General features: G+C 37.7%; 2 protein-coding genes and 2 long non-coding RNA genes across 4 annotated transcripts; all 4 read right to left on the bottom strand.

Annotated features, from left to right (window-relative positions):
* Window positions 1-529: 529 nt before the first annotated feature.
* Window positions 530-6,295, bottom strand: LOC126627883 (ent-kaurenoic acid oxidase 1-like). The gene is made up of 9 exons (XM_050297455.1): window positions 5,750-6,295; window positions 2,508-2,985; window positions 2,148-2,414; window positions 1,738-1,827; window positions 1,575-1,653; window positions 1,350-1,456; window positions 1,142-1,263; window positions 896-1,041; window positions 530-779 (listed from the first exon to the last, which is right to left on the bottom strand). Exons 1-8 carry the CDS (start codon window positions 6,010-6,012, stop codon window positions 936-938), a joined length of 1,512 nt encoding a protein of 503 aa, XP_050153412.1. The 5' UTR covers window positions 6,013-6,295; the 3' UTR covers window positions 530-779; window positions 896-935.
* Window positions 6,296-46,477: 40,182 nt separating this feature from the next.
* LOC126630487 (uncharacterized) lies at window positions 46,478-48,772 on the bottom strand. Its single transcript, XR_007626015.1, has 2 exons — window positions 48,344-48,772; window positions 46,478-46,878 (listed from the first exon to the last, which is right to left on the bottom strand). It is a non-coding gene; the product is annotated as an uncharacterized LOC126630487 (long non-coding RNA).
* Window positions 48,773-51,458: 2,686 nt separating this feature from the next.
* On the bottom strand, window positions 51,459-57,895 carry LOC126630484 (serine/threonine-protein kinase BSK2-like). The gene is made up of 10 exons (XM_050300605.1): window positions 57,627-57,895; window positions 57,274-57,497; window positions 57,035-57,170; window positions 56,009-56,142; window positions 55,239-55,344; window positions 54,242-54,327; window positions 53,064-53,252; window positions 52,782-52,940; window positions 52,350-52,463; window positions 51,459-51,964 (listed from the first exon to the last, which is right to left on the bottom strand). Exons 1-10 carry the CDS (start codon window positions 57,694-57,696, stop codon window positions 51,713-51,715), a joined length of 1,470 nt encoding a protein of 489 aa, XP_050156562.1. The 5' UTR covers window positions 57,697-57,895; the 3' UTR covers window positions 51,459-51,712.
* An 11,163-nt stretch (window positions 57,896-69,058) lies between these two features.
* LOC126630489 (uncharacterized) lies at window positions 69,059-70,764 on the bottom strand. Its single transcript, XR_007626016.1, has 3 exons — window positions 70,616-70,764; window positions 70,288-70,367; window positions 69,059-69,422 (listed from the first exon to the last, which is right to left on the bottom strand). It is a non-coding gene; the product is annotated as an uncharacterized LOC126630489 (long non-coding RNA).
* Window positions 70,765-72,089: the final 1,325 nt, after the last annotated feature.

Genomic DNA, 72,089 nt, shown 5'->3' with positions numbered 1-72,089 from the left:
TGCTAGTTTATTATTTTATTATGTTTTCTAGTTTTATTCTAAAACCTTTTGTAATATAAATAAGGATATTTGGCCATTAGGTTAAAGGAGGGATCAATTTGGAGAACTTTGCTGGGCTTTGAGGATTTGTACTATTGTTTCAAGATACTTTTTATCCATATTCTTAATAATATTTTATTTTATAATTGTTTGTAACTATTTTTTGTTCTCCCTAAAACTCAAATATCGTCATTTTATACCTTGAAACTCAATATTCGCTTAACTTTCACTAAATTATTTTTATTCCGTCAAAATAGTATCAAATGTACTGATGTACATGGTAATTTTGTTCTAGTTGGCATTGTTGGACCATTAAGGACATAATGCCTCAAAACGTGTACCTCTCATTTGTTTGGTGACTTTATGATGCTCTTGAGCAGTGCGTTTCTAATTTTTTTTTTTTTGGTGAACTCAGTGCATTTCTAATTAGTTTAACCTAAATATCTTAATCTCCCGTCCAAATTTATCATAAATGGAGAAAACCATAAAAGACAGCCCAAGAAAAAAAAAGTTAAGTCCTTGGTGCATTGTCCAGCAGTTTTATCAAGAGAAGACCACAAGGATACAGATTAAACAAGCCTGCAAATGCACAAATACCAGCTCTTATTGGTTTGCATGCTAAGCCTTCTTTCCCGCTGAAACATGAATAACCTCTAAATTAACTAAACCTAGCTAGCTGCTGATCCGCGGAAACTCCCCGGCCGCCACTTCTGTGTATATTTGCTGGCGTGGCTCCTGGGCTGGTAACAGATGGACAGAAGATTAGGTTCGAAATTTGCTAATTAAAATCATAGAACCTGGCGAAAAATATGAGGCCGTAAAAATGCTTATATTTATAACCTACGATATGAAATACCTTAATCTGTGTACTCTCTTCTCTTATCCTCTCAGTGCTCTCAGGCCTTTGCAGATCCACATTTCTTGATTTTTGCCACGCAATTGTCTTTTGGCCTAGTATGAGGCAAGTACATCAAGGGGCATCCCGCATTAGCGCGTTCCATCCTGCAGCATCAAATCACCGAAACATTAGAAGATTATTAAGATTATAACAACAAAGTTTCCAATTTTAGTCATGGAGAGGAATTTGTTTAAGAGCACTCACTTATAATTAAGGAGGAAATGGTGAAGGAAAATAGCAATTTCCAGCTTAGCAAGATCATTTCCGGGGCACAGATGGCTTCCAGCTCCAAAGGGAAGAAAACTTAATGCTTTCGGTGTTAAATTCTGGGCCGGCAGAAAGCAGGAAAACAAGTTGTATAAATTATTGTTTGTCATAATTATTAATAAATTACAGGTGTTTAAAAACTTACATCCCATCTGGAAGGGTTGAATTCCATTGGGTTTGGATATAATTCAGAATCATAGTGAATGCTCCTGAACCACACCAATACTTTCCAGCCCTTAGGAATGCTGTAACCTGAAATTGAAGCCATTACATAAATTTCTGAGATCTCGTAGCTATTCAAAGAAAAATGTGTAACCATTGAAGATATGTATGCAGAGAAAAATACATAAGAAAGAAAATCTTAACCTACCATTTATTTTGACATCCTTCTTTGCCTCACGAAAGACGGTGAGTGAGAATGTTATCACACGAAGAGTTTCGTCAATCACCTATGGAGTTTAAAGCAGTTAGCTGGAATCACATGGCAGCTGCTGAAATAAAACGAAGGTGAAGGTGAAACCACTTTTCTGTACCTTTGAAAGATAGTCCATTTCCCTATATTCCTTAAGTGTCATGCCCTTCTGCGTTGGTGGCCTCCTCTTGAGAATCTCCTCTTGCTCAGCCTAAAGTTGTTCAAACATGATTAGCAAATAATATTTAAAGTTTTTAGGAGTCATCAGACAGAATTCATCAAATGATATCAGTGGATTGATCAAACCAGAATTCATTGAATAACAGCATAAATATCGATCAATTTAAAAAATGCGGCCTAATCAAAGTGGATTGATTATGCATGCAAAATGAAGGCTAAAATGCTGCGACTGGTGAATTGTGTCATTGCGCCTGCACAGGTAAATCAGTCCCCTAATATTCAAAAGGAAAAGGAGACAATAAAAGAACTTCATTCAAGATGAACTACCCAAAAATATGTGAATTCAAATACCTTAGCTCTCTGGAAAGCTTCTGGGTTTGCTTGTAGGAAAACGGTAGCCCACATGATGGTATGGCCAGAAGATTCATGGCCTGCATTCAAGTACATTAACAGTACATCTATAATTTCCTCATCGGTAAGTTTTCTTCCATTATCTTCCTCAACATCCAGCAGAGCGTCCATCATATCTTTCTTCTTTGCATAGTAGTTTCCGGCCTTTCTTTGAGCTCTTCGATCATCCACAATTGATTGAAATATAGCAACAAGATTTTTCCGAGCCTGAAATGCAAAGACCTCAGTTAAATGCTAAAAAAATTACAAATACAACTGTCCAAGTTATGAAACAAAAAATCCAATTTATCAGTTCCTCACCTTAAGTGCTTTATGGTATGCAAATCCTGGAAGATTGATTGCCATGGCTCTAACTCCGTAGTTAAGTACTGTATATTCCCTCTCCAAAGCCTCCATGACTGACTCGCTCTCTGAGCTAAGAAAGATGTACATAATAATCTTGAAGGTAAGCTTTCTGAGTTGAGTTAAGAACTCTATTTGTCCCATTTTGGACCATTTTTCCAAGGACCTTACGACAATCTCTTCAATGTACTTCATGTACACGGAGAGTGCTTCATGACCATTGACTGGAGCTGCTGTTAGCTTTCTTAGACGTTTGTGTTCCTCGTAAGATATACCAATGAATGATTTCTTTCCAATTAGCTCCACAGTAGAAACGGGCCACCCGGGTTTGAATGCATCGTCATCTGTCAAAACTCTTTTACTTGTTTCAGGCGTTGTAACAATGACACTTGGGAACCCAAACATGAAGGCCTTATAGATTCCAGTTTTCCCAAATCTGTATTGTTCATTGATATGGTAACATAGTTACACTGAAATTAGTCAAATTGGCTAAATATATGGCGCACACAAAACAATTGAACTAAGCCGATAATCAACTTCCAAATAATTCAAATGAAAAAAAGGTCAACCAAAGAAGAGTGTATGTGTCTGTTTGTGCGCGCTCGTGTTAGACTTGCTTTTGAGTTGAAGTGACAAATGGTGAGGCAAAAAGAAACTCTTCCATTCACATTGTTCAACATTATGGTACAATTTAACTAATTTTCTTTCATCCATATACTAGTTTGTATTGGATGCATTAGACGCACTGCATCCGCCCTAATAAAAATATGAGTGTGACACATTGCTACACGGTGACCCAACAAAAGCATGCAAGTTTTGGACCAAAAATATTTTCTGCTTCTTATTCCCATAAACTATAGTGGTGGCCACCTATTGAACTTGTTAGTTCATCTAGTTTCCTAGCACACATGTCCGTTTTTAATTTTGTTTGTTTTTTATTTTAGAACAGGGAAAAAAACAAAGGAGAATATTAAAAGCAGTTTCTAAAGAGAATCACTTGCAAAAGAAGCAGTTCTAGTCGATCAACTCAACAAATTGGGAACATATTCCTAATGTTTGGAAAATTGACTTCCACATCCTCAGAAGGAATTAGTCAAATTCTCTATTCTCCATTATATCCCGCTTTTGCACCTAAATGCATGCCAAGTGTTGGTCAGAAAATGCCAAGTAGATGAGGACAAGGGAGAAGCATATTGAAATTAAATTAGGCTACTCATTCAAAATATCAACAACTTTACCAAATCCCCTCAATACAAAAATGAAAATATTCTCAACCCATCAAAGACTAAACTCACCATTTTTTCTTTTTCTTTATTTAAGGTAAATTGACTCTTCATCAGACGAGAACAAGCACAAGAGTAAATTAGTGGCCTCATTAAAACCTGACTTGTTAAACGACTTGAAGAAACTTTGTCTAGAAAAAAGAGTAACACATCTACCAAACATAAAACCTTTTTTTTTTTAATGTTTACTGTTAAACCCAAATTTCTTATAAACAAGATTTGGGATATTTATAGTTTTAATTAGCATCCTACATGGACAATTTGGTTTAACATGCACCACCCATTGTACTCTACAGTCCACATGTACAGTTAGTGTGTGGGACAGAGAAGGAGGAGATAGGCCCCTCTTATCAAAGGCTCAAATAAAAATCCGTCTTGTTAAAATTTCAACTTGACACAAGTTCAAATAATTTCTTGGGTAGTTTCAAGTTTGACATATCCTATGTGGACAATTACTTGTAATGTGAAAAACAAGAGAAGGTGTGAAACGTGTCGGAAATGAGGACAATTTACATGGCACATAACGTTATTGTGACGATATTTTCTGTCATAAAGAGTTTTTCGTAGGACAAATAGAGCAGTGAGCCTTCCTAAGCATGCAAAAACAAGGGTTTTTGTGCAGAAAACTCAAAATAAGGAGCGGTGAAAAATTGGGAGTATTTACATGAAGTGTGGTGGTGGCAGTCACGCACATTGTGTATAGACTGTCCTCAACAAGTGTCAAACATGCACTGTCCTCAACAAGTGTCAAACATGCACACAAAATATCAGTTACACAAATAAATTAGAGGACAAAAGCTTTGGTTACAAATGTGACAGTGAAAGTGACCAAAAAAAAAAAAGCCAATATGTTGTTGAATCCCACATCGAAAAGATAAGTAATAGTTTAAATAGAATTATCCCACTTTAACTAACATTAAGGCATTTTCTATTAAAACCACACACTTGACGGATTGAGCATGTGGTCAAGTGGGGACAATATTGATGTTGTTGGAGTGGGCCCATGACCCGTCTACTTGAAATTTAAGATGGTATTGTGCAGGTGATAATTACCAAGTTGGGGACAATATTTGTGTTGTTGGAAATGGACCGTATGGTTCGTCTCTCTGATAATTCTACATGGCATCAGAGTCAAGGAGCGGGCTCGTATTGTACTGCCATGTGATGGGTGGTCCCCCTTGGTCCCAGACGATGATGGTGGGTCCCTTGGCCCTACTTATAGGGTGAGTCCCCTTGGCTCCACATGGTTGCCAATGTGTGGATCTCCCACGTGTGACCCACTAATTGGGTCCCATGTGAGAGGGTGTGTTGAATACCACATCGGTCATACTAAAAGATAAGTAATAGTTTAAATATCCTAACCCCACTCTAACTAACACCAAGGCCTTTTGTGATAAAACCTCACACCTGATGGATTGTGTAGGTAATAATTTGTGATAAAACCTCACACTTGATGGATTGTGTAAGTAATAATTATCAAGTTTGGGACAATATCGATGTTGTTGGAAGTGGGCTATATGGCCCGTCTCTCTGGTAATTCTACATATGTAGCGAATTTGGTAACTTTTTCTACTCTGTACTTCACAAACGTTACTTGTGGTAGACAAAGATGTACAACGCAATATTTTCCTATGTTGGGACAAATTGGTAATTCAAACACCCATTTACAGATGCATAGAGTGCAAACATGATCGACATTTTGGTAGTCATTTATTTTTAGAACACTTCATGATATCGACTAGATATCGACACTGTAAGCATATACTGATATCCGGTACTAAATGTATCATTTTGGCTCAATATCAACCACATAACGCAACTTAGTTTGCTTTTAGCTAAACAAGGAAGAACAATATAACACTGGCAAAATTAGAGAGAGAGAGAGAGAGAGAAAGAGAGTGAGAGGTGAAATTTGACCTGGAAACAAACGTATCGAGAAAGGACTCAGGATTGTTAGACTTGAAAGCTCTGAGGAAGGACCACATGTTGCCAATGAAAGGCAAGCCCAAGTCACCAGGTGGGAGAGAGTACTGCCTTTCACCCAGCTGGGTTTCATACAGCAACCGATTCGCATTCTTGATAAGCCACCAGAAGGCCACAAGACCAACTAAGCTCGACAAAAGTACCATCCAAATGGAACCCAGCCCCGTTCCCACACCCACCACGAAACCCAGCACCATGATTCTCTTTTGCTTTGTTATAACTTACTACTCACTCACTCAAGAAACTGAGAGAGAGAGAGAGAGAGAGAGAGAGAGAGAGAGAGAGAGAGAGAGGGAAGAAGAAGCTCGCACTTTGAGTGATATCCCTCACTCTGTTTCTGTGTCTCTATGTTTGCTCCTTTATATATGCTCCTAGGCATGGCCCGACACACAGAGAGAGAGAGAGAGAGAGAGAGAGAGAACCCAATGGGGTATAAAATACATAAGGAAATTGTGATTTGTCATAATAAACCAAACAAAGAAAAAAAAAATAAACAGAGAGAGAGAACCCAAAGGGGTATAAAATACATAAGGAAATTGTGAATTGTCATAATAAACCAAATAAAGAAAAGAAAAAAAAAAAAACAAACCCGTGTGATAAGTCTGATCTGCCTTTCCCAGATAATTAAAAACGTAGAAAATATTTTCCCTTGTAAAAATTCAAAAAATTATACCAGAAAAAAAAAAAGTAGAAAAAGTGTTGGAGTTAACAATACAAGAAACCAAAGGGGTATAAAATACATAAGGAAATTGTCATTTGTCATAATAAACCAAATAAAGAAAAAAAAACAAACAAACCCGTGTGATAAGTCTGATCTGCCTTTCCCAGATAATTAAAAAAGTAGAAAATATTTTCCCTAGTAAAAATTCAAAAAATTATACCAGAAAAAAAAAGTGGAAAAAGAGTTGGAGTTAAAAATAAAAGAATGGAAAATTTTATTTTTTAAATTATTAACTTTTTAGCACACGGGAAAATATTTTCCCTAGTAAAAGTTAATAATATTAACTTTTTGGCATATATATATGCCGGCCCTTTACCTATATTTTTTGTTTCGTCGTGTTGTAAATTGGCTTAGATTCTTTTAACCTGCACCATTCGTGTATACTTTTATTTTGGCCTTTTTATAATCTAAAAGCCATTTAAAGTAATGTTTAAATTTGGACAATATGTGGAATTTCTTACTAAGATCCTTTTGGGAAAATATAGAAAAATAATAATTTGCAGGCTAAATAAAATTGTAGAAATGATTATTTCTTATCATTTATCAACACACATACACGGTTATATACACAAGTAGGCAGCCGTTGGGCTTTAGTTTTGTAACCACAACTCTATAATTAATTACATAATTACACCACAATAACAACCAAATTGTAAAACCTCTTAATCACCCTAAATTAGCATTAGCTCCTTTTAAATGTGAGGATTCTTTAATCGATACAATATGTGGATGCAAATTTCTTCCTCCTTGTTCTTGGATAAAATTACACCTACAAAACAAATAACACCTTAGGTCAAGACCAAGAACATCACACACCCACGATGAATGTTTAGCAAGAGTCAAGAGTGAAGACTTAGGTTTTTAGAATTTTGAGTGTTTAGCAAGAGTGAAGACTTAGGTTTTTAGAGAAAATGAGGTAGAATATATAAGGCATGGTTGGCCCCTTGGGAGAGAAGGTGGCCGGCCTCTTGTGTGTTTTTTTTGGTGTAATTGGTAGTTTAATTAGCTATTAATACATTAATTAGGTAATAAATCCATTAACTAGCTAATTAACATAATTTAAAAGGAATGTTTTTGGGGTTACCTTGTGGAAAATATATGATGAGGGATGGATGAAATAGGTTATAAATAAATACCTATTTGGGCACTTTTGACTTGATTGAGGAATGATTGTCCACTGCTCGCGCGTAGGAATTCCAGTGTGCCTCGAGAGTAATTTTGTCCTTTTAACCAAAAAATTCATGTGTCGCCTCTTGATTATTTTTGGCTTCACAAATACCCCCACACCTGTTAGGCTGCTCGCAGAAAAAGGCAACAAGTGTAGAGATTTTCTTGCTTTTGGAAACTTTCGATTGTTTCCTATTTTGATTTTGATTCCCTCTTTAATTGGAAATTTGATCCTTCTAGGAAAGGGAAATAAATTTCTCTCAAAACCTATTTAAGTCCACCTTAAGTGGATTATTAAATAAACTTTGCAAAGCAATTTATTTTACCCTACAAGAGAAAGAAAGCTTAGAGGATATTTGTTCTCCCTCCTCTAGCAATATTTTACATCTTGCCTGTGCAAAGGATTGTCTTTTGTTGCTTGCTTCATCTTCTCCGCGCCGCACCAAGGTAAGAAATATTTAATTTTTCTCGTATTCTTCTTGGATAATGCTGTCACGGGGCAGCTGTCAGGGTGGTGGGGCACATCGATTGGAAAAGGCCAGAAGTCGGCTAAGTATGGGCCGATAAGGTGTTGTGGCAGGGACCACTACTTGGGCTGCTCGGCTTGGCTATAGCCAAAGGCAACTTGTGCGGCTGGGGCAGTGGATTGAGGCGCTTGGGCACAGTGCTAGGCAAGCCGCATGGCTCATGTCCTTTGGGCTCTTGGACCTAACGCGGGCCAGGTCGGCGATTGAGAGAAATGAGGAGGTCGCGGGCCTTATGGGTTGCTAAAATACTGGGCATGCAAGCCTCATGCTTGCTGGTCCGAGAGAAAAAATGAGGGAAAAGCCAGTATGGGTTAAGCTCCCTTGCTGAGTACCATGAATGGTGTTGGCTACTTAGTTCTTTGCTAGGAGAAAAGTGGACTGCTCCCGAGAGATGAGGTAAAGAGAATCAAGGCAGATGCATTGGCTCTTCTGATCGTTGTCGTGGAGCCTACTATGAATGAAGGTGGAAATAAGAGATTTTCCCCGCTTCCTCAAGAAATGCCGATTGAGATAAAACTGAAGACTTCATCCACTAATCATGAGGGTCCGCCTGCTGCCGAGAGGCCTATGATTGACATGACTTCTTCTAATGGGAAGAAAAATGAGGCTTCTAGATCTGAGCATGTGGCACCTGCCATGTCAAGAATGACTAGTGCAATTGCTGATAGGATTGCTCAGCATAGAGGTCCTGTCATGCCTCTAGTGCCGAAGTTTGTACCAAAATGTTCGTTAGGAGCTAAGTCCGGTTCACCTTTGGAGAGGCTTGCTATTATGAAAAGTGATAAGGTGGACTCTGCTGCTAAAGTGGTGCTAAGGTCCACTCATTATGCTACTGAGATTGATTCGCATGCTGGGAAATATGAGACTGTAGACATTGAAATTTCGGTGAAATAAATATTGACAATTGTATTAAAATTACAACCTCCATTCATTTCACCTACATCATACATTCATTTCACATACATCATCCACTCAATTCACCTACAACAATCCACCCAATCCACCTATAACATCCACCAAAACAAAAGGATGGTGGTAATTCATTCTCAAAGCCTATAAATAGGCCTCCCCATCAAAGGATCAAGGGGGGATTTTTTACATACATTTTCTCTACTCCCAAATTGGAAGAGAATTCACACCACACCAAAACCTTGAAGCCTCAAAACTCTAAAGCTCTCAAGCAAATCCCAAAGAATCAAGAAAGCCCTCTTCATCCTTCGTCAAAATCCTCCTTCAAGATCAAGCCCCAACGGCCCTTGAAGAAACTTCCACTAATTCAAGATCAAGCCCCGACGGCCCTTGAAGAAAGTGTTCATCATTCATCATCCGTTCATCCTAAAGATCAAGCCTCGATGACCCTTTGGATTAACAACATCAACAAATCTACCCATTACTAAGATAGAATCAAAGGCTAAATTTGTAGAAGAGATTGTAACCCCTAAATCATTAATACAAATATTATTTTGTATACGTGTTCTTGTCTCGTTCATCGTAGGAATTCCCATGTTTACAAATGTAACACGCCCAATGGGACATTCTCTACCTCTTATCTCTATCTTTGAATATGCAAAAAGCACAAATGGCATCAAAAAAGGCTCAAGTTGTTCTCACAGCCAATGCAAGGAACAAAAGTGTCATCACCGCAGGCGGTGTCACTTCGGGCGTCACAACTTGAAGCAAGGCAAGAGCTCTTTCTGCCCCCTCTTCTACCATTGCATCAACTCCGCTGAAGGAACAAGAGCACCCGAGGCACGAACCTGTGATCACCCTGGCCTTGCAAAGGGCGCCAAGGGAGGAAAGCCCAAGGAAGTGCTTTTGTTCCATGCTTTCCGATGCCGACTCAAGCGGCAGCTTAGCCATGCAAGTTATGACCACTGGAGTGACTTCAATCGATAAGCAGCTGGCTCATATGAATGAAGGGATCGCAAAACTCACACGGACTTTGGAGGAGAAAGACCTGCAAATCGCTGCACTTGTCAACCAATTGGATGCGAAACCCGACGTGAAAGTCGAGCAAGGGGATAATCCAGTAAAGAAGAAAACGACAAGGATGAGGAGCCTCATGCGGGGAAAGTCGAAGAGAAGCTAAAGCTAGACCAATCAATGCCACTCATGGGATCTCTCTCTATCCAACAGCTGTAAGAGATGATCGCCAGCACCATCAAGGCACAGTACAAAGGAAGCTCACATGACTCCGTACTATACTCAAAACCCTACTCCAAGAAAATTGACACTTTGAAGATGCCAATGGGTTATCAGTCACCAAAGTTCATGCAGTTCAATGGAAAGGGAAACCTGAAGCAATATGCCACCCATTTCATTGAAACTTGCACCAATGCTGGAACAGAAAAAGACTACCTCGTCAAGCAGTTCATGCGCTCACTGAAAGGCAACACCTTTGACTGGTATATTGACTTCTAGCCCGAATCTGTCAACATTTGGGATTAGCTAGAGAGGGAGTTCCTCAACCACTTCTATAGCACCCGCGCACTGTAAGCATGCTGAAGCTGACCAGTACGAAACAGTGGAAGGATGAACCTGTCGTCGACTACATCAATAGATGGCGTTCATTAAGTCTAGATTACAAAGATCGGCTTTCTGAAACCTCCGTCATTGAGATGTGCGTTCAAGGCATGCACTGGGGGTTACATTACATCCTTCAAGGCATAAAACCAAGAACGTTCAAGGAGCTGGCAACTCGTTCCCACAACATAAAGCTAAGTATTACCAATCATGGAAAGAAAGAGTCGATCACCGACTTCAAGAAGGATAAGGTGTTCTCTCCAAATGTAGACAAAACTGGGAAGAAACCCCACAATGAAGCGTTCACCGTCAACACTGCGCCCATCAAGACCTCCTCCGCACCTATCAAGATCTCCTCTAAAACCAAAGCAAAGGAGATAAAGAGAAGTGAGCCTCCTTGTGCCCAAGACAGGTACAAAAGCACCTTGAGGGAATTGGAGCAGAAGGTGTACCCTTTTCCTGACTCAGACATGGATGTAATGTTAAATGACTTGCTGGAAAAGAAGGTAATCGAGCTACCCGAATGCAAGAGGCCTGAAGAAATGAATCCCGCAAACGATTCTAAATACTGCAAGTACTATCGAATCGTGAACCATCCTGTTGGTAAGTTCTTCGTCCTCAAAGAGCTCATTATGAAGCTAGCACAATAAGGGTGAATCGAGCTCGACCTCGAAGACACGGCCGCCACACATACTACTACAATTGCATTTGGATCCTTCGTTCCCGTGCCTCTCCAAGAGACACCTGACCATTCATATCAATGCTCAAGTTGCACAATACCTTCTACGCAACCATCACCGGGGGAAAACGACCAGGATGCACTTACCAATGATGAAGAAGAGTGGACGTTAGTGACCTATAAGAAGACGAGGAAGCCAATACCACAAGCTATAAGGCCAAAGGGGGAACAAGTAAGAAAGCACCGTCGCCACAACAGTAGGAAGCCTAAAAGAAACGTAAAAGCTACTAAGCGAACGTATGATGAGGAACCTATGAAGCAAGAGCCACGCATTCCTGTCTCCTTGCACGAGTACTTCCCAAATAACTTCTTCCAACAGTGCACTATCATTGCATGTCACATGGTCGAAGTAGAAATGAAAGAACCTTCAAAAGTCAAAGTCGTCGCCATTGAGGGATAAATTGCCCTCACACCCAAAGAAGGCCTGCCAATACACTTTAACGTCGAGGAAGCACTACGATTGCCAAAGAAGATACGAAGAGCACTGGCAGCGGTCTTGGCAAGTCCCGACGACCACGAAGTGCAAGAAAGCAAGAATGAAGGCTTGAAGCTTCGACCACATGAATGTGCCATATGTTGTGTCGCCGAGGATGCAATCCACTTCACTGATGAAGACTTGCTGCTAGGATCCAAGCCTCACAATCGTCCTCTCTTCGTCTGGGTATGTAAGGGAGCATAAAATCAAGTGCATGATTGTGGATGGTGGATCAGCCATAAACATCATGCCAAAGTCAACAATGACTACAATCAACATCAAGGCGGATGAACTGTCCCTAAGTCATCTACTAATCCATGGTTTTAATCAAGGAGGAAAAAGAGCGATAAGCATGATCCAAGTGGAGATGACTATTGGCGAACTCAAGTCAAGCACAATATTCCACGTGATTGATGCAAAACCTTCCTACGGCTTGCTCTTAGGAAGGCCTTGGATCCATGCGAATAGAGTAGTATCGTCCACCCTTCATCAATGCTTAAAATTTTACCGAGAATGAGTGAAGGTGACTTATGGAGACACCAAACCATTCACCGAAGCCGAATCACATTTCGCAGACACCAAGTTCTACATAGATGAAGACATGGTGCCCGAAGCTCTTCTAAAATAGATCAAATCCACGGGCAAAGCAACACCTAAAAAGCAGGAGTGGCAAGTCATGCCCAAGAAGCAAGAAGGAGAAATCATGCCATCTTCAAGTAAAAACTATGACGAGCTTGCTAAACCTGTAACAACCAAAGAGAATAGGACACCCTCAAATGGACTAAACACACCCGTCTTCCGATACATCCTGATGTCGAGGAGAAAGAATGGTTAATCTCCGTTCGAAACTGGAGTAAGCAAAGCTGATGCACAGTGGTATAGGGATAATGCAAAGTTGCTTTAGACGAATGTAGTTTTGCCTCTAACACAGCTAGGCGACGATAAGGTTGCAAGATTACCACAAAGCTTAATAAAAGCTCTACCAAAGAGGGTTGAACCAAGCTTTCTCACAACCAAGAGGACCGAAGAAGGTTTTGATCCAAACACCTACAAACTCATGTCAAAAGCTGGGTATGACTTCGCTTCTTCTTTGAATCCTGGAAAGAAGGTTTCAAACACCATCAACAATAAAGAACATGACCTCACCGAGACTCAAAAGAAGTTGAAGAAGCATGGTTACGGAGTTAACAATAACAAAGCTGGACTTGGCTTCACACCAAATGCGCCCGTGAAGATTTCAAACAAAGCGAAAAATGCTAGCACTCAACACATTAGCGTGAGCATTGAACAAGATCGATAGGAGCCTAAATCTGCCCCTCGGACGTCAGTCTTAGATAGGATGAATCGTTCAAGACCCAGAACTTCAGTACTTAATTGCATTGGTGGTTAAAACTGAACCTCCATCTTCAAGAGGCTTAACAGGCTAACATCCCAAAGCTTTGTTTTTGAAAGGTTGTCAAAACCTAAGAAGCAAAGCGACATGGCTAGCTCTTCTCCTCGTCGGTCAGCTTTGGAAAGACTTGAAGACAACATGAAGTTTTCTAGAAATAGGGAGACAACGTCAAAAGAAGAAATGCTCGACAGGCTAGTAGAAAAAGGCAATATTCGAAGCTTGATTCCTTCAAGGATGAAGCGCTAAGCAACTTTGAAGGTTGACACAAATGGACCGCTAAAAGTAAGAAGGCGCACCATCATCCACACCGGCCAATCTTCATGCCAACAAATCCAAAAAGACAAAGAATATGAAATCCCTAAGGAAGACATCACTTTTGGCACTTTCGACTCAAAGTCTTCACCTCAACCGTTTGGGGCATACTCCAAGTCAAGTGAAGTTGAAGGATGGACTCATGTCACTCTGAAGAAACTGCACGAGATGCATACGTCTTCTCCACAAGTGCACCAATCGAAAAGGGGGCAAAGCAACTTTGGCCAACCTTCAAAACAATGTGAAAGTGTTAAAGATAAGGAAATTTCGGCATAAAGATCGCTCATGGGCGATCTTTTCTTCCTCGAAGACTTATTCAAATACTCGACCAAGGCTCCTTACTATGAAAATTACGAGGAACGCCTCTCCAAGATCGCTTCGAAGAAATTGGACAAGCAGCAACCATCTCGTTCACAAGTTCATCAGTCAGAAAAGGGGCTAAGCAGTTCTTGTCAACCTCATGAACAATGTGAAAGTGTTGGAGATAATGAAATTTCGACACAAAGATTGTCCATCCCCATCACAATGCGTGATTTCTTTCCAAAAGACTTCTTCAATTACTCAGTCAAGGCTCTTTGCTATGAGGATTGTGAGGAACGCCTTTCCCAAATCGCTTGACAAATCCACAACAATCAAGCTCCTGGTCCGCACAAGCATAAAAGGCGACACCAAAGGCTCCTCGCCTGTATGAGCCTAAACCACACACGACACAAAGCTCCTGACCCGCAAGAGTATAAACTGTGTATAGCAAAATCATCGTCAAAATCACCATTAAAACCATAAAAAAAATTCATCATTTGAACTACGTCATGACTTGATCCCTCCTCAACCGAGGGTATGTAGGCAACTTGAAGCTTTAAAACTTCGAGTACAGTCACATCATCAACAAAAACACAAACATTTTGAAGAATAAAGAGCAAATTCAAGAATGTGAATACTTTATTTCTTTAAAAGAAGAAGTCGGCTCCAAAGCCTCATTACAAAAAAAAAAGTATAAATGGGTCTTTCTACACTTAAGACCAGTTACAAATCAAAGAAACAAAAGTAGAAGTCCACAAAAAATAGCCCAAATCCAGGCACATCTCCTTCCTTGTCCACTTCAAGCTCGGCCCAGTGTTCCTCCTCCACCAAGACTAAGCACAATGGGTCTGACCTGCAAATCCTCAAAATGCATTGTGGACCTCATGGCCGTCATCAAAGTCATCTGCTCAAGAACCCTACCTAATACACATGGTGTGCACACCCAAAGCAAGTGGACCTCCAAGTCAGCCGCACGACCTCATCTTCAAACACCTTCTTTTTCGCTCCTCCGTCTTCTTCCTTTCATGAAAGTGGCAGAGTCACCCACAAACAAAAGGAAGACCTGCAAATGCACAAGATCTGGATTCATAAGTGGTGTTTCTCTCTCTCTCCTCCGCATCTGCTCTGGGCAGCTGAAATATGGTCGGGAATCCTTGTGGGAATTGAAGGATGATTTTGTGAAAACATGTTCATTTGAATAACGTCTATAGCATGCATTTAACAATTAAAAGGCAGAATCATGCTTGCATGCATTCAAAAACAAAACATTAACCATGAAATTCAAAGCCTAGTAGATTGGTGAACCAAGACTCAACTCAAAATCAAAGTGAGTTGAAATTTACCTTTGTAGATTCCTCTTTGCATAAGCAAAGGCTAATCACCCAAAGAGAGGGCCTTCATTCCTTACATCTAAAATCTATGGATTTGGATGGATGAAAAGGTTTCTCCAAGTTCCCAAAATTGAGAACCTCTAAGTCTCCACACCAAGGAGAGATTGGAGAAAAAATGAGTGACCTTGGAGTAGTGGGATTGCTAGATGCACCCTCCAAGGGGGCCGGCCTCCTAGAGAGAAAAGGAGAGACATGTTCTCTCCAATTTTCTCCAAAAGAACCCTTTATGAATTTTAGGCTATAAAGTCTTTTATATAGTCACTTCTTTAAGTGACCTAAAGAACCAAAACCCTAATTCATCACACATGGCCGGCTACATAGGGAATTTGGGCTTTTGGGCCTTTGTGAATCTTTATTCATTAAATTGTCATACAACTTAAGTCAATGGGCTTGACGTTCGAAGCCCATTGGGCTTTAAGGTCCAAAACTATCCTGAGGTCTTTAACGAACTTATTCGTTTGATTAATTAACATATTAATTAATCCTTGCCATAAATAATTAAACCATTTAATTATTCTTACTCATCTCCATTGTTTCTTCAATCTTCACCTTACACGGTGTACGATCCATTAGGTTCCTTTTAGCGAGGCAGTGGGCGATTAAAACCATTTCACATCGATTGTGAATTGAAACTTACTTTCAATTCTCCCTTTAGTGATTATACACGTTTAGGGCTTCCACAAACCATGAGTGACACCTAACAGCATATCATGGTTACCCAAGCTAATCAGAAGAGGTGGAGAACCTATTCAGTTTAGGATTACAAATGCAATACGGTCTTTCTCTAATACAATACTCTTGACCACATTGTTTGGTTTGATAGTTTATTTATTCATGTCTACTATCCAATGTGATTCGTGTGCTTATATGATTACCTTGAATGTGATTTGGAACGACTTCCTAAATCTCATTCATACTCTGGCCAGAGATTCCAAATCATATCATAGAGTATTCTCCCTCAAACGGTTTGAAGGTTAGAGATCCCTTGTTGCACATTCACTTGTCTCCATGGCTAAGTGGCTTAACCCCAACGATGCCGTGGACACCCTCCAAATGGAGTGACTTTGACATAATCAAAGATCAAGGACTTAACCACAAGACAATTGTGATGCCTTAGGTCAAATGACTACTTTGCATTATCCCAACCATGAGTTCTCATGTGACATGAATATGAGAACTCTTCGTTGATCGTGTTCAGTGAACTCATTCTCTATTGAGCACCTACGTACTTGTCTTGATGTCACACACACCAATGACTCGAGACTAGTCACTCTCCCTGAGAGAAGACACAGCACATACTGATCTTAACGGACTGTCAATGCCCAATTGGCAATCCTATGATCAGGAACGTTTAGGATGTGTCTACGAAAGAATGGTCTCATGAATCTAACTTCTTTAGATTGCATTCTCCCAATCACATATTCCTTGGACTTTATCGTTTAAGCATATAACATTTATATGAGACGGCTCAAACAATAATCTTTGCCCTTTATATTTAAACTAGATTAGTTTAACATGTGAAATGTCCGTAAAGTATCATCATATGATTGGTTTTAGGGCACATTTCCAACAGGAATGTGTACAGTTACCAACATCTCGAGAAGGTCGCAGAAACTGTAATTGTTGATGAAGTTTATGGGCATCTTGCTTTTGGGGATTTAATTTGGTTCAAGAAAAACTTCTGCAGAAAGCACGGTGATTTCAAAGTGCCACCCAAGCCCACCACTGCCTCGACTTCAACAACCTTAAGGTCGTTACTCTATGACGTCATCTTCTCCGCTATCCTCAACAACTGTAGCCTAACCTCCCGCTGCTCCAGTTTCTATGCGACTCCCTCCCGTTCTGCGCTCTCGCCCTCGATCTCATCCTATGTCGCCGTCTCACCACCTTCGTTCTAGCCAATTGAAAGGACTGGCAAGATTTCCCGATGTATCGTACCTAAATCGCCAAATCCATCATCAAATTCAGTCTAAACTCGAGCCCTTCAATCAAAGCAGCCACCTTCATATTATAAACGTATCCAGCAAACATCGTCAATAGAACAATCCCATCCCAGGCTTGCTCATCCGTTCCATTGCCGACGGCTGCTAATGTTGTAAACCCCGGGAGAATTGATAAAGGTGCCGCACTGCAGCGGGAGTTTCCTAAAAAAACGAGGAAGATGGGCTTTTGCCGTTGTTGAGGAGCAGCCGGTCAAATTTACCCTCTGGGTGTTGATCTGGGCATCTGTGTCGCTTGCTTGGTTCGTGGCTTCCATGGATGCAAACGTTGCTACTGCGGCGGCGGCTAATTTCATTAGAGCTTCCAACTGTGGCTTAAAGATTGTGACAATGTTTCAAAGCTTCGTCTGACCTGATGTGGTTGTATTGTTTGCTCTTGCCACACTTTTGGTCATTGAGCTTCGAGGGGCTTAGAATGATCAATGGGGACTTGTGGTGCCAGCTATGAATGGCGGACTTAAGGACGAGGTGGAGATTGCGGAGGAGATTGCGGACTTAAGGACGCTGTCAAACGACTAGCCGGTCATAAAGCTCGACGCCTTACACTCTGCCTCAAGCTCCAGCTGCTTCTGCACCTCCACCATGGCTGCTGCCTTTGAATGTGATTAACAAAACCAAAGTTTGTCAACTCACACCTACTTGCATCCTTGCTCCGTGCCTCTCCAAACTCCTCTGCATTTCTCCATGTACCATGTAAGGGTATATATAGAACAAAAAAGGGAAGGTGTTGGCCGACAAAAACAAAAAAAATATATATATGAAGATTTCAGGAATGATGCACGGCACCATGAGAAGGGTTCTAGGTGGGATTAAGCTACAAGACAAAGGCACATGTTCAAAAGTGACCCATCAACACATTTGACGTGAGTTCCCGCATGCCAATTCAAAGGTGGAAGTCACATTTTTCTAAAGAGGAATGATGTCCTATGCCAATTCAAGCGCCCACTAAGAAACCCAATTGTGCTATCATCAAACCACTCACAAGTGTATACTACTATTAGCAAGTCAAGAAACAAAAACAAAAAAACAAAAAAACAAAAAAAACAAAACAAAAACAAAACAAAACAAAACAAAAGGGGTGATGGCGACAGAATAATTGAAAAGTAGAAAGTAAGGGGATGGTGCATCAGGCACTATCTAAGGAAAAAAAAAAGGGAAAAAGAAGAGGGGAAGTAACACATCTTAGTGAGATATGTGTTTCAACACAACAATATTGAATAAAATAAAGCATGTCCATTGATATCTCTAAGAAATTACAAGTTCATATAAAAAAATAAAAAATAAAAAATAAAGCAAAAGAGAAAAGATGGAGACTTCACAAAGGTTGCTCACGTGAAGCCTCAGCACTCGGCTGAACCCTAGAAGAAGAAGGCACTAAAGATTGATCATGTGGCGCCTCAATGCTTGGTCGAATGCCAGAAAGCGAAGGCAAAAGGTGCATCTGGAAGAAAGCCACAAACTTTTTATGGTCACTTTGAATCTGACCTTCAGATGCCTGCAGATGATTAAGCTTTCTCTTCATGCTCATTGAATAATCATTTGCAAGCATGCGCAACTCTCGATTCTCGCGCTTGAGACGTTTAATCTCTCATCCAAGGCTTTCCACCTCGGCAGTCAATGATTCAACTTGGCGAGTTCGAGCAAGTAGGCGCTGGCCTATGTTGGACACAGAGCCTGCACATTGAACACTAAGAGCCCAGGAGTCTTAAACAGCCAACTCATCAGACCGTCTTGAAAGTAGCCTATTATCTCTAGGAGTGAGAAGGTTCCTAGCTACAACCGTAGCTGTTGCTGCATCCCTCATCACAGAGTCTTCAACTGTAAGAGGGCCATTGGAAGAAAAGAAGGACAGGCGCCATATATTACCCTTACGCTGCGCACTTGTATCACTCATGAGACTCAAATCTAAGCAAATGTGAGACGGGTATGCCATTTTCAAAAATGGTAGAAGAAAAGGGTTGGAGGGAGTAAAATCTCAGTAATACAACAAAGACAATTTTCAAGGGCGGGCAATCTTCAAAGTGTGCATGTTGAATACAATTGACACCGCTTTAAAAGGAAAGGCAACACAACCACTTGTTCAAAAAATCGAAGAGATACCACTCTTTGAATTTCAAAAGCCAAATTTTCCTGCGTAAAATCCGTCAACACTTTTCAGACGCGATCTCAACTTTCGACTATCACGTGCAACTTTGTCAAATATGACTGACAGAGTTGAAAATGTACAAAGTTCATTATTCCAATTACCACACTTTTGGCCGACAAGCATGGGTGACAAGGCCACATCCGTTCTACCACTTGCTATGGGGAAATTACTATATAGTTCGACCTCTATCCTCTATGGCAAGGCACACATCTAAAACACCTGACTCTTCTTCCTCGCCAAATGCATCTACAACCAAACCCTTCAACATACTCAGTTTTCTTCCTCCTTGGAAACACCTCTTCAACCAAGTCACACCAGAGCAAAAGTATCTCATATCACTAGGGTTGAAAGCAAGAGTATCTCATAGCACGCTTCCTCCCTATCCTTTTCTTTATCTTCGTTCTTCTCTGCAGGGCAAGGAGAAAGAAAGCGATCAGTCGGCACTTGGAATCAGCCTTCCGATTTGGAATCGACTGCCTGGAAACCCCTTCCCTGATTGCTTACCTAGCACTGCTCTCGAAATACCCATTGTTTCAACATCTTGTGCTTCCAAAGAAGATACCAGATGCCTGGAGAACAGATGAGGAAAGTGAAAATGATACATCGAAGCAGGCGGAGACGAGCCCAACAAATACATGTGCTGATCATTCGCTACTTTTTCAAAAGCAAAAGTATCTCATATCATCAGGGTCGAAAGAAAAGGTATCTCATATCATGCGTTTCCCTTGTCCTTTCCTTTGCCCTTGCTCTTGCCTGGAGAACAAGGAGAAAGGAAACAATCAATCGGAACTCGAAATAAACCTCTGATTGGGAACTGATTGCCCAAAACGTTTGCCTGGTTGCTTACCTAGCATTGCTCTCGAGTGCTTATCTTCAACTGTTGACGGGTCTTTAATTTCCTCAACAAATACTTCAAGACAGTTGATATGGTGTTGGTTCTTTACACTGAAGCTACCAAACATGGATGAGTGGTTGAAAAGTGATGCTCTCAAGGACCATTGAAAGGCAAAAGGTTGCGTACCACTTCTGCTAGGCGAAAGAAACAAGCAGAGAAGAATGCAACACGATGAGCTGGAACAAATCATTATAGCAGGACACCCTTCTCGATAGAACTGTATAATCCAGACGGAGGAGTTTAAGTCAAATCCAAGCTCGCCATCGTTGCTATAATCAAAGAGCTCGAGAAGCTTCAACAGCCTTTCGCTGGTATTGTCATCGAAGAGCAAAGTCTCGATAACCCTTGAAGATCATACCGTTAACCAAACTGCTCAGGGTTCATATGAAAATGCTGCGAACTTCCTTGATATTTCAAAGCAAATTCTTTGTAGCATCTGACCTTATCCCCTGACCTTCTTCAATATAAATTGGAAAGATTGAACAAAGAAACAGGCCATCACATTCGCCTCGTGCCTGCCTGCTAAGTGTTCAAACCCTGAAAACTACTCAAGATCAAGCCCCAACGGCCCTTGAAGAAATCACAATTCCGATTCAAGATCAAGTGTCCACCACCCTTGAATCAAATCCAGTTCAAGATCAAGTTTGTGGAAGGTCCTTTGGAGGAAACCAGAAAACCATCCAACCTAATTCAAGATCAAAGTTGTGCAACGTCAACAAGCGCAACAAAATACATGTTGATTCATCCATTACCAAAGCCAAAGATCATCTACCACATGAAGCTCCTTGTGGTCCAAATTTCATCCAAGATCAAGCCTCAACGGCCCTTGAAGAAATTTCAAAAAAAATTCAAGAACAAGCATCAACGGCACTTGAAGAAACTCCCAGCCCAATTCAAGATTAAGCCTTAACGGCCCTTGGATCGACATCTACATTAAAGGACTTCAAAATGTATCTTCTACACGTGACAAGCACATGTATACGACGCGCCTTGAAGTGGGGGCATTTGTAGACATTGAAATTTCGGTGAAATAAAAATTGACAATTGTATTAAAATTACAACCTCCATTCATTTCACCTACATTATACATTTATTTCACATACATCATCCACTCAATTCACCTACAACAATCCACCCAATCCACCTACAACATCCACCAAAACAAAAGGATGGTGGTAATTCATTCTCAAAGCCTATAAATAGGCTTCCCCATCAAAGGATCAAGGGGGGATTTTTTTACATACATTTTTTCTACTCCTAAATTGGAAGAGAATTCACACCACATCAAAGCTTTGAAGCCTCAAAACTGTATAGCTCTCAAGTAAATCCCGAAGAATCAAGAAAGCCTTCTTCGTTCTTCATCAAAATCCTCCTTCAAGATCAAGCCCCAACGGCCCTTGAAGAAACTTCTACTAATTCAAGATCAAGCCCCGATGGCCCTTGAAGAAAGTGTTCATCATTCATCATCTGTTCATCCTAAAGATCAAGCCCTGACGGCTTTTTGGATCTACAACATCAACAAATCTACCCATTACAAAGATAGAATCAGAGGCTAAATTTGTAGAAGAGATTGTAACCCCTAAATCATTAATACAAATATTATTTTGTACACGTGTTGTTGTCTCGTTCATCACAGGAATTCCCGTGTTTACAGAGACTACTATGTGAGAAATCCACTAAGCCTACTTCTAAGGAGGTCGCTGAGATATGTGTGCTTTTGAAACCAAATCTGCTTAAAGACATGGATGCTTGTTTCTTTATTTCTCCGGAAGGCTTGCCTGCCTTTACTTTTAAGGCTTTACTTTTGAGGCTTCTATTGGTGAAGAAGTCGGAGAGATCGGTACCCAGGCTAAGGCAGTCAGGGGTGAAATGCCGGATGGTGCCGCTGCTGAGAATGTCGCGACTGCTGAAGGTGTGGCGACCGAGTAGTCGTGGAGTGTCCAAGTTGCCAAGAGTAGTCTTCTAGGTAGTCTTTAGGATTTTCTTTTTGTTCCTTGTTGCTTTTTATTTGCTTGAACTCATTCGGTCTTTGCTAGTTGTTTATCAATTTTGCTAGAAAATTTAATAAACTTGTTTCCTTTGCTTTTCTCCATCTTCGCTTTTTTTGTTCATGCCCCAACCTCAGTGGCAGGCGTGCAACTTTTCTATAAATAAACAGGCCCGCGTAACCTATGCAGTCGTATGTGTTGGTGTAGAACTTTGCAAAGTTGTTAGCCATAGGGTTGGCAGCCGGATGCCTTACTTACAGAAGCAGACAAGTCCGCGTAACCACTAGGTTGTTAACCTTGGCTTTCTCTAATTCTATAGGTTGCATAGCAAGTATCACAACATTTAGGACTTGGTGTAGGTTGTTCCGCGCTTGGCAGAGATGGAGCTTATCGACTACGAAGCATGTCGACAGTGGATAAAGCTTCGTATATGCACGCTAGCTTATTTAATCTTTCACAAGAATGTGCAGTTGTATAAGTCTAGCGCGGCTTTACTGCTCGAATGGCAAGCCGTAGGTAGTCTTCCGGAAATCGTAGGCTACCTTAGTGCACTCAGTAGCAGCTTTAGGGTTTCAGGGCAGCCGTCTGTAGGCGTACTGAGTAATGTGCCCCCTCTGTTTCTGGGGCTCGATTCCCCGCGGATTAGGCCAAGAGACCCAAAATCCTTCAACTAGATAAGCCTTGAAAAAGGCCAGTGTGGCTACTTTTAGGAATCCCAGTGCAAGCTATTGTGCACCTAGTTATACCAGGGCAGCCCGACTCATCCACGTTTGGAGAGCAGACCCATGTGGGTGTCAGGGAATTGGTTTACCTTTTCGTACTGAAGAGCAATTAGTTTACCCTTTCGAACAGGATAACATGGTTAGTCCCTTGGGGGGCACAATTCCTGCGATGAGTCCCTAAGAAGGGCATAGTCTTGTTTTTAAGTACATGAGTGATCAATTGTTGTAAGCATGTAGTCGAGCCAAGTTGTAGAATACTTCTGAATTCCTCATTGAAAAACGAGTGAAACGAACGATAAGGTAGGAATTGCATAACAACTGGATAGTCCTTGACTTGTGAGGTGATGCCCGTCGAGCTGCTTGAATCTTCGGGCTTCGATGTAACTGAAGGTCACATATGGTACTTCCTCAGATTGTAAGCGTTCCACTGTTTTTCGATCTTTTTGTCGTTTTATTGTGGCAAGGGTATAATTACTCTTACCGCCTACTCTACTGATCTTTTACGGACCTTCCCAAATGGGATCCATCCTTTTGGAGCCTACTCTGCGGGTAATAATGAAGGCTTTTCTTAGGACTAGATCTTCAAGCTGGAATTTCCAGATTTTGGCCATTTTGTTATAGTTAGAGAGGCGCTGCTGCTGGTAGGCTACGATGAGGGTGATGGTTTGCTCACGCTTCTCTTCTGCCAGATCTAAGCTTGTGGCCATCTCCTTATTGTTCTACTCAATGGTTGATAGTAGAGCGGTGATAGTTAGCTTGATGACATTAGGGTGAATGATTACTTTTGAGCCAAATACCAAAAAGAAATGAGTCTCATCGGTTGCTCGTCTTTTGGTGATGCGATATGCCCATAGACATCAGGGGAGTTCGTCTGGCCATTTTCCCTTCTTGTTGGTAAAGGATTTCTTGAGGCAGTTAAGGATCATCTTGTTGGATGCTTCGGCCCTATTGCTTTGAGGATATCTTGGTGTGGACATGTGCTGCTTGATGCAATATTTTTGGAAAAACTTCACCAAATATTTACCCACGAATTGCAGGCCATTATCGATGATGATAGATTGAGGGATGCCAAATCGGCAAATGATGTTCCTCCATGTGAAGCAGGCTCTACTTCTACCCATTTGGTGAAGTAATCGGTTGCCACAATCATCATGCCTTTGCCCCCAACAACGGGCGACGTTGGCCCTATTAGGTCAATTACCCACTGCATAAATGACCAAGGACTCATTTGTGGGTGTAGCTCGTTGGTAGGCAGTGCTGGTACCGGCTTGTAGCGTTGGCAGCGGTCGTACTTTTGCACTAACTCCTTAACATCTTAATCCATGGTAGGCCAGTAGTAGCCTCTATCAAGAGCCATCTGGGCTAAGGATTGGCCTTGAAGTGATTTCCACAAACGCCTTTATGGATTGAGCTTAGAACCTTTAGGTCGTCAAGAGGCGCTAGGCAGCGGAGATGTGGTCCAATGTGGAATCTTCGAACGAGAATGTTGTTCCATATATAGTAGCATGTTGCCTTTATTTGGAACTTTCTAGACTTCAATCTTTCCATGGGGAGTGTGCTATTGACCAGGTAGTCTGTAATGGAATCTTGCCAGTTTGAAGTTGTACTAATTTGTGACACCTTGGCTGCTAGCTCTGCCTATTTGCTTGGCTTGTCTAGATACGTCACCAGAATAAAGCGTTTGAGTTGGTGGTTGAGGGCGAAGCCTAGGCCGGCTAGTACGTCCATGTGAACGTTGTCTGCCCATGGAACTTGAGTGAGGGTGTAAGTTTGAAACACATCAAGTAGTCTGGCCAGTGATTACCTAGGAATTAGAATGAATTGCGAGCTTTTACCAAGTCTTTTTCCATTCGGAGGCCTGTTAGTAGGGCCTCATACTCTGTTTCGTTGTTGGATGATTTGAGGCCTAGAGTGATTACCTGCTCGGGCATCAAACCATCTGGGGTGACAAGGATCACGCCTGCTCCAGAACCTTTATAGTTGGATACGCTATGTTGCGTCGCTTAAGCTAGGCGTGAAGGCGCAGTAAGGAGTCGTGAAGGTATGTGTGGTGTGTTCCTAGCAGGCGAACGAGTTCTTCTTAGGCTGCCGGTTAAACTTGAGCCAGATTGGGTGACTAATTCTCTCCGTCCGTCGTGCTGCCTACTCCGATGTGAGGTGGAGATGCTTTTTGCGGGCTTAGTCACAAATGAACACTTCGTCTATAAAGTTGCTCATGTTGACTATCGGAGTATAACCCCAACCGTGAATGTATGTTCGTCCATGGGCCTAGATAAGAAGGGAGTATACGCTATCTCGAGGGCCCAATCGAGAGTGTACAATGCTCGAACGCTCGGTTTGTGGTTGGTCAAGTGGCTGTTTGCCGGGACGCTACTGAAGAGGATCTTCATCTACCGTTGTCCTACTTCGGGACACCTCGTCTGAGGTAATTTGCATCTCGATGCACTGCAATAGCTGGTTCACCAAGGTCGTCTGCTGTGCGAGGGCGCACGTCAACTCTATGACTTATCGAGACAAGTGTTGTTCTCTATTTAAGTTAGAAGAGCTTGGAATGAATGTATCTCCTTGAGCAGTGGAAGTATGGTAGACTCTGGGCGCGAGATTTAAGTTAGGAAATGTCAAATCTGCAGAAAAATATGTTGAAAATGCTCCCGGTTCAATCATCGGTCTTAAAATTTAGAGCCAGACAGTTGAACTAATCTTGGACCAATTTAGGTTGCTTGGAAGGCCATGAGAGCAGGCTGAGCCGCGGGAGTGGGCTGTTCGGCTAAAACAGGTTGGGCCACGGAAGCAAGCTGGGTCATGGGAGCAGGCTGTGCCACGAGAGTAGGCTGCTTGATGGGAGCAAGCTGGGCCACAAGAGTGGGCTACTCGGCAGGGGCAGGCTGAGGCATGAGAGTGGTCTGCTCGGCATGTGGCACATGTGGGTGCGAGGCTTAGGCTCGACTTGGCAACGCGTTGGGCTCACATTGGGCTTAGAGTGACATGGCTTGGGTCGTGGCCTTAGTGTCGTGAGCCTTGGATGGCACGGCTTGGGCTTGCTTAGATGGCACGGCTCGGGCCGTTGTGGTGACACCATGGACCTCATTGCGGGTGGCTACTGTGGTGGCGATCGCGGTGGTTCCCATAGTGGAAACTCCTGGTAGTGGTGCCGCTCCACTTATTGTCACATTTAGCCTCGTGGATCGCTGCAGTCTTATCTCTTGAATATTGGAATTTTCATTCGTTGAAGTTTCTAAATTTCTAGCCATTGTACTTTTCTTTTACGTTTTATCAAAGAATTTTTACAAATAAAAAATTCTAAGAATAAGAACGTACGAAAAATCTACAAATTGAAAAGAAAATAGAAAAACCTTAGATGCGAGAGTCTTCTATGAGCGTGTGACTCTTCTCTCAATGAAAGCACCAATTTGTGAATGCAAATTTCTTCCTCCTTGTTTTTGGACAAAATTGCACCTACAAAACAAACAACACCTTAGATCAAGGCCAAGAGCCTCACGCGCCCACGATGAATGTTGGGGGGCTTTGGCCGAAGAACCTCCGATGCCAAAGTTAGAATTTTGAAGGAAAAGTGTTTGAAGAATTTTGAGTGTTTAGCAAGAGTGAAGACTTAGGTTATTAGAGAAAATGAGGTAGAATGTATAAGGCATGGTCGGCCCCCTTGGGAGAGAAGGTGACCGGCCTTTTGTGTGTTTTTTGGGTGTAATTGATAGTTTAATTAGCCATTAATAGATTAATTAGGTAATAAATCTATTAATTAGCTAATTAACATAATTTAAAAGGAATGGTTTGGGGGTTACCTTGTGGAGAAGATATGATGAGGGATTGATGAAATAGGTTATAAATAAATACCTATTTGGGCACTTTTGACTTGATTGAGGGATGATTGTCCACTGCTCACGTATAGGAATTCTGGTGTGTGTAAGATCCCACATCACCCAGGGGTGTGGATCCTGTAAGCCTTATATGTATATTCTCATTTCTACCTATCACGAGGCCTTTTGGGAGCTCACTGGCTTCGGGTTCCATCAAAACTCCGAAGTTAAGAGAGTTCTCGCGAGATCAATCCCAGGATGGGTGATCCATTGGGAAGTTCTCGTGTGAGTTCCCAGAAACAAAACCGTGAGGGCGTGGTCGGGGCCCAAAGCGAACAATATTGTGCGATGGCGGAGTCGAGCTCCGAAGTGGTGGGGGCCCGGGCCGGGATGTGACAATTTGGTATCAGAGCCAATCCCTGGCCGGAAGTGTGCCGACGAGGATGTCAAGCCCCTAAGGAAGGTGGATTGTAAGATCCCACATCGCCTAAGGGTGTGGATCATGTAAGCCTTATATGTATATATTCTCATCTCTACCTAGCACGAGGCCTTTTGGGAGTTCACTGGCTTTGGGTTCCATTGGAACTCCGAAGTTAAGCAAGTTCGTGCAAGTGCAATCGCAGGATGGGTGACCCACTTGGAAGTTCTCATGTTAGTTCCCAGAAACAAAACCGTGAGGGTGTAGTCGGGGCCCAAAGCGGACAATATCGTTCTACAGCGGAGTCGAGCTCGGGATGTGGTGGGGGCCTGGGCCAGGATGTGACAGTGTGCCTCGAGGGTAGTTTTGTCCTTTTCACCCAAAAATCCATATGTCGCCTCTTGATTATTTTTGGCTCCACACAATCTACGTAACATCCATATATAAAGTTCACCCAAGAAAAAATCCATATATAGCTAAATATTATACCATGTAAAAAGTATGAATTTGAAGTGACTAGATACTAAGAATAACATATAATGCTTACCTAAAATTAATAATACCTACTACCAATCTCATTTAAATCCACATGAAAATATAATAATTACTTGTTTGGACTCGGTTTTGCACTATCACCCGAGTAATTGATGTCATTGGATGAATTACAATTTTTACAAATGACCTACACATCTTAATTATCATAATAATTATCTTGGAGAAATATATTTTAGTTTGGAGATGAGGATAAAAATGAGAGGGCAGTGGATTGATACCACAAGCCGATTCAACTGTCAGTAATTTTTATAGACTCCATAATACGTAAAAGTTGGATTGATGTCAGAAGACTACATTAAACCATGCAATTGACCTTGATAAGGGGAGGGAGAGTTTCAAATACGGGACACATAGGTGGAAATCTAAGAGCCAATCTGATCAAACTTCATGATAAGTCATTTGGCTTGAATAATTATCAGTTGGAATAAGTCCATAGAAATTATCATTGGAACTTGCATGCACCTAGACAGTTACATGGTGGGATAAACTAATCACTTAAACGTGACATTATCAAAATTTGACTTGGTGTTCACGGCATGGACTCTAGAACACATCCAATTGCATTAGTCCTATAAAGACAAGAGGATTTGCAATGTAGAGGAACCTTTAACTCAACACACAAATCAATACTCTACCTGAATCCTCTCAGCCCTTTTGAGAAATACTATCAGCTTCACTAACTGTTAGCACGAATACAGTCTGGTTAGACAGATTTGTGTTAACCGTCGACGAATGACGACATCCTGGTTAGACAACGTTTTCTAGAGGCAACCATCAGAGGTAATAGTTTGGTTAAATAGGATTGAGTTGTAGAATCAGTTCGATTTAGGAGGCCTAACAGTTTTTTAAACAATAGGTTTACTAAGTCCGACTAGTTATCTATCATAATTCTCTATTGGCGAAGAGTCCTTGATTCTTTCATGAAACGAGGTCACTCCATTAGCTTTCTTGGCGAAGTGAGGTGTTACTCAAGTTACATTCAGTGTGCAACACACATGCAACTGAGCCATTATTGGACTTCACAGCAAAAGGCATAACCTTATTTTCAAGTTTTTGAACTGAAGGCTGAGAGTTCCTTCCTCGGCTGAAAGTGTTTCGTTCAAAATTCAGAAGTGCATTTCATCGCATCATCCCTGTATAACAATGATTTTCTAAGGCCGGAGTAAAGCTTCATTGTGTTTTGGCAGCTGCAGTCTTTGTAGCAGTGGAAAATGGAATTTCATTGCTTCCTGAAAAATTTCAGTAATGAAAAGTTATCAGAATTATAATTTGAGAACTATTTTTTCTTCGTTTAACTACTTTAAACATTTTCACTTCTAGATACTAAAAAAATAACTTATATACAAAAATACTAGTTTCTTCTCTTGCAGAGCACAAGAACTAGTTTCTCCTTTTACTAATCAAATTCTCGATCTGGGTTTTGAAAAAAAAAACCATATTTTCTAAAGGAAATCCGTGAAAACCATATTTTATTGACGGTATGGGCTGTAGTAGAGAGCTTGGTGGAGACGCTGACATTTGGTCGCAAATGGGCAGATGGGCAGATGGGTGGGATGGAAATGCGGTGGGAGTCGAAGAGGGAGGGGAAGAGAAAAGGGAGATGCCTTTTCTTTAATTTTGTCTTTTTACATTTTATGAATTAATTCTTTATGTTTATTGGTCATGTGGCATAACTTTAGATCTGGCATTTGTGTCGTATTTTTTGTGTTCATGTTATTTTCGTAACTCACTTAATATCTTAACGGGTTGTGTCGTGTAACACCCGTTAAAGTAAACGGGTAATCTGATCTGACCTGAAATAGACCTGTTTATATTATCGAGTAATATAATCTAACCCGTTACCCGTTAAAGAATATATATTTTAAATCAATAAACAATGAAAATGAAAAACATAATTTGATCCCAAAAAAACGAAAAACATAATACTAAATTAGTATGTTTGTACCATACTTGACAAATCCCGAAACTACTGAGCACTGGTCAACGTTATACCGTCAAGGACCTAGAAGAGTTTCTCTCTAACCAGGAGGCCAATCACAGCGCGACACGTGTCGACATCAGAAGCCAATCATAGCGCAACACGTGTCAACATCAAAAGCCAATCACAACACAACACATGTCAATGTCAGAACAAAGCTAGAAACTCTCTTCTATAAAAGGAGATCATTATCCCACAATATTTCCGAATGTCATTTGTACTAAATCATTCACTTGTACTCACTAAAGGAGAGCTTGAACCTATGTACTTGTGTATACCCTTCACAGTTAATGAGAACTCCTCTACTCCGTGGACGTAGCCAATCTGGGTGAACCATGTACATGTTGTGTTTGTTTCCCTGTCTCTATCCATTTACATACTTATCCACAAAAGTAACCGGAGCAATCTAGCGAAGGTTACTGATGCGAAATATATAAGCACACAAATTAAACCCTCTTTTTATCAATTGTAGTATGGAATGTAAGTAGGGATCGTTCTAGGCCGGAGATTAGGAGGGATTGCTAAATCACTTGAAAACTGACTCAAAACGTAAAAACAAAGTTTAAAACACTAAACTAGACTCAAAGAATGCAAAACTAAACTATAAAACACTAAAACAAACCAAAAGACTCAAAACAGCCTAGAAACACTCAACTAATTTGGACGAAATTAAGGTATAACTTGACTCAAGACACTTAAAAACACAAACTAAATTGATTTCTAACTAATATGACTTAACAAAGTAAAGGGGGATTTGGTTTTGACGAAAATTGAAAACAAAACAAAACTTTGTAAATTGAACAGATTCTAAAACGAATTTGGTTAAAGTGAATGGATGGAAAGCTAGCTAAGGGATTCTTCTCCACACATGTCACACTTGCATACAAAACGATTTCCAATTGCTTCTCAATAAACCATGAATTCCCAACACCCCAAGTTAATTAGGTACGCTTAAATTAACTTTCAGATTTCCCTTTAGTCATTGAATTGAATGGAAATAGCGCATCGCAATCAAATTATTCCTTAAAATTTACCTACATGAAAGCGCATAATAGATAAGCAATCAAAGATCATTACGTTCTATGGAAATCATAAGCATTGGCAAGGCACTCGTAACTATGAAAGCGCATGATACTTATGCCAAGAATTTACTTAATACGATTGTGATCAACAACCTTTACTACTTGTGAATATAAGTTCATAACAATTAGGTGAAACTCCCTTATATCCTAGCATCAAACTTATGCATGAAATTAAGCGTGCACTCTCAACCAACATACACAAGTCAGTTTTAATTCTTGTAGATAAGCAAATTAAATTCACAACTTATGAAACACAATTGGAAGTAATCAAATCATATAGCAAGTATAAACATGGTTTTGAATCCCCCCCCTAGCCAAGGGGGGGTTTAGTTCCTCATACTCGCAAGCAAAGATACATAAAATTAGAAATTAAAATTCAAAGAAAGAAAACACCTAGAACGCTCCAACTTGGCAGCAAGCGCATCAACGATTTCTCCTTCTTCCTTGCTGTGGCAGAGAAGTTTAGAACAAGTTTTGGGTGGTATTTATGGTGTAGAATGGATGGGGAATGGTATGGAAAGGTTTAGGGTTGATGGGTGGTGCGGCAAGGGATGATTTCTGGCTGGAATTAGAGAGAATGGTGAGTGAGGGTTGCGGCAGAGAGCAAGGCAGATTTCTGGCGTGAATTGTGAATTATGAGAGGTGGTAGCTAAATGGTGCAGCAAAGGATGGTATTTATAGGCTGAAATTCGCAGCCCCTATGTAGCAAAGGAAAATGATTTAAAGGCCTAATTTGTATAGGATAATAACACACAATCCTTGAAGGAAAAGGTTCTTCTAGAAGTCAGAAATCCAAATGAAATAGGGAGCATAGAATCAGGTTTCTAGAACTTCTAGAAAGGTTTGGGGCACCAGATTTTTAGGAGAGGAGATAAGGCCTTCTAGAAAGCTTGTTTTGTGGCTGATTTCCTAGAAAAACAAGGGATAAGGTGCAACACCTTTGTAGGAGTGGATAAGGGCTTCTAGAAACCTATTTTAATGTGTTTTAATTTGAAAATAAATCCCCTTTGCAACTGGAATTAAGTTAGGATAGGATTAGGATAGGATAAGATAAGATAAGGTTGGATAAGATTTTGGATAATGTTCCTTCTTTTGAGCTGATTTCTTATCTTCCTTGACTTGGATTTATTTCTTCACTCTTTTCAGCACATTCCTAGCCTCTTGAACTTCAAATTCGTCCATCCATCTTGCTCCATTCATAAGCTATCCATTTGGTGCCCAAAACTGCCTCAAAATGCTCCAAATTGCACTTTCTTGCCAACTTTGTCATATGGACCTACAAACACACGAAAATAGCTTAAAACACTATAATAAACACAAACAAACTATGAAAATGCAAGAAAACAAGCAACTAAGTCGCATAAATATGCTCCTATCAGTTACAAACTTAACATTTATGTTGTACCAAAGTCCTCACTGATTTTGTGCATCAACATAGTATATGCATACTATATTGTTAGATAAACATTACTTGAAAACATAAAAAATAAAAACATTTGTCTTTCAAGTATTACATACGCTAAAATAAGAGCCTAATGAAAAAGTATTAGTACATTACTACAAAATACCAAATGTACAAGGATATGCAAAATAAAGGGAGTTGTGTTTCATGAGATTTGGAGGGTTTTAAAAATCTAAACGACCATGTAACCATCATTTAAGCGTAAAGGAAGCAATCACGATCGTTTATATGTGATTTCACATGTTTCATACTTGTACATTAATGATTAAGAATTTTATTTATTTTGAACTCCTTTAAAATTAATATTCATGAGGGTTTGTATGGTTTTAAAAATTCAAACGATGATGTATCCATCCTTAAAGCGTAGAGGATGCGATCACGAGCGTTTGCATATTTTTTTTCACATTTTTTCGTACTTGTAAATTAATTATTATAATTTTTTTAATGTGTTTGGTATGTTTAAATTACTTGATTTTTAATGTGTTTTATAATTTTTTTTTTAATCTCACTTTTTGCCTATAGTATACTATAAAAGTAAATAAATAAATGGGAATTTTAACGAAAAGCACCCGGTACTGTTCACTTTAACGAAAAACCACATTTTTACACTAAAAAGTCAATCCTGGTACTATTCACTTTACCCTTTATTTTGTCCTTATCATTAAAACTCAAAGTTTTCAAGCCCTTTTCATTAGTTTTCCTTAAATAAATAAAACAATTTTTTTAAATTTTATAGAATAATAATACAAGAATTCATTTTTAATATACAATACACACACACACACACTATGGCTATTGTATTTTATAGTAGTTTAAAAAATTAAAATCATCAAAATAACTTTTTTTCTTAATTTGTCAAAATGAGTTACATGCGTGTCACTCTCGTATAAACATGATAAGAACCTGTTATTAATGGGTTCTTATCGTGTAACTCAATAATGATTTGATTAGTTATTGCGTCGACCCGAAACCCGTTATTTTCGTGTCGTATAAGAAATTGTTAGGTCTACATAACTTTGATGTGCCAAAGTCTAGTCACGTCATCAGTTAACTAAGCTAATAATAGAAAGACTAATGGAAGTATGAAAATGTCACAAAATTTAAACATTAGGTATGAAATTGGGATGAAAAAAAACCCTGATGTATGAAAGTTTGAAAATTACGATACTTGAGAGTAATAAACTGAGAAATACCCTTTTATAAAAATATCCATGAAAATGCATGCTTGAATCTTCTTAGAAGCTAAAATGTTGCTGTTAGAAAACTCATATTTCAACAAAGTGTTATGCTCCCCGAGCACCTATTCATGCATTAAATCTTGTGCTAACTAACCGACATCGTTTGTGAAAAAGATTTGCATTGTTCACACTCAAAATCTTGCTTTCAAATCTTCATATAGACCTCAAATTGGATTCTCAGTTAGTTTTTTCGTTTCAACTATTTGACTGAAAAAACTCACATGTCAAAGTTTGAATCCATAGCTACATAACAACCTTCATATCTTCATAGCATATCCATAGTACATGCTTCGTTTCGCTGCCACAAGGAGATGAAATAAAGAAGTGTAGTTGGCTCTTTGTGAAGACTTAAGACTTCTCCATCTATTGCAACATAGCCTGGAGCCCCCCCACCCTCCCCAACAAAAATCCCAAAGGATTTTTTCAGGCACAAAATTATTATGTTTATTTTGTTATAAAGGTGGATGATCCACTTGAAGAAAAAGGGACAGTTAACAAATGTTGAAGTTGTGCTGCCTATTTTCACATTTCTTGACCTTAACAAAGAAGATATAGTTAATTTATATAAAGGCCTATCAACACACAAATATGATAGAGACACATAGATACAATGTATTGTTTCCATTACTTTGTAATTTCAGTATGATAATGAGAAAGACTACTGCTACTACCCCGATGACGTAGGCACACTTGCTGAACCTCATAAATATTGTGTCTTATTTATTTTATTTCATTGCACATATATCATCGATTTCACAACACGTTATCAACACTGCACTTTCCAGTTTATATCATTCTGATGATGTAAAGGTAAACAATCTTCATGATTACTAATAAGCTAGCCTATCAAATGCATTAGCAAGTTACAAATATGCCACATGGATTGAAGTTTCAATAAGACTATCCATGGACTTGGCACTACAAAAATGTTGCATGCCCGAAGTATAATAGTTGCCACATGGATTCAAATCCCAAAGAGGATAATGTAACAACCCGTCCCGGATTTATCGAAAAGGAAGGGTATTTTCGTATTTTCACTTTGGTTGGGTTTCATTTGTTTAAAATATTACTTTTGGTGTTAAATGCTGTGGTGTTCCCAAGGGGCCCACCCCTGATTTTGGTCCCCCGGTTCTCCCTCCCTCTTTTTCAGATTTTTTAACTCTTTCTCTCTCTGTCTCTCAAACTCTCTCCCTCACTCTCGGCCCTCTCCTTCCTCTCTCAAAAACCAACCCTCCTAGAGGATTTTCACTCAAACAACAACCACCTAGACTACACCACAACATTCCCTCATAGTCCCTATGAGTTCTTGAACCAAGAAAATAGAAGAAAAACCATTCGAAAACTCACCCCTTAGCTGCACTATTCAAGGAACTTCTCCGACGATTTCTCGCTATTTCCGAAGAAAGTAAGCCTCACAATTGGTCCCTATCATTGTAGGTTGTGTCTAGGTTCATGATTAGTAAGTTTTTGGGTGGTTTTGGTGGTGTAAGAACTCGGAAAAACTCAAGGAAAGGCACTGTGCAAATCTGGAAACTTCAAAATCGTGGTCGTTTAGCCATCTTTCAAGCCATTTTTTCGGCCAAATACGGCCACCAATTGGTCCCTACTTTGTATAAATCTTTTCTCCACATTCTAACTACATTTTGGCTTTTGAATCACTCAATTTGGTTAAGAAAAAAAGGCGTTACGAAGCTTTAGAAATTGCCTAAACTTTGAGCCAAAAACCCAATTTTCCGGCAAGCACCACCCCGTTCGAGGCGTTTTCTAGCCAAAACATGGCGATTTGGCAGGCCTACGAGTATCAATCACTTCATCTCATCGAGAACTACAACTTTCGTTTTTGTTTCACTTGATTTCATTGAGTATCGGAGAAGTTATGAGCGTTTGAAAGTATGCCCAGAAAGCGGCCAAACTTAGCCAGAAAATGGGTCAAACCCGACCCACAACCTTAGCCGGGCCAAAGATTTGGGTCATGGTATCCAACCCATTAGGCCAAGCCCTTTAACCCTAAACCCAAACCCACTAAGCCTAAACCCAAACTCAAGTCCAAACCCAAACCCAGGACTCATACCCGTTGATTTGACTCGACCCGTTGACCGTTGACTTTCTGGTTTACATTTTTAGGTTTTGTCTGAGACCCTTCCTAGGCTAATTTCGACGTCCTAAATCCGTTGCCTACGTCTGTTTTCCCAAATTCAATCGTTTTAATAGTTTTATTAATTGGACCCTTTATGTGCTTAAGTGCAATTATTAGCAGCCATTCTATCATTTCTATTTCGTACAGCTCTTCGACAACAGAGTATCTATGAGCCCTTCTAAAATGCATGTTTTTAATAGTAGAAATGCATACATGAAAAACATGATTTAATGGTTACATTTTATGAAACGTTTTATGAGTAAATTAAATTACACTTATGATATACATGCTTTACGGTGAATATTTTGGAATACCATATTTTATCGAACTTATGTTCTTTGTGGTATATATGATGGATGACTATATACTATTTATGAACATGTTTTCTTTACATTTCTTTATAGTATATATGATGGATGACTATATGCTATGAAGATGATTTTGAGATATATGTACTCATGTTTGGAAAGAGTATATTCAATGTTTTGTGCATATCTGGTGGTCATTGTTCTGCCTACAGACGATGATACTTATATTGACCTTTGGTTTGGGTGCTGTAAGAGCCTACAGGCAATGATACTGGGTTGGGTGCTGTAAGAGCCTACGAGTGATTAATACTTGTGAAGGAAGTGTTATAAAGGAAGAGTTCTATAGGCCTTCGGGGCGATATTGATACCACTAGTTAGCACACTATATACGACAGATGTTTTATGAAGTTTTTATGGCATGCTAGGGTTTTCGGAAAAACCTATTACATATTATGCTATTGAGTTTTCATAAAACTTTAGGGGTTAGTATAGCCTTCGGGGCGATATTGATACCACTAGTTAGCACACTATATACGACAGATGTTTTATGAAGTTTTTATGGCATGCTAGGGTTTTCGGAAAAACCTATTACATATTATGCTATTGAGTTTTCATAAAACTTTAGGGGTTAGTATATTGCTAATTGTTTCAGCATTATATATATACCAACTTGGTCCACTCATTTTTGTTTTGCGCCCCCTCAGGATTTAGAATCAAGGCGTACAATCCCGGCATCAAGGCACTTCCGCATCGGCATTCTTCGAGTCCTTTTGGTGTAGGAACCATTCTCTTTTTCATTCAATTTTATATTCTTTCCCTTAGTGTCCTAGTTAGATTGTACGCTCTGAATACATTCCTCAATTGCATTTTAATTATATTTAAATTTAGAAGTCTTATTTATTTCTTGTTCTCATGCATTCTAATATGGTTTCGTCACCTTCGGATGTTGGTCAGCACATGCCTACCCTGGTGTTTGAGAGAATATCAAGGTCGGGCGTGTCAGATAATCTATGCACTAGCCATTTTAGTGGAGATTAAAAATCTAAGCTCTATAACACTCTAGATGAGGTTATTATCCTAGTTCTCTGAACAAGTTCATCTAATAAGAAATGATTGTCCTAGAAGACACAATGCAAAGACCCTGAAAAGGCAAGGATATCCGAAGTAATGAAATGCTTGTTAGAGAACAATTCAAAAATAAATAAAAATAACAGAACTTCAAATTCTAAAAGTTTATTAACGAAAAATACTAGCAATACAGAATGAAATAACATAAATAAATACAGAAATTAAAATGGTACTAACTTGGTTTGCACATATAGAGGCTAGTGCAAAAGTTATGTCCTTTGAACAGTATTTCCGTCACACTCTTGTGCTTGTGGTTCTATGACGTCTGCTCGACCAGCATACAACTATCTAATTCTACAACCTACACTGAATTATAGAATTCTGGCGAATTGCTTTGTGTGTTTACTCTCTGTAAGGTTTTGTATGGGAGAGATAGAAAGGGAAAAGATGATATACAAAGGAACTAAGAGTCTTCAGTTATATAGGCTATTTCATACATTTTGGATGTAGCTGAAACCACACAACTCTTTCCAAACAGTTGTGTCTATTAATCAAAACGTTTTCTTAATTAGTTTAATTAAAAACTTAATTCGAAATTAAAATTAATGAACTCTGATATTGATTAATAATATAATATTATGGTATAATTATCACAAGCCTAATCCACACAATTAGTGGCCTAAACCTCAATTCTCATTCCAAATTATCCAACACCTAATCACTAATATAGGTGACTAACCTAATATAAGGGCCTTTAGGGAACTTAAGTTCCCCAAAGTGGGACTAAAGGAGCTCAAAACTCCAACAATACCCCACATTTTGAGCCGACTATTAGGTCCTTGGGAGAGGTGAAAAATGACAATAAGCAAAACATATGTCACACCAATAACTTGTGACACACATCAAGAGAGGTGTCTTTTGGACTTGAACTTACCTTATTATTTACTTATCGGATTTACTAGATGACGCAGTGAATATAAAATCTTGAATTGTTCATCTCCGCAGTAAACTAAGACAATAAGCAAAACTTATGTCACACCAACATATTGCAAATTCATACATATGGTTCTGAGTAAATCCTGGATTCATGAGAGCTTTAGAGAATGTAGCCATGTAATTATAATAAATGCGATCCCACATTTACTCTCATATAGGTGATATGGATTAAGAATAAGCTGTTACTATTATACTTGATTTACAAGTGTCAATATCATTAAACTAATGTATCCTACAACTATCAGCAGTCACCGCACTTCTTCCATCATAGGAATGGGTATGTAAGTGTGTTTCTTCTTTGAAACCAGCCAAACCAATTTGCCTATTGAACTTGGACCATGGGATCTCTAATCACCCAGGTTAGGTTTCCGTTTGGCAGTGTCATTTTACTCTATTGGCTTTAAACCCATTCCCCTCGATGTATGCTTAACTTGATCTCTAGACAAAGTAAGCAGATCGGCAATATTATCTTCTGACTTAACATAGTCAATAGAAATTACACCACTAGAGAGTCATTGCTTGATTGTATTATGCCTTCGGCTAATTTGTCTAGACTTCCCATTGTATACACTATTTTTAGCTTGATATTGTGCAGCTAGACTATCACAGTGTATACATATTGCCATTACAAGTTTCGGCCATATGGGAACATCTTCCAAAAAATCTCTTAGCCACTAAGCTTCTTCTCCAGCCTTATCGAGGGTTCCATCGTAGATCGGGCTTGCACATTTGTTTAGAAGATTTCCAAGATTTTGCTGCTCTTCCCAAAGTAAATACATATCCACTTGTGGATTTCGTATCAATACTATCAGATATCCAATTCGCATCAATAAATCTTTCATGCACGGGAGGATACCTTGTATAATGCAATCCATAATTCATTGTATGCTTTAAGTATCTCAATACTCGAATTAAAGCTTCCCAATGATCATGCCTTGGATTGCATGTATATCTACTCAGTCTACTCACTGAGTATGCTATATCAGGCCTTGTACAGTTCATAATGTACATAAGGCTTCCAATAACTTGTGAATATTCATGTTGAGATATAACATCACCACCTTTTTTCTTTAGTTTGCTATTGGCATCAAAAGGAGTAATTGCATCTTTACTTTCCAAATGACCATATTTTCTAAGTGTAACTTCTATATAATGGGATTGTGTAAGACTACAACCTTCTTGGTTTCTTTTGATTTTTATACCAAGAATCAGATCAGCTAGACCAAGAACTTTCATATCGAAATTTGATTTCAATATCTTCTTGGTCCAATTTATTATCTCTTTGTTAGTTCCCATTATAAGCATATCGTCTACATATAAACACAACATACCGCAAGCATTATTTTGAGTTTTTGTGTAGACACACTTATCACACTCATTTATCTTAAACCCATGTGTAGTCATAATATGGTCAAATTTTTCATGCCATTGCTTTGGAGCTTGTTTAAGCCCATATAGCGATTTCACAAGTTTACAAACTTTGTGTTCTTGACCTTTAACCACAAACCCCTCAGGTTGTTCCATATATATTTCCTTATCTAAGTCTCCATTCAAGAATGTAGTCTTTATATCCATTTGATGTATTTCCATGTTACGGAGTGCAGCTATAGCACTCAGCAGTCTTATTGAAGTAATTCTCGTTACAGGTGAGTACATATCAAAGAAATCCCAACCATGTTTTTGACAGGATCCTTTAGCTACCAAGCAAGCCTTATATTTGTCAATTGTACCATCTGGTTTTAATTTCTTCTTAAAGATCCATTTGTACCTAGTTAGCTTATTGCCAGGGTGCAAATCAACTAATTCCCATGTATGATTTTGCATAATGGAATCTACTTCACTGTTAGCTACATCCTTCCAAAATGGAGCTTCGAGAGTGGACATGGCCTCATTGAATATTGTGGTTCTGTCTCAATTAACAAGGTCACAAAATCAGGCCCAAAGTCCTTTCTAATTTTTGTCATTTTACTCCTAGGGTCAAGTTCTTCTTCTTCTTGAACTCTAGACGAGGATGAACCATCATCTTGTTCTCTACGATAGTATTGACATGTATATTGCGTACTTCTGAATGAAAAACTAAGAATCTATAAGCTGAGCTATTAGATGCAAAACCAATAAAAACACAATCTATAGTTTTAGGCCCTAATTTTGTTATCTTTGGCCATGGGACTTGTACTTTTGCCAGGCAACCCCACACTTTAAGCAATTTAAACGTTGGGGTTCTTCCTTTCCATAATTCATATGGTGATTCCTTTCTCATTTTAGGTGGAATTCGATTCAAAATTTTATTTGCAATAAGTAAAGCTTCACCCCACAAATTGTGTGGAAGCCCAGAGCTATTCAACATGGAATTGATCATGTCTTTAAAAGTCCTATTTTTCCGTTCAGCAACACCGTTTTGTTGCAATGTATAGGGAGCTGTTGTTTGATGAATTATGCTATGTGTGGTACAAAATTCAGCAAAGGCATGAGACTCATATTCTCTTGCCCTATCAGACCTTAAGACTTTAATCTTCTTATTAAGTTGATTCTCAACTTCTGCCTTATATGTCTTAAACATATCCAAGGTCTTATCTTTACTATGAAATAAATAAACATAACAATACTTACTGAAATCATCTATAAATGTTACATAATAGTTCTTTCCACCACGAGTTGGATATGATTTAAAATCACACAAGTCACTATGAATTAAATCTAACAAATCATTGGATTTTTCATGTATTGATTTAAAGCTTTGACTTGCAAATTTCGATTATGTACAAGTCTCACATTTACATTATCTAAATAATCAAGTTTGGGCAGCAAACCTAAATTAGATGAATCAACAATATAACCAGAAGCATTATTTATTTCATTCATAGCATTAGCAAGTACATTCAGTTTGAATAATCCATCAACAAGGTAACCCTTTCCTACAAACATTCCCCCTTTAGTTAGTACAAACTTATTGGACTCAAAAACTAGTTTGAATCCCTTATTACTAAGGATAGGACCAGAAACAAGATTCTTCCTTATATCGGGTACATGCAGTACATCAAGGAGATTTAATTCCTTTCCAGAAGTGAATTTCAGAACACATTTCCCTATTCTAGCCACCACAGATACAAACGCATTTCCCATAAACAACTGCTTGTTCCCCTCGACTTTCTGGTACAAAGAGAACATATTTATGTCATCACATACATGGCGAGTCGCACTAGTATCTATCCACCAATCAGCGTGGTCAGATACAAGATTAATTTCAAAAATCATTGCAGCCAGGGCATCCACATCATTTTGAATCAGGTTTGTGCGGTTGTTGTTGCCTTGATTTCCAGGACCTTGTTCCCTTTGATGGCGACATTCTTGAGCCCTAGCAGCTTCCCTTAATTTTCTTGAAGTCTTTGCCTTTCACACCAGAGACAAAGTTCTTTTCCTTCTTCTTAGTTTTTTGAAATTTCGGCCTTTGCTTTGATGAACTTCCTTCAACAACATTCGCCTTGGCTTCCATACTCGAAACCAGGCCCTTCTCATTCTTTTTGTTATCTTCCTTAATTCTCAGCTTTACAATGAGATCCTCTAAGGTCATCTACTTACATTTGTGCTTGAGATAATTCTTGAACTCCTTCTAAGAAGGTGACAATTTCTCTATAAAAGACGCCACCTGAAAAGACTCATTGATCACCATCCCTTCAACATGAATGTCATGGATGATTTTCTGGAGATCTTCAGTTTGAGAGACAACATACTTCGAATCAACCATTTTGCAGTCCAAAAATTTATCCACGACAAATTCCTTTGAACCAGCATTCTCTGTTTTATTTCTGAATTGTTCTCCAACAATCTTCGAACAGTATGGAACAATTAAAATGGTACTAACTTGGTTTACACAAATAGAGGCTAGCGCAAAAGTTATGTCCTTCGAATAGTATTTTTGTTCCACTCTTATGCTTGTGGTTCTATGGCGCCTGCTCGACCAGGATACAACTATCTAATTCTACAACCCGCACTGGATTATAGAATTATGGCCAATTGCTTTATGTGTTTACTCTCTGTAAGGTGTTGTATGGGAGAGATAGAAAGGAAAAAGATGATATACGAAGGAACTAGGAATCTTCAATTACATAGGCTATTTCATACCTTTTCAAATATCTTTTGGATGTATCTGAAACCACACAACTCTTTCCAACCAGTTGCGTCTATTAATCAAAACGTTTTCTTAATTAATTTAATTAAAAACTTAATTCAAAATTAAAATTAATGAACTCTGATATTGATTAATAATATTAATATTATATTAATATTATGGTATAATTATCACAAGCCTAATCCACACAATTAGTGGCCCAAACCTCAATTCTCATTCCAAATGATCCAACACCTAATCACTAATAAAGGTGACTAACCTAATATAAGGGCCTCTAGCGAACTTGAGTTCCCCGATGTGGGACTAAAAGAGCTCAAAACTCCAACAATGCTTATAAACTATGCATGTGCATGTACATGAGAATTGTGGATCACAAATTGATGATAACCAATGTTGATTTTGGTTTTACAGTAGTTACTAAATTCATCAATAAGCTGTGTTGATATTGAGCCACGTTCTTTTGTTCGTTGACGAAAAGAAAAATTATTGGCCAAAAATGAGAAAGGCAATTCCACTATAATTTAGTATAGTACAAATCGTCAAATGATGTTGACCCAGAAAGTTACATATTGACATTTGTAATACAGTGAAATACACTTACATGATATGACACATGGTTCCTAGTTCAAACCTAATATTGTTATATTCTCATGATTTTTCTTTGTGAAACTCGTTCATTTCAGTGGAGAGATATATATGCTCGAAACATATCTCCACAAGTAAATCCCTCAAGTATACATAAAAGCAAATTGCTCTGTATAAATTCTAAAGGAGAATGTGTCATGAAGTGTAAAAAATCCCTGAATGATTCAAATTGCTTAAAGTAAGCCTTGGAAGTGTAAAGCACACATTATGTGCTCAATATTAATAGATGGTATAAAATTGCCAAAGAGAGTACTTTCATTATATTGTTACAACATACTAAATCTTTTGCAAGAGTTCATATAAAATTGAGACTCCTGAAGAGTCTAAACAGATTATAAAGTGTTGAAAGGAACATTGTCTCGAGCATCGAACGATATTCCAACACGAATTCTTATCCACCGAAAGTTTATGGTATTAAAAACCATGTAGTTTGAAGATCATGAGTTGAACACTCAAATGGTTAACTAATTTTTAAGCACTAAGAAAGGTCATTCATCCTCGTGAGGTAAATGATGAATTGATATTTGGTCCAAAACCTTATCTTAGTGAAGTATGTTCCTTACTGTATTTAGCACAAAATACTGAATCAATTATTACATTTCATGTGGAGCACAATACTAACAAAATGGGTATTGCAATGAAATAAAGTTTATCTATTGATATCTCCAAAAAATTATAAGCATGTGCTTGTTCTATTCCAAAGAACTCACTAATAGCCATGGTCATATTGTGCAAGCAAAATTTGAATATCTCTCTAGTCTACATTCAAATCACTCTCAGAAATGATTAGTATTTACATTTGGAAATAGATTGATCTTGCAAAGATCAAGGAAACAAGCATTCATTGCTACATCTTTATATCTCTCAGAAATACATGTGTATGGTTAAGACAAATGGCCAATCAAATTTTGAGTGCATGTGATTGACCTTCAAAAGCAAACACTCCAACTATCGTGTATTGGCTTAATGACAAATTAATTAATCCAAAGCTTATTCTAATCAGGGGGCGATATCATCTTGGGGAGTGTCTAAGAGTATGTTACATTGGCCATATGAGCAAAGTACTTTTTTTTCTTTGCTTACATCACCTATTCATATCATGAAGTTCTAATGAAGACAGTCAATTAAAAACTTGTGGTCATCCAAGGGAGAGTGTTATAAAGGTGGATGACCCACTTGAAGAAAAAGGCACCAACAGCCAACAAATGTTAAAGTTGTGCTGCCTATGATGGGTGCATATTTTCATATATATTTATCATATACTTCCTTTGGATTTTGTATATATGAATGGGTTAAATGCACTAATTTATATTGTTTTAATTTATAGGCATTAAATATTGGAGTTATGCAAAAATGAAGTGAAAAATGAGTTTTTTGGGTGTCTACATAATTCTAGTGGAGCAGGAGGCTAATTAAATGCACCAAGGCATATGCGTTACAACAAGAAGATGAGACTGCAACGATTTTGGAAATCAAATGGACATGAGAGTGCTATTCAATGGAATTTAGGAGAAAACTTAATTATTAGTTTTATTATTTCCGTTTTTTTTTATTTATTTCTTAAATAAGGACATAAAGTCCATTAGGATTAGAAATTAGTATGCTTTTAATTGTCTTTAAGCACTTGTTTGCCGTGGGTGTTATAAGGAGATTTCTTCTCCTTGTGATGCATTACTAAAAAAAAAAACAAATAGAACAATTCATATTTCAAAGGGGGTTGCGGCAAGAAGTGAGAAAAAGGGAAGAGTTTTCTTTGTTTTGTTTTCTTTGCTAGGGCTACGATGTAGCCTAATCATGAATACTTAATTGTCTTGTGGCATTGTTATTATCAAGTTTTTCATCTTTATTGAGTATCTTTTGCTATTCGTAATGCGCTTGATTTTTATTTAGATGTTTGATCACCATCTAGGTTTAAATTAGATTGATTTGATGCAAGTTAGAGTAGATGCCATACTTAACTTGATTTTAGCTTCTTGCAACTGATACCATAAACACCTATTTGTAGATGCCATACAATTAGGGTTTGTGTGATTTTCCAACAATTTCCATAGAGCTTAATGGGTTCTTACTTGTTTAAATCCATCTAGATGCCATAGAAGGTTAACAAGTAAGGATACTTTTGATGCAACCAGATGCCATGGCCATTGAATAATTTAGGGAAAATCGATAATCAATATTGGGGAACAACTTGATCATAACATATTAAGGGAATTAAGTAGAATTGGTTACGGTGAATTCAGATGCCCTAGGTTTTATTTTCTCATGTTTTTAAATTTTATTATGTCATGCATTTTATTTTAAATTCATATTTCATTTTTAGTTTAATTCAAATCATCTATCTTTTCCGTTAAAGCTTCTCCGCTATAATTTGTTTCGATTTAGTTATTAAGATTTTAGAATCAATTCGATCTCTGTGGGACGATATCTGTGCTTTTGATTCGTATGCTTGGAAGCACAAAAATTCGAGACTTAATGAGACTAATTTCGGTTATCTAATTTTCGCAACAAGTTTTTCACATTTATTGACCTTAACAAAGAAGATAAATTTTCTCTATATGAAGGCCTATCAGCACACAAATATGATAGAGAAGCATAGATACAATGTATTGTTTCCATTACTTTGTAATTTCAGTATGATAATAAGAGAGGCTACTACTACTGCCCTGAGGACGTAGGCACACTTGCCGAACCTCGTAAATATTATGTCTTATTTACTTTATTCCACTGCACACGTACCGTCAATTTCACAACATATTTTGATTTAACTTACATTCTTATATTATTGTTACTTGTTGGTATTGTGTGATCTGATAAGTGAATAAGCTTCTGTGTATGAATATTTGCTATTAAACTTAAACTTGGTGGAGTTTGACTAGTTGAGATTTCTAGTCTTTTAAGTTTATATCATACAACTGTGTTTTCCATCACTATCAAACTTGTAACTTGTTGACTAGCTCATCTAACTGGTCTATTGTGCAAGGTTTTTTTTTTTTTTAGTCGTAGAATATTCTGCCAGCATAATAAAATGTATTAGGAGTTGACACGGTTTGGATTGGTTCAGTTTTAGGTACAAACCACGACCCAAACTACACACCGCAATTTGCCTGAATTTCAAACCACCCCGAACCATAATGGCTTAAACCGATGTAATCGGTTCACCAATATTGCTGTGCAGTTTGGTTCGATTTGGAGTTTATCATGCACATATTACTAATACTATATGAAAATTTCCAGTTATGTTGAAATTAATTATAAGAAAAAATTTATAAACCTATCAATTAATAATAAATTCATCATCAAACTACGAACTTCAAAATACTTTATCCCATAAGCAAAATCTAAAACTTTCAATCTCATCTCTAAAGTTTTAAAGTACCATGAAAAGATAACACAAAGTTTATATTATTCATTGCAGGCGAGCTGTGAGTCCCAACAATTGGTAACACAAGTGCCAAAAGATTTAGAGTAAACTTCGAGGCAGCAGAGATACAAAACCCAGATTTCACAACCAGCAGCACACAGAGACACAGAAGACAGGAAGTTTTTTCATTCATTGTCTCAAGGAACTCTTTTAAGGTTTATTTTACAGAATATGTAAACAACTTACACAGTACAAGTCCATGCACACAGTATTACTCGGTTTGTATTAATACAGGAACCACCTGCACCCTAGCCGTTAAGTTCTCCCATGGTAACGGGTAAGCCTCCAACTTCCGGTGACTCTGTATACGAAATGGAGATCAGCTCAGACCTAAACTTCTCTTCTCCATCAGTATCTATTGCCTCGCCATTCAACTCTCCAGAAGAGAGTTTTGAAGTGAGATTCTTCTCTGGTAAAGAGTACGAAATGGCAATAAGCGACTCACGAGTCACTTCTTCAGGAGCCTCCTTGCCAAGTCCTGCTTTATCCATAAAATGTCTGATGTGCTTGGTCTGCATGTATCCAAACATATCATATTAACTGTAGGTAAGTTGAAAAGATGGAGACAAGAAAATCGGAACAGACATTCACAAGAAGTTCCAATTACTACCACAATGTTCTCACAAAGTTGTTCATTTTGCAATAGAAATGCATCCGAGAATCCCCATTCACCAACCAAAAAGAAAACAACAAAATTATGGGAGGGCTACTGGCCATGCTGCTTCAAAGAATTGTACTTTTTTATTTTCTCGGAACACCGACTACTTCAGTAAATCTTGGCTTTGATAAAAGATAGTCGATTTTAAGTGTTTTCAGTCACAAAAGTTTACATGATATGGCAAAATAAAAAATTGCAAATCAACCGCTACATCAGTTTAAGACAGCATATTGCACAACAACGGAAAAGGCCCCAATGATGATTAAATTAGAAGGGAAGCATAAGAAAACCCAAAATACAGAAGACTAGGAAACCGAGGTAAAAATGAAGATGATGTTGAAAAGATGCAGACACAAGGTACAACTAGATTTCCAATTCGTTCCACCAGGAAAATCAAATGTAACAACTAGATTTCAAAGCCATAAAAGGTGAAGAAAAAAAAAATACTGTCACGTTCAACAAAAAGGGGCAGGGTTTCAGATTCTTCAGAATAACAGGAAACACAAAATAAACTTATCCCTCTCAAACACAAAGGGAACTGGCAAGCTTTGTGCCGATCAAATTCTGATTCCCGAAAGTGTAGAACCCGTATCATTAAACCGCAACGCATAATATGAAACCCCAACAAGCTATTGAAAATCATGCACAAATTCCACACAAAATTGAATGCTCTCAACATATCGGGTTGAAACCAAAACCAATCCGCCACCATAAAGATGCGATTTGAGGGTTTTCAGGCTTCATTCAGTTGCATCAATTATCACAAGGGTCAGTAACTAGAAGTTGACCGGGTAGAAGATTTAATTAGGAGATTATGAGGTGCTCATAATGCAGGTTTTGACTTCTGAATTGGAATGCAGGGTTACATCTTGGCAACTACCAACTTCTTTTTCATGAATTTTATCAAAAACCCTAATGGCTGGAAGCCTATGCAGAAAGGGAGAAAACCCAGTAATCTACAAAGTAGAAGCAGCTTCATCTTGAAGCTACATACCATTTAATCTTTGAAATTAACTTGAAATTATCACTTCAGAAAAGAGAAAAGCGTCTACAACTACAAAAATTAAAAAATTGAACTTCAAAAAATATGGAAGATTAAGCACCGACCCATCAAAGCGAGGAGAAAAACATGCACAACCCATGTCTTGTTTTCGAGGATGACTAACAAAAACAGATTCAATCAGAGGCAGAACCATTTAAACCCAGAAAGAAATTCAAACATCCCAAATTTCTGAAACAACATATGACCATAGAGACTGAGCGGAAGAAGAGAGAAATATAGAATCCCAAACAAAATTGTAGAGAGAGAGAGGACATACCGCGAAATCAAAGCCGCTTGAGGAAGAAGAAGGGGAGTTGGTGAATAGAGATTTATGAGTGTGTGTTGACCTCTCTCCGTGTATATGAATATATTTGTATTGTATCGACTCTGAATCCTCTATTTAACTTTGTTTTTTATTTAAAGGATGAAAAAGGAGACGTTGCAAGTAGGCTTCAAAGAGTTAAGAGAGAGAAAATTTTAGAGAGAGAGAGAGAGCAAAGCAAATAATGGCGCCTATTTTTCTCCGTCTTCAATCTTCAACCCTTGATTGGTTGCATACTTTGAGTTTCCCAGTTTGCGGATTTATTACCCCAAACAACGTTTTTTATAGGAAAAGTATTGCAAGTTTGGTTTTGTACGGTATCATGCTCATGTGGTATGACTAAGACATTGTTGACGAACAAACAAAAAGGCCTCTTTTTTTCCTATTTCGTTACAACTGAAAATATGTTTTCTCTTTATTTTTTTAGCCGTATATAAGTTTTTCAAACGCAGATGAGAGGAACTTACTTAGAACGGAAATGTATTTTTATTGTGTCTGTCCTATCATAAAATATAAGAAAAATTAATGAAAATAACTTGAAATTTTTTAATTTTAACGATAAAGACAAAATAAATAGTACCAAGATTTGATTTTTTAATGTAAAAGTATAATTTTTTGTTAAAATAAACAACACATAAAACTTTTTGTCAAAGTTACTTAAAATATATTACGTGTTTGTCCAGCCAACACGCGTTGTGTACATACCCCTTATAAATTTTGTCCTTTAGCCTAAACTCGGTCTTGCTGGAAGTTTCTTGTCATCCGATCTCTGTTTGGGTTGGCCTCAATACCGAAGCTTGCTAAGCTCCAGCACAATTAGTTCAATATTTTTAATCAAAAATTGAGTTGGTTCTGAGTCATATCAAATGTTTTTAATGAAGTATTTGTTGATTTGTTTCCTGAATTTGTGCAGAGCTATTAATTTACTTTTTGAATTTTAATTTTAATCGATTATTTCCTTTAAATATTTATAATTAATCAATTTTTTGCTTGATCTTTAATTTTAATCAATTACTTTCAAAACTTTTATAAATAACAAATTCCTCCATAGCGTTAAATTTTAAAAACTTGCATTCAATTTTTCATCCATCCAATTTTCCATCCTTTTTGTCTTCATACAATTGTCATGTATTGTTTTCGTGATCAAGATAAATGGAAAATTGGATGAAAATTTTTAAAATCTAAAAATGCCAAAAGTAAATTGGTTATTTATAAAAGTTCAGGGAGGTAATTGGCTAAAATTAAAGTTGAATGGGGAAATCGGCTAATTATAAAAGTTCAAGGGGATAATTGGCTAAAATTAAAGTTCAAGGAAGAAATTAGCAGCTCCATACAAGTTCAAGGGGCAAATCGACAAATATGACTTTTACAAAAGAGACTAGCTAGTGGATTCGTCACGATAATCTATATTTTCAAAGACCGGAAGGACTATAAGAGGCATTTCAGCATTCCCTGACTTACATCGTGGGCTTGATATCACTTGGTTAAATCTAAACTTAATCTTTTGTTTTAGCATATATAATTCGATTTTTAAGTTTAATCACCAATGACTATGAGTCATGTGGTTATCGTGACTGATACAAAATTAACGAGCGGAACATGCACATATGACAAAATAATATCAACTGACATGCATTATGCATTATTAGTTAGCACCAAACTTGTTGCAACACAACGTTTTTCTTTTCTAAACACCAGCGTTTCAAGCAAAACAAATGTATTGGTTTGGCAACTAATATTACAATCTTGTAGTGTTCTTCTTTATATGTAAGTAAAAAATTTTAGATAAAATTTCTGCTATGACGAAATTCGACATCAAGTTATTTACGAATAATTATGAAGTTTAGCTCAACCTTCTTTACTTAATATCTTCTTATAAAAGACACTTTACTTTATTTATAGATATATATACAGATTCGTGGCTCTACTTTCTTTACACAAGTTTTTTTGTGTGACTCACTCTGTAATGTATTTCAACAATCTGAATTGTATATCTTTTAGGTCTTCTCTCAAATATCACGTCTATCAAAAATCACCCAAATCTGAAACCATATGACTTAAAGGTTTAGGGTTCTTTGTCTAAATTTTTATAAGAGTAATATATGAATGATATCCTAAAAGATAAACGATTCAAATAATTAAAATACATTACGAATTGATCACAAAAACTTGTGTTAAAAATTGTTGTTTTCTTTTACGCATGTGCCCTAAAAGAGAACACCAAGTTAGGCCAACAAAAAGCGCAGAAAATACCAGAAATACCCAACCTGACAATTAGAAGAAGACGATTTGGACCAAACTATTTGTAACCTACGAAAACACTAACAAGGAAAACAACAAAAGTAATTGCATAGGCCAAGCGGAGGCAATGCATAGCAGAAAATACCAAGAACAAGTTAACAACGAAGGACGTAATCCATGAGGATAACTTTGCAAATCATGTACTTGATTACAAGGATAAGTTAACAAGTTTTGAGCCAAGTTAAAGTTTTGGTGCCACTTAGTACTACAGTCTAGTAGCCAGCCTTCTATAGCGCCATGTAAATCCATATGGATAACTTTGCAAATCATGTACTTGATTACAAGGATAAGTTACAAGTTTTGAGCCAAGTTGAAGTTTTGGCGCTATTTAGTAGTACGATTTAGTGACCAGCTGCCTAACGTCGTATTTTTAGAACAGTACGATTTTACACTTTATACATTGCATGGTAAGATACATGAGTGACTTAGCAAGGTCTAAAATATTGATGATATCGGAAATATCGGTAGTCCAAAAATACGAAAATTTCGATGGAAATATCGGGATATTATGGATATTTTAGACCATGGCCATGACAAATACCATTCACAATAGGTGGGGAGTGGTAGAAAAAAGTCAAGGCAGTTCACTATTTAAGTAAATAGTGAACTGGCCGGTAAAGATGGTGAACTTGGGCTGGCCGGTAAAGATGGTGGACGTGAGTTTTGTACCACGAGAGGCGTTGGCAACGGTGGTGGACTTCGTGGATGCAATGCTCAATCAGAGCGATTCCGGCTTCCTGCTCTTGTACCCCAGAACAAGAAACCAAGGTAGAAAACAAATAACTGTAAATTTGATTGAACAGCTGATTACACATCTAGTTTCTAATTTCTTATTTCAAATTTTTGCTTATACATTTGTGTAAGACTACTTTCACAACTAGAAGATGAAGTGTAAACTGAAAATAACCCAAACGAAACCTGCTTCCGCTCGATCACGTCTCCTTTGCAGCAACAACAACAGGGTCAAAAAGTGGCAAAAACTTCAAAAGACCTTGGTTACCGCCATCTCATCAGCTTCGTGATCTAATTGCGCCAGCTGTTTTGCTTCTTTGCTTCGAAGGAAGCTCCATCCTTTAGCATGTCCTGAGCGTCAGTTTCCATTCCCAGCTTCGAAAGGGCGAGAGCCTGCATGTAGAAGGCAGTTGCCCACTCAGGCAAGCACACTTGAGCTTGCATGGCATCTCTCAAAGCTAATTCTGGTTGCCCAATCATTAAGTAGGAGAGCGCTCGCCTCACAAATATAGTACCCGAAGGAACAGACATCATTGAAACCAACTGCACAATAAAAAGGATCAGAAATTAAAGGACACATACAGATACAAAGGCACTAAGATATTCAATTTTTTCAGCCGAGTCTGCAAGTACTTGCGGTTCAGGTAAACTTCTTTTATTCAATTTTCTGCTGTCATTTTCTGCTCATATGATTTCAAAAGCCATAAAGGTATTGTAAGAGTTACCGTTCCATTGAGTTTTACTCAACGTGCGTAGAAGATGATGAAAGCAATTTCATGTAAGTCAAAATGCTGTAAGGAACGCGGTATCCCCATTTCAAGATTTTAATAACGGAAATTGCTAACTAGATCATGACATCGTAGGAATCACATTATGCATTTGAAAGTAAAAGTAAATGTAAAGAACAATGGAAATTAAAGAAAAATACCTTAGAGTAGTGCTCCACGGCATTTTTAAAATCCTTGTCTCTGAACGCAATGTCCCCAAATTTCTTGGTATTCAACATATCTTGCACTTGTTGTGTCCACTCTTGAAATGACAGCTTTAGATAGAACACATTTCCGATGAAAAGGATCATTATATAAGACCACAACCCACAAGCCTTTGAAAACAATTGTACTAACTACTAATTACATATTTTAAGATGGCCGACTATATTTTGGGAGATGTTACAGAAGCTAAGAGAACACTGACGTGGATCAACTAAGTTTTAGGCAAATTACGGCATTTGCTCACAAAACTGTATTTAATGGAAGAAGATTGCCTTCTTTTGTTCTGTAATATGGTAAGATAATCATACTTAAGTTTTCTATTTCCAGATATATGTGGTTCACCTACAAAGAGAAGATAAGAAACTCACTTCATTTTCTGCACCCTCTTCATCTCTGTAACCAGTCTTTAGCAAAATCTCATGAACTGCAGAGAGGTCCATCTGTACACAGGCCTTCCCAAGGGGAGAAAGTATGGTTGGCATCACCACTGGAGTTTTTGATAAACCCATTAAAACAAGTGATGCAACCTAAAATACCAGTTTCAACGAATGAACATATTAGTAAATATATATAAAACAAATGAAGAAATTGCAGGACAAGTCGTCACAAAATCCTAGTTTTCAATAAGACTTTGTAACTATTCAAAATACCTCTGTCTGCTTTTGGAGGGGGGATACTGCTGACAGAAGAAATGTGGTCTCAGGTCGATCTTTAGCCTCATATTGAAGACATTTTGAGGCCAATTCAACCAATTCAGTTGCATCTTCATTGGCATATTGTCCTTCTAAGGATGAATCCATTAACAATAACAAACTTTTCCCCCTTATGAGATCCAATGCCTAGAAAATAACAAGTTAATTCCATGAAGTAAGAAGTTGCAAGTGACTTGTCTGCCCCAAATCATTAAAGGCGACAAAACACTATAACAATAGAAGACAGACCAATGAACTTGGAGTCAAGCAGGCAATTCCAAGTAGAACAATAGTTAACAGCGTAGCTACAATCATGGTCTGTTAATGGGCCTTGGTGCTATTTTATTCACAACCATCTATATGGCCCTCAATAGCCTTCTCATGAAGAACACCCTCAATAATTGTTTGATATATTGTCTGCTTTGAGAAAGACAGTGTATCTTGATATAAATAATGAAATTAATGACGGTCTATTTTGTTGGTCGAGTCGGTCCCTTACACATTTGGTGCATCCATTTGGGTTTTATTTTTGTTTATTACTACTGCATTATTTCCTTGTATTCCATGCTCAAGTATTTAGTTTTAATTCAACACACAGACAGTGTAAGTACTCCTAAGTCTCCCATCCCTAGCTTGGGTATAAGTTATAACTCGTCTATAAGAAATAAATTTCAAAATGGGATAGAGTATACCAACGAAACAGACAATGCTCGTACCTAGTGGTGCTGCTCTGAGAACCAAGTTTGGAATGACAGGAAAATGCCTATTTAAGGAAACATTCTTGTATTACTTAAAATTCAAACCAGTCTCTTTAGCATTGACCCCAACAACATATCTTTAATTCTTTTTTGTTTTCCAACTGACAATCTATAGAGTGAATATGCAAGTGGAGCTCGCAATGACACACTCATCCTTTGTGTTTGGAGGAAATATAGTGGGGGTTGGCAACTACCACTGGCACCAGATATTTTACCCTTCTAACCCTTGTCAGCATGATTTGACGATAAAAAAAATTACATGATTGAACTAAAGAGTGAAACTGTCATGCTTAACCCAAAAAGAAAAATAAGAACGAAACTGTCATGAAGGTTGAGATAGTACAGAAAAGTAAAGATAAATATGTGAAGAATGCATACGTGGCTTGGAGGGATATGTTTTCCACTCAAAAGGTCAAGAAGAACAGTCCCATAACTATAGATCACACTCTCTGGAATGACCCTACCTGCAAAAACCAAACGTTGTATTATGTAAAATGGATAATGGTATTTCCTTAGTAGCCACTATCAGAAACATACAAGAAATGATCACAGTCCTGCTACATGTTAAACTTTCGAGAGTTGGGATGGTTCTTTTTCTGCAATATTGTATGATTGGAATGCTGCTCTTTTTCTATTTTGTTGCTGTAAATGGGGTTGTGGATGTTCTATCTGTTGTAGTTGATCGTATTGGTGGGGGATGCAGGTTTTTAGCTCATCAGGCTCAGTTGATATCTGCCCACACTGTCATTCTTCCTTTTTCCATTAATGAAATTTAGTTTCCTATCCATGAGAGAGTGCTAACTGAATTGTATCAATTATTAGCATTTTGATTTTTAACAAGACTCATCATGTAACAAAATCAAGCATTAGAAGCAGAAATAATTCCTCTTGTTTCAAACGAGACCGACTTCACTTCCTTTGGATGGAAAATGGAAGACCACACATAGGAGAATTAGAGAATAGAACCGTCTGGGTCTTTCTTACATTGGTAAATGGTAATGCTCACACCATAGAAAGCACAGGATAACAAAACGTAAATTTTAGGGACAATAGTTCACATCTTGATCCACTTTCTTGCTGTTCTAACTCAGACATTTCAATGGAGACATCGAGACAGGTTCCAAGATTTACTTATTGGTCCCTTGATTTTAATGTCTGTGACAGCTTATTTGATCTTTTCCCTTCTTTTTTTTAAATGTTTTCTTTTTTGTTTAATGTAAAAATCATTATTGTTCTTCCAGTTACTTTATATTCTGCTCTGATGAATATTACTAACCATGACGACATAAGATCAAACATCGCCATACTGAAATCTTTCCACTTGCAAGAGTCTATAAGAAACCTCCAGTAATGTATGCTAAACAACATGGCATACCTGTCCGCAAAAATTCAGGTGGAGTATAAGCCAAGTTAGTGCTATAGCTTTTACCATCTCGGCTATTTTTTATCAGACCAAAGCTAGATAACCGCGGGTCACCATCCTGTGATCCAGCCAAATATTAAGTTCAACAACAATTCGGATAAGTTCAATACTAACACCACAAAATATGCTCCCTTGATGTCACAAAAAGTAAGTTTCTTTTTCTATTTCAATAAGGAACTACTTGATAATAAAGGGTCACAATTGAATCAGGGCATGAAACAGAACATGTAGAACCTCGAGGTTTCCCCTTGATCACATATTGGCTAGGCAGACCATTATTTCCTTAAAAGTGAGAACCACCCAGGATGGCCAAGAGATAGGAAATTTGAAATTCAAATATCATTTGTTCGATTTGTTTCTGAACAATCTCTCCCAACGGCATACTCACTATACTCCGTCTGCTTTAATTGTTATTAAGCACATTTGTGCTAACTTGAATATGTAATGCACAAATGAAGACACATAAACATTACACGTGTAAAAACTACCAAATTTCAGTAAGCGCTAACCCTGATCTGAATAATTAGGTTTTGAATGAATCACTAAAGCAAATAAATATGAATTTCCCACTTGCAACTTATTGTGTTGAATGATCTGTACCTCTTCCAAGAAAACTCTGTATGTGCAAACTACGGGAATTTCGGTAACCCCCAACCTTGGTTCCAATAATTAGGTTTGGAAGTCAATTAAACACTAAAGCAGTGTGTTTGGATATAGCGTACCTCATCAAAAAGAACTCTGTATGCATTTAAGTCATGATACAGTTTTCGGTTTTCTTTATTGCAATGATCAAGGGCTTGTGCAATATAGTATGCAATTCTAACGCGCATTTCCCATGGCAATGGCTGTTTCTCCCCTGTAACATATATTAGAAAAACTAACGAATAAGGGAAACCAAATTTAACTGTGGCTCAAAGAATAAACGCAAAAAAAAAAAGCAAAACAGGAAGACAAAATGAAAACAAAATCTTAAGAGGGAAAAGAAATGCACAATCAAGTTATCCATGCTCAGTGACAATAGAATATGCAAACAGAAAATAATTGAGCTCATCGTCCAAAAAAGTTAAGCCAAAGAAGCATTACCGTTACTATATGAGCTAGAAGATTCAATTAGCCTAATTTTGGCAGTGAGAGGCCTTCTAGTTAATGACAGGACTTCAATACTACAGAGTGAAGAGGAAATTCTTCTGCACTAACTATCAGCTAACACATAAAGGCATAGTTAAAACTCTTTCCTATGAAAACACATAAAGATTAAAATCCAGGCAGAGTGCAGGGAATCCTAATCTATAGAAATAGTATAAACAAACACCAATAAGTTAGGCTTCAGGATGTCAACATAGTGAATCTAGCCTTTGCAAGGTCTGAATCATTGGTGACTTGTTACTTTTAGACGTTGGCAGAAGGTAGGATAGATGTGGGTGCATCCACCGGGAGGGGAAGCCTACAACTAAGACGCAAATTACAGAACATGTGAGTTACACGAATTCATACCAGAAAAGGACTATATCTACATCTAAATGCCTAGTGAGAGTCCTTGGACACAGATGACCATGCTGACTCACGATTGGAGATCACTTCACTTCCAAAGCATTTGCATTGAGTTACAAGTTACAACTAGAAGAATGAACAAAGCAAAACTACATTATATAATATGTCCCAACTCTATGAGGCTTAGAGAATATTAGCAACATTCATATTTTTATAGTTTATCAGCACAAATACATACAAGAACGATAGAAACATACAGTGAAAGAGGTGCTTGGAGAGAGTATCATTAGGCATGTACTCTGCCACCAACAGCCTCTCATCTCCCTCAGCACAACACCCAATCAAATTCACCAATTTTTTGTGCCTAACCTTGCCAACCCCAGCCGCCTCTGCCTACATCCAGATACAACACAAACACCTCCATCAGCTCAGAAACTCATACAGGCATATAAACACAAACACATAACATGCACAAACTCAGTGGACAATGGCATACCAAAAACTGATGTGGGTCGGGCCAAGACAGCTTAGAAAAGCGTTTAATGGCGACAAATCGATTGTTTCTTAACTTCCCTCTGTAAACAACATTGGGGGCCTTCTCCCCACTCTCAGAGACAATAAGTTCAGAGTTGAATCCATTGGTGGCAGTTCTCAGCTCTGCCAGTCCAAACTCTTTGAATACAGGAACAGCTTGTTCATCTTCCAATTCCACTTCATTGGCTTTCACACCATCATACAGATATTGGGTTCAAATTTCAAACACAAATCAATCGTTTTGTTCATAATTTTCAATTGGGTTTTTGCTAAACACAAAAATAATCGAAACCCAGAAAGGAAAAAGAGTGAAACCTGGATCTGGTGGAGGAGGGGCTTGGTCGGAGGAAGGGAGGCGGGGTTTTTTGGACTGGAAGCAGCCCATTGATGAGAGCTACATGCCACTGCTCTGCTTCCTTTCTTCTTCTTTTGTGATCTGTATTAGTTGTTAAGTGTGTGGAAGTGGAAGTGGGAGTTTGGTCAAGTCAAGTGAAGGTGTGAAAATGGAGGTAAAAAGTCAACAAAGAGGTTGTGGGGACGGAGAGAGAGTAATGTGGGGGTGGGGTTTGGGTGGTTCAGTTAAAAAATTGGCAAGCTGATTGAGATCAAAACTTAGGGAGACGAGGGAGAAGCACATGACAATATGACATACTGACAATGAGCACGTGTACCCACACGCACGCAGACTATCCAACGCGCATTACAATTTGGCATTGTGAATAATAATTTAGGAGTTCATTTTGATGTGTTGTCATAAGCATTTAAAGTGTTTTCTACAAGAAGCGTTAGTTATGTAATTCTTCCAGAAAACACTTTAAATGTTTTTTCAGAAATAACTAGCATTTTTACTAAGGATTGTTTCTAAACATATTTTCACCAAAAACGTTTTCAGTTATTTTAAAAGTATATCCAAATAAGCTCTATAACGAGTTTGAGTTGTGTAAACTAGAAGTAAGAACTCAATAATGTTTAGAAGATCATTTTTTTTGTATGATTTATATTACTTATAGCCCATAAGGCATCGATTACTATAAATAAAGGCATTAGATATAAGGAATTACTCTACCCTTCACTCATTTTCTCTTCTCCCGCGGACCTTCTCTCCATTCTACCATCTCTCAATAATTAGTTTCGCAATACTTTTCACATATTTAATATATCTATTATATATAAAGAGAGAAGAAAAGGTGAATAGTGTTTTGATGTCACCAAGCTTCAACAAAAGGATTGGATAAAAATGCCCCCAAAACAAAAAGCTTAAAGGCATTTCAAAACAATGCATCAAATAAAACAAGGGCATTTTTATCATTTTAATAGTATTTTTTTTAATAATTAATTTGTGTGTGTATGTATTTTTTTTTTATAATTAATACTTCACAATAAGCTAGTAATAATGTGATTCAATTTCTCTATTTTTAAACACATTCAAAAAGTCTTAAGAAACGTGTAATGCCAGTTATAAAAAAAAAAAGTCATTCGCACGTGGATAATAATGTAATTAAATTAGTTATCAAATGATTTTTTTTACATGTTCAAAATATCTTAAGAGGCATGTAATGCCGGTTATAAAAAAGGTCATTCGCACGCGAATAATAATGTGATTAAATTAGTTGTTAAATGATTGTTTTTTTTTTAACAAACGATATTATCTACACTAAGGGAGGGAGGGGGTGGGCTTAGCCTCATAATAGGCTGGCAATAATGTGATTCAATCAATTGTTTATTAAATATTATTTTCTCTATTTTAAATACGTTCAAAACATCTTAAGAGGCGTGTAATGCCGGTTATAAAAAAAGTCATTCGCACACGAATAATAAATATTATCTACACTAAGAGAGAGGGGGTGGACTTAACCTCACAATAGACTAGCAATAATGTAATTCAATCGGTTGTTTATTAGATATTATTTTCTCTATTTTTAAACACGTTCAAAACATCTTAAGATGCATGTAATGCCGGTTATAAAAAATGATCTTTCGTACGCAGATAATAATGTGATTAAATTAGTTGTCAAATGATTTTTTTTTTAATAAACGATATTATCTACACTAAGGGAGAGGGGTGGGCTTAACCTCACAATGGGTTGGCAATAATGTGATTCAATTAATTGTTTATTATATATTATTTTCTTTATTCTTAAAATAAATTCTATAAAGACCGATTTTATTATGCAAATTCAGCTGCTTTAATTGGTTTATGATGGGTTTCTTCTAGCATGATCTAAGATTATTCATTTACTTCAAATATTTGACTTTCTTTTTGTCAATTTACGTATACAAATACATTTAAAACGTGTAAGTTGTGCTTAGCACACCATGATTCAAAAAATGCCTTCTATACTCGTGTGAGCGCGTGCATGAAAGCTAGTATAAATAAAAGTAAAAGTAAAATTTAGGATTTGTTCACTCAAGTTTAGAATTTGTACACGAATTATAATTATGTTATAACCAAACATGCACCATTGGTATTTGTAACTTTTTTTTATAAAATCTGTTAGTCTGACGATGTTGCACACATGTAGACCATGCATATCCAAAATAATATCTTGATGAGGAATTTTTCGGGGTTTCGAAACCCCATCTCAACATTTATAAATGGAGTACTGAACCAATGAAAATTGGATATCTGATTTTATCTTCTTTTTTTCATTTAAAACACTCTGCTGAAAACAAGGTTCTAAAAAATGTTAAGCGCTAGTTGGGCAGCGGGCTAGCACTTAGCGCCTAGATGGCTAGGCGAGCCTTAGGCGGATTTAGGTAAATTTCTTGTCTATCTTGTAAATAAGTGCATATTGTCACTTACAAAAAATTATACTTGAATGAAATCCATGGATAAGATAATAAAATAATGATAAAATGCAAAAAGATTATCCAACAAGTCCAAAATTTAAAAACACATTAAGAATCATAGTGAAGAGTATTGTAATGTAGGATGACACATGTACAACAAGTTTACAATTTAAAACAACATAAAATGCAAAATAGAAGGAAAATAAGGAAATATAATAATGTAAAATACTTGATTTCAGTTTAAAAAAAAAAACACCCAGCCGCCTAGCACCGCCTAGCCCTCCTAGGGCCAACTCAATTTTTCCAGCCATTTTACACGAAATTGCCGCAGTTCCAACCCACCCAGCTCCTAGACGGCCGCCTAGGCCCTTTTTTAAAACATTGGTTGAAAGTTAAAACATCAAGCGATATTTTTAACTTCGTTATCCTTTTATGTTATCGTTAATAGTCTGAACATTCACAACCTGTCGTTGGAATCACGGTGCTTCTGCAACCCCAAGTGTCAGTTGTGCCACAACAAGGTCATCAATGACAATTTCCCAGCAACGAAACCAAAGCAAGAAGATTTTCTTAATTCCATCCTCTTTTTTTACGCCTAAAGCTCGAGGTTTTGCACTTGCACCTAAAACCTAGAAGCCTTTGTGGCTTGATTGTTTAGCTTTTTTGTTTTTAGATTTACAATTTTCAAGTCTAGGTAGAATTTGGGTTTTAATCATCTTCCTTAGAATTGAAAATTTCAGTGCTTATGAGTTGTCCCTGTGGAGGTTGGGATGGATTCAAAAAACTGAAAACCGAAAAAAAATTGGACCGAACACCAAACTGAACCAAATCGAATCCCTTTACACTTTATATATGTATGCCCATGATGTTTCTTTTTTGAAACTTTGTTGCCAAATTTGAAACTAGCCTAGGTCTTTTTCAAGGAGCATACTTGGTTCAGTTAGGGAGGATATTGCATTGGTTATAGGGGAAAGTTTTGAAAGGCTTTGGAACTTGAAAGACCTTCTCTATTTGTTTGTTTTTTGAATTGATACGGTGATCATTTTTCTTTGCAATTGAGGTTGTTGATAAAATAAGATTGGTTTATATGATCTTGTATATATACAACTACCTTCCCACTTTCAACTTTCCCCATTTTCTTATTATTAGTCTACCAATGCAAGCTTCTTTTCTAAATTCCATATTAAAAAAAATAAGTTTTATTAAATAAAATAAAAACCCTGAAACTGTACCGAACAAAACCAAACTGAAAAAAAATCGAACCGAAAGAAAATTGAACCGAACAGAACCAAAGTTTCAGTTCGGTTTCAATCTTAACAAAAAACTGAACCGAATGAAACCGAACCCACCCATATGTGGAGGCAGCCTTAAAAGAATACATATTCCAATCCACCCATGAAGTAATTTCTTGCTTCCTTTCCCAATGATTCATAAAGTTAGATACTTTGTTTGGGAGTTGATCTGTTATCCTAGTCTTTAATTGGGTTTGTAATAGGTAATGACATTGACACACATTACAAAGATGAAATGGACCCATTAAACACACATTACAAAGCCCAAAGTAATCTTTGGAACCCAGCATATACAAATCACACAACAGAAGAACCCTTAAGCAACAACAACAACTACTGTAGTTGTTCATCCTGTCGCCGAAACTCTCCATAACGAGTATAATCCATCTCCCGCCACAAGGACCTGCCATCACACCATCAAGAGTCCTTGAGTTGAGGAAGAAAAAAGTCGCTCCATCCTCCATGAACCACCAAAATGATCGTCACCCTAGAACAAAGGAAGCCCGAGGGAAGAGAGATCTCACGAACAACAGTGCCAACAAGGGCGAACACTATAAGAACAAATAAGGGCCAACAAAGGTGGGGTGCAAAAACCCGAGCCAAAGCTCTACACACCCTCCCGTAGAAAAATGACAATCGCAGTAATAAATGGTGGAGTCGAAAATAGGATTTGTGGAAAGATGATGGAGCCAGGTGATGAAGATGGTACAGGGGAAATGATCGAATTAGATGGAGGAAACGGGTGATCGAAATTTGATGCTCAAGATGGTGAAAACAGAGACAAAAAAAAGTAACAGGAAGATGAGATCGTGAAGGGAAGATCGGGATGAAAACAGGGCTGGGATTATTGCAAAAAACAGTAGGAGAAAGAAAAAGAAGAAGATAAAGGCAAGTCAAAGGACTGCCACAAAACCTGACCATGGCAAAGGCCGACGGGGACGCAGAAAATAAAAAACGAAAGTCACTCAGACCACGGTGAGAAAGGGTCTCACTAGAGGAGAGAATTTTTGTGATGCTTTTTAATAAAGGGTTTAGTTTGCAAAATGATATATCAAGGGTTACATGTTATACAAATATGGTCCAAATTTCATATGGAAAGCAAGAATTTATACCAACAATTCAATAAACACAAACAACAAAATACTCATATCTTTGTCCCTTGTTCAGTTTAAACAAAAAATTGAACTTTGAGAAATCAGTAAACGTAATCCAAGCTTAACCTAAATAAGAAATAAAACACTACCACAAAAACAAAAACAAATAAAATACGTTCTCTAGAATGGCCAAGTCAATTATCTTTGTGATGCAAGGTTGACGGTCATCATAGCTCAACATACATCTCTCTGAAACCAAGCCTTCTACACGCTTTGTATTTTGGTGTTTTAGAAATTGACCAAAATATAAACAAGAAAAACAACTAATGACTTTTGGTTTTTGGCTGAACATATCAAATTCTCAATCACATTCTTAATATAAACTTGTTCTTGTACAAACATTTTAAACAGCATATGCATCACAAGAAGAAAAAAAATACCATCAATCAGAACGATTAGAAACATTTATAAGTCGCCCTTAATCTAACGCCAAATTCCAAACTTCCAATCCATAGTCTAATGTCAATTCTGGAACTCCAACAAGAAATCATCGGAAACTTCAAGCCAAGATATCAACAATGAATTCGATCAATACCTAATTTAAAACAAAGGGTAATGGCTAAACACAATACCTAATTAATTTTTACTTATATTTGTGCACGTTAATCTTTAGATACTTTGGTTTTTTAGGTTTCTACATTGACTATTTTTAACACTCAGACATCAAAATAGAATACCCATAATTTGGGATTTTCACTTGAAACCAAACTTAATTCATTGATATAAATGAAAATACATTTCAAAAACTTGCATTGACCCAAAAAAAAAAAAACACCCCCGGAAACTTAAATTTATCAAAATCCATTCATAAGACAATCTCCAACCCTGGGCTAAATGCCAAATTTCCCCCCTATTCCCCCCTCCCCCCAAACCCAATCCAACTCAAGCCAAATGTCAATTGAGGGCCAAATTCCCCCCCAAGAAATAGCCCAGAAACATGTGGACTCTCTCTTTCCCAGCCCACTCTCGGCCCAATCACTCGCGCCACTCGCCCCACGTGGGCGTTAGCCTTCAGCGCCCGACATGATGGGACCCATTGTCAGGGCTGCTGTCGGAAGCGATTATGAGCCCAACGGCTCTTTTGTTCATCGGACGGTTGGCATTATTGGAACCAACGGTCTAGATTCAAATTTTTTTTTTAAATGTTATTTTAAAATACATTGAATTCAATAGCTGAGATCGAATATAATCAAATCTAATAGTAAAAAAAAAAAGATCTAACGGCCCAAATTTAAATCCAACGGCTAAAATAATTTTTTTTAAAAATGAAGGCTTGCTTTGTGGAAAAATTTAGTGATTTTTCAATATTTATCTTAATTTAAATATTTTTAGATTAAAATGTTCATAAAATTAATTTACAATAGTCTACATAATTATTTAAAAAAAAGTTAATTTAAGAAAAAAAATTAGCCTAAGTTCATTCTTTAATAATCCCGGACTAAAATTTTAGGCCAGAAGAGTTGGAGCAGAAAAATTGTTTCGGGGCTAAAAGCTAAATTTTTCAGGCTAAAAAATTTAGCTTTTAGCCCAAGGGTTGGAGATGGTCTAAGCCCCGGATCCATCAAAACAACAATCTGTACTTTTCTGACACAACCCTCGATTGTTGAAGATTTGGAGAAAAACAATTTCTCAAGGAATCCACATTTTCTCTTTTTTGCATCTTTCCTCTCCACCGAAATTCATTAGGAACTTTCTTCGTTTCCAATACATGGTGATTCAGTTGGAATGTTATTTATTAATTTCTTATATTTGAAAATATTTCTGGATTTACCTTTTAATTTTGTTATAGGTCAATTCTTCTCCGTGTATAATTTAAAGTAGGAATATTGCATGGATTCTCAAAAAAAATAAATATATATATATATATATATATATATATATATATATATATATTCATGGGAGAAAAATATACCACAACTACTGCCCCAAAAGGGCCACCATCTCTACGAGCAAGATTGTTGAGAGGAATATACCACCACCACCGCCCAAAAACGGCCACCACCATCCTCCATCACTCATCCCACTCTAGAAGATGTCTATTCTTAGAGGCACCAAACTTTAGGTGCTAGGAAGACTCTTATGACTTGTTTACTAATACATAATCGGAATGAAAGTGTAATTGAAATGAGGAGAAGTTAGAATGAGTTGGAGTGAGAATTATATTCTTGTCAAGCTGCTTACTAAAATTTATAGAGTGATACTCATTGCATAAAAATTCACATGAATTGAAAAGAAAACTAGTGTGATTACTAAAATACCATAAACTCGTGTGATTACTAGTATTAGTTAAACACACTACAATATTTGTTTTAATAAAAATTTAATTACCCTAAAAAAGTTTAATCTTTTTATTTTGTAATTCTTTTTTTTATTTAAGAGAACAAAACCCAGTACATGTCATCCCCTTTTTATGAGTTTGCTCCTCTCCCAACCTATATTCTTCTCCACTTCCCTTTGGAGCAACTCTACCCCTTAGGAAGCTAATTGTCCGGGCTATTATGCAATTGGTCATTATTGCCTTAATGAATAATAATCGCCCAAGGGTATCTCCACCCCTTAAACAAATTGTCTGTCCGCATAATTCACATAAAAATTATTTTTTAAAAAGTAATTAAAAATAAAATAAAAATTAATATTATTTTGTAACAATTTTTTTGAACTATCCATGTGACAACCCGTCCCTCATTTTACAATTTCATAAATTTTAAAATGTGAATTTACGAAAATACCCTAGAGACGAGGATATTGACTTGTGTTGACCAACGTATGGTGAGACGTACAAAATATTCTTTTAGCGTATTCTTAAAGTACTTGACTTTACAAATGTGGAGGCGCAATCGAAATCGAAATCGGAGCTACGATTAAAATTTTACGAAACATCGAGTATTGTAGACCAATTGATAAATTTCATAATTGGTTGATATTTTTTGTGGCTTGTTTTAGGGAGCCACGTGTGTGTGGTTGGGAAGGGAAACAAGAAGAGATGAAGAAGCGTGTTGGACAGAAAAAAAAAAAAAAAAAAAAAAGGAGGAGGAGAGTTACAGGAAAGGGTGGTGGCGAATCGGAAGAGGAGAGAGGAAGAGGCTGTCCAATGGAGAGAGAAGGAAATGAGGGGAAAGGAGAGAGGTGAGTGGCACCCAACCCAAACCTCTATTCCCCTCACCAGTATACCCACATACCCAACGGCAATGCCACTGGGTTCGAAGCAATTTTCAGCGATTCTTACCCATTTTTCAGGCGATTTTTATCCATTCACCACCACCAAACTTCATCATCATGTCCCAACATCCAATTCTAGCCAAAATGGACACGAATTGGTGGAGATTTCACGAAGAACACCCCGCGGGTGCCGCGGAAGACTTATCCAAAATCCACCAATTCCAAAATGTTTTTCTTCAATTACCGCCATCATTAGACCTCCCTTAAGGCTTAGAACAATGCCCAATCAGTGGTTGGAGCGTCGGAGTTGATTTGAGGACGAATCAAGAACACCCAAATTTTAGGGTTTCGACGGGTTCGAGACAAATTGGAGCCTTTCCCGGCCAAATTGGACTTGGTCACAAGTATAAAACTTGCTTTACTCTTAGAGATCTTCATTTCTGTAAAATTTGGAAATTTTTGGAAATAGTTGGATTTTTCCAATGAGTCAGGGCGGCCGACGGCGACGCTTGGCCAGGGGGTTATCGATGCTATTCTTAGGCTAATTATATGCCTTGAATTCAGTTCTGACAATAATAGGACGCATGTTGATCATTAGAACCTAAATTTTCTACAATAAGTGATTAGGTCATTATATGAATCGACGATCTGACCTTTGGATCGTCATCAAACTTTAATGGGTCGTGGTTCGTAATATTTGAGGATTATAGGAACTTACGGATTGGGAATCCGACACACGGATCTTTCCGAATTGGATTTGTAAGTTCGTAAAATAAAACGTTAACCGCCACTTGGTTTTGGTAATTGACGAAGATCCGACCATTGGATCGTTCTGAAACTTCAGGATATTATTCTAGAAGTATAATGTGCATCTTTAGAAGTAACGGATCTGAAATCCGTGATGCGGATCTTCCGAGTCGAATTACGTAGGGTTGTGTTTTACGTAAATTATGTGTTCTATTGTTATAAATTCTGAGGTGTGATTTGATAATTGCCTAGTTGCCGATCATTCATGACGCCTCGATATGCGTTCTAGGGAATTGTAGGGTGAACTCCAGGTGAGTGGGTCTTCTCCTTTTGATCGTGTGTATATATATACATACATATATATATATATATATATATATATATTTTATGTGATTGATAATTCCACAAATACTTTTAAATTGATTTATGCATATTATATACATATAACTACTGTCAATGCTTTAAAGTATTAAGTTGAACTACGAATAGCTTGATCCCGTTTAAGGGTACGTAAGTAGTCTAACAAGTCAGTTAGATGCAGCCATAAAACAATCCGAATTTAACGGGGTACTTGATTTCTCTAAGGAAAGAAGTTATGATGGTTAACAGCGTAGAGATTAACCATGATTTTATTTTGGCCTATCACTGGGTTTAGTTCCGATTAAGAATGTTGGAACGTTAAAGTGGTTATGCCAAACGACTTTGCGGACATCCAGGTAAGATTTAGGTGAGTACATGTTGATGATAGTAATTGCAGTGTGTATGGTTATGTTTATATGCATTTAATGCTCATTATTCTACATCTCGGTGTTAGTGCTTCGCCCAAAGATAGGGTCTAGCCTTCACGTGATCGTTCACCTCCCGCACCATACGCTCACTTTGGATCCAAGGTATGTGTCAGCCTGTCGTACAAACCACATTAGATGGTTCTGACTCATATGTGACTTTCGATACTTCGCACAACCTTCACGTGATCGTAGCACTTAAGCGTATTTATTTACACCTAACCTGTCGTACAAATCACTATAGGTGACTCCAACTTATATGCTAGCATTGATTGATGAGATATGGGTGCAGTCGTATAGGTCACCATAGGTGACTCCGACTTGCGGGCTAGTATGAATTATTAAGCACATGATTGTTTATATTGCTGATGAGATGTTGGGCTGTGGTATACTTCTGGACTTATTGTTAACACACATTTGATTTCATTTTTATACATAGTATGATTTTCTAGAAATTATACAATCTTACAGAGAGGGGTTATTATCTTTGATAATTGAAATGGTTTGAAAAGTTTTGTTTTTGCCATTCACATTTTCTGTTTTCCGCCCCTTCAAGTTTAGTATCTGAGCTTCCGTATCGACGAGGATTATCGGCATATTCTAATATAGGTGACTACCTTTGATGGTATAATTCTTATCTTACTCTACTGTACTTTACGTATACTCTGTAATCATATGTGAAATGGGTTCATTCCCGCTCACAGCGCACTCAATATTAGACATATTTAAGTTTTAAATTTATTCACATTTTCATCATCACTACACTTTATGGTTGCGTCACATTCCAAGTGTCGGCCAGCACAGCTCGATCTGAAGTCTTACTGGACTTTCCGGGTCTGGGTGTGTCAACCCCACTCTCCATCCTTTTCACTATCAATTTCTCCATCCTTCCTTTTCTTCGTCACGTGTAGAGACTGCCAACGTCGTCCAAGTTTATTGCCTATAGGCAAAGTCGCGTCACCAACCGCCGGCGAATTCTCTCCTCCTTCTCCTTCTCATTCCCTCCCATCGGCGAATTATATCTTCCTCCTACTCCCTCGACTTCGAGCTTGCCAACGACAGGTCCTGGTACACAAGGTCGTGGTCCTTGTACACAAGGCCGGGTTCCGAAGCTCGCCCCTCGCTCCGTCATTCCTCTCTCCATCCGTTCCTCCACTTCATCTTCTAAGCCGAATTTCTGGACCGCAGAGAAGGTGGACTCCTCCCTCGACCACTGTTTTATACTGTTGCACCCTCGTCTACAATTTTGTTTGTCATATGACGTCATGATGACATCAACATAAAGTTATATTGCGCAGAGGCGGCAAGAGTTGTCACACCCAAATACTTAAGGTGTGACATTAAGAGAAATAAATAGTTCAAAGTGATCGTTTAAGGGTATAAAACAAATATTAGCTTAAGATTTAGTCAATGAAAATTTAAACTCAACAATTACATTACTCCATACTACAAAGGTAACTCAAAGAAATAAAGTTAAAGACTTAGTGTGGTAATACAAACTGTAGGAACGACCTGTACCGTAAAATTCACCGAAAAGAACCCGTTTAACCAAAAACTACAAAAATTTCCAGATTCAAAGTAGACACCTAAAACGAAGTTGTGTTAAAATTTTAAGGATTTTCAAGTTCGGGAAGTTTAGGAAGATTTAAATCTAAAACAGGTATGCTGTTGTTTTTCTAAAAAAAAAACAATTTCAGCAGCACCAAGTCACTTTGGAAATAAAACTGATTATGCTCCAAAGAGTAAAAATCTGAAATTTTCAAAATGCAACCTATGTAGTAGATAATCAACCACAATTTTAAACATAACCCAGTTCATAGTGGTTCTCCAAAGGCAATTCATTAAGCCTTACATATTATAATAAGTTCACAAAAGACCTTCAAAGCTTCTTACAAGAAAAACATGTTCAGGTCATTTGATGAAAATGTACATAAGCATAATTTATACAAGCCAAAAGACAAGTGACCATATATACATAGTTTTCATTGCCCAGGTAAGTAAAGACACTAACCCATTGTGGCCTACACCTTTTTAGTCTACAACGCAACAAAAAGATCATTTACAAACTAAGACTAACTATACAAATACTTTGGTAGCTCACCCAAAAGATATACGTCTGGACTCCCTTCTATTAGTCCAAAATAAAGCTGCAACTCGAAACCCAATTGGTCAACCCTACACCACCTGAAAATACATATTTAGAAAAACGGGTGAGCATAAAATGCCCAGTAAGGGTTTTTCGGTAAGTCCATAGTCATTTAAAATTTCTGGTGCATGCCTAAAAATGATAAGAGTGATTCGAAACAGTTTATATCCACCACTACGTAATCCAACAATGGAATTATGCTCTAAAATGCTTGGAAGTAACATATGGTAGGAAAACCAAAGTTTTAGAGCATAAACAGCTTTGATAACAACACGGTACAACACACAGTTCAGAAACATTTCTTTCGTCATAATGACAACAAAGCCATTATTATTAAAAGAAACAATAACACAACTGATCACAAAGTTTCTCTTTTATCCCAAACAAGTGATTAGCAGATTGGAAAGAATCGTAATATACCTGGCCAACATATATACCACACATATCTGTCACATTGATAACTCATTCTTATAGCCCACACATGAAGCTTTACCTGGGGAACATTGGGTCATTGTACCCATAATCTAACAATTTCACGGGTCATTGTGCCCATTCATACATTCCTCAACATTCTCAATTTCACAAGTATTATACTACTTTCATCTATTTTCACAATTTGAACATTCATGTCAAGATGCTTTAGAATTCGATAATAACTAAAATAAGAGGCATGCACGTTAAAAACACAATCTTGAAAAATCATTGCAATCACTTTAAACTCACCAAAGTTGTAGGTATGAAATTAAAATCATTAGAATCAAACCATAGAGAAACTTTTGCTTCACTTCTTTCACACAATCAAAAATAGAAAAAAAAATTAAGTAAGCTTGAAACAGTGCTTAAATGCCAACAATCCTTTATCAAGTAAAAATGAAAATATTTTTATGGTTAGAACTCCCCTACCTCAACATAATTTCGTGATATTCAACTCCCGTGGTGTTCGCCAACTTGTTCAGTAATCACCTTGTCCTTCTCTTCTATATCTATAAGTAAGAAAAATCATCACACACTGCTCATACAAAAATACCAGACAACATACCCTAATTCAGGGTTAATTGGGGACTTTAAACAAACACTTGGTGCTCATCTCTAAAACTATAACATGCAATATGGTACTTTCATGTTTCCTACTCCCACCCAAACTAGTTCATGGGTTATCAAACTAAATATCAAATAGATTTCCAAGGTAAGAAATAGAGATCTCTAATGGAGACAAACAAGGGATCCTCACTTGTACTAATCTTCACAAATAGAGGAAAAGAAACTAAATTTCTCTTCCTTAATTTTCTTTTTGGAAGTTTAAGAGCTAAAGGAGAGGAATTTCTTCATCTCTCTCGGCTGGAGGAGAGAGCAACAAAGGAAGAAGGTTTTCCAGAATGTGCTCAAACCTTTTCTCCTTACTAACAAAAGCGTCCCTTTTTATTCTTTATTTTTATTTATTTTTATTCTTCTTTTAGTTCTTTTATTTTCAAGCCAAGGCTTTTCAATAGTAAGAGAACTTTTAATGGGCCAATGGCCAATTGATCCAAACCTCAAACAAGGCAAATTAATTTTGCTAATAATGGCCACAAGCAATCCATTTTTAATCAGTGCTTAAAATTTTCAGAATATTACAAGAGTGGCCTAATTTCTAAGTCTCTGGAGTTAGGCCCATCGAATAGCAAAGGTGATTGGGGCGGGCTGGAGCAACTTTTGTTGGGCAGGGGGATTTGTTAAGGCAAGGATAAGGCAAGGTAAAGGAAAGGGCAGTGAAATTACCCTTACTATTATTCACTCTAAATAATATTTGTCATTGTACAAGTTCATCCGTTTAAAAAGTAAAAGGGTAAGAACAAGGGTGATTACTGTTTATAAATATATATTTTTATTTTGTATGCCTTGTAAGTATGTACTTAATAAGCTTGTTCTTTGGAAATAAAACTCTCTATTTAAAGCATCTTGGCTAGTGAAGGGCTTGAAGTCAACCGAGAGAAAAAAAAACATATATGGAGGGGATAGTGTTAATTTGTGAGTGTTTTTTTTTTTGAACAAAAGATATTACCTACACTAAGGGGGGGAGTGGGCATCTTTGCTAGTGAAGGGCTTAAAGTCAGCGGAGAGAAAAAAAAAACATATATGGAGGGGATGGTGTTAAATTGTGAGTGTGTTTTTTTATTTTTTTTTATATTACCAACACTAAGGAGTGGGGAAGTGAGTTAAGCTTTACACTGAGTTAGCCATAATAACGTGGTTCCAATTCGCATTTGTTGAAAATTGAACCTAAGACTTCTTACTTACAAATGATGAGGAATACCACTACAAAATAGTATTAAGTGGCAAATTGTGAGAGTGTTTCAAGATTATAATAAGTGTGAGGGTATCATCGGTAGAAAATATTGATTTCTGTTTATCTTTTCTCCGGAATCCAAACATCACCCCTCATTATGTAATCTAATTATGAGAAATTTGAAAATTTGATTACTGATATTTGGTGGACCGTACTCATTTTCATCCAGGAAATGATAGTAAACATTGGAAACCTTTGCAAGGAGTGTGATTACCCTACTTTCCACTCTATTCCCGTTTGCTAAACGCGACATTGGTTTTTACAACCTTCAAATCTAAGCTATGGAGATGGAGTATACATGTTATCGGGTTTCGGGTGCATGCAACGCTTTTGCTATTTTGATTCAAAAATAATATAATTTGCATGCACTTGTTGGCCA

The sequence above is a fragment of the Malus sylvestris genome, chromosome 7, assembly GCF_916048215.2.
Source record: "Malus sylvestris chromosome 7, drMalSylv7.2, whole genome shotgun sequence".
NCBI lineage: Eukaryota > Viridiplantae > Streptophyta > Magnoliopsida > Rosales > Rosaceae > Malus > Malus sylvestris.
This window is presented reverse-complemented; position numbering and strand designations above follow the sequence as displayed.

Excerpts from the sequence above, each read along its gene's own strand:
- LOC126627883 (XM_050297455.1), bottom strand. The coding sequence starts at position 6,012 with ATGGTGCTGGGTTTCGTGGTGGGTGTGGGAACGGGGCTGGGTTCCATT. Across the intron at positions 1,654-1,737 it reads AAATGGACTATCTTTCAAAG|GTGATTGACGAAACTCTTCG; the intron begins GTACAGAAAAGT and ends TAAACTCCATAG. Across the intron at positions 1,264-1,349 it reads TCAACCCTTCCAGATGGGAT|AATTTAACACCGAAAGCATT; the intron begins GTAAGTTTTTAA and ends CTGCCGGCCCAG.
- LOC126630484 (XM_050300605.1), bottom strand. The coding sequence starts at position 57,696 with ATGGGCTGCTTCCAGTCCAAAAAACCCCGCCTCCCTTCCTCCGACCAA. Across the intron at positions 57,498-57,626 it reads CCCTCCTCCACCAGATCCAG|CCAATGAAGTGGAATTGGAA; the intron begins GTTTCACTCTTT and ends ATGGTGTGAAAG. Across the intron at positions 52,941-53,063 it reads CCCTCCAAAAGCAGACAGAG|GTTGCATCACTTGTTTTAAT; the intron begins GTATTTTGAATA and ends CTGGTATTTTAG.